Here is a 71,493-nt window from a genome sequence, read left to right on the forward strand (position 1 = left end):
ACGCTCCCATCCCACAGCGTTCAACTCATTGCTTGAAAACTGACAATCCAATCCATGCCAAACTGCTAAGGACCTGTCAAGCAGTGGTTCAGCTACTGGATAAAACTCTATCTTTGAAAAGCAGTCTATTGAGTTCTTTACCATTAGAAAAGTTTTGTACATGCTCATTACAGAACATTTAAAAATTGCCCACAGATAAAAGGGGAAAAAAACACCCATATTCCTTATTACTCAGAGAAAATGACTTGTCATGTTTTGATGCATTTCCTTTCACCTTGTTTTTATACACATTGTTCAGCCTTTCTCATTTAACATTATGATGTAAGCTTTCTCTCCTGTGACTCCAAACTCTTCAGAAGCATCATGGCCAGGAGCTCTGTAAGGTTCTGTGAGTGACACCTGTTTACTAAACATTACCTGCGGTAGGAGATGTTTGTGAACTCATGCTGGTGTACGCAGTGTGTACTGAAGAACTCTGGGCATTTCTTAGCTTAGTCCCTATCTGTCTGGGATTACATCCTCAGGATAGATGCTTAGAAGTGTATTTCAGACTCAAAGAATGCAAACAGAAGCTTATGAGGCATTTCAAAGCAGGAGTTAGAACCTGTAACCGTGGCTGCCCGTGGGGCATGTGTTTCTTGAGAACTAACTATTGCCAGACACCCCTGTAAATGCTTCAGGCCTATCAGCTCATTCCTTCTTCACAGACCTCTCAGGGAGTTCCTATCATTTGCCTCATTTCACAGAAATAGAACCTGAGGCACAGAGAGGTGGAGTGGCTAGCCCAAGGTCACAGGCAGTGAGTACCCAAGCTGGGATTCGAACCCAGGCACTCTGCCCCCAGGGCTCCCACCCTCCAACCACTCTGGGAGGATGGAGGATAATGTGGGCTTTCTCCACATGCTCGCCTCCTCTCACGGTCTCCTTCCTCTTGGCCTAAGGAGCCTCTTCCTTCTGCAGGTGAGGGGTCAGTGAGATGGAGGACCCGACTGTAGGGGTCCCACAACAGGCACGAGTCCCCTGAGTCCAGCTGTGTGACACGGGCAAATCCTTCCCCTCTCTGAGCTTCAGTTTCTTCATCAGTGAAAAGGGCGAAGAGGCCATGAAGGGAAATGGCTCGGTGAACTGGCCAGCGCTCCCGGGTGCTGGGCTTCCACGGCCAGTCCAGCGGCACCAGCTCTCAGGGCCACCTCCTCCCAGTCACCCACCTCTGCTGGCTCGGGTCCCAGCTCCTGCCATCTCACCTGTACTGCCTGATTCTCTCCAGCCAGCGAGGGTGCGACCCTAGGCCTGGCGCAGAACGGGTGCTCCTGCAATGGTTGTGGGACTGAGTTTTAAAGAGCCCTCGTGAGATTTCACCCAGTTATGGGACAATTGGGGGCAGAGCAAGCAGGGACCAGAAATTGTTGGGGGGAGGAGTGCGAGAGAAAAGAGGGTATTTATCTTTCTATACCTATACCTCTGATAGAATTAATGGTCCTTGTTTCACGAGAGTTTAGCCTGTCACTGAGTCCCCATCGCTCTGAGACATTAGGGCAAGTAAGAAGGCGAATCACTAATTTGAACCCTGGTCTATGGGACCAAATCCTGGACTGCCAACCTGGTCCTGTGCATCCGACTGCAGTGTTGCAATACACACAGCCTGATTATCACAGTCCAAGTCGAATCCCATCTGATCCCCAGTAAACCCAGAAACTGATTTTTCCTGGCCATTTTACAGATGAGGACACTGAGGCCTGCCTGAGGCCTCAGTTGGGTAAGTGCTGCAGCCTCGAGTTGATCCTGGGCTTTCCAAGTCCCGATCGGTACCCGAGCTCCCCCAGCCACACGGCACAGACACCTTCCCTCAAGCTGGGCAGACGATCATGAAGAAACCTCTGAGCGTGAACCAGACCATGGTGAGAAGCCTCCAGCACGGACTGGGGTGGCTTTATAGATTCCCTAAATAAACAAGGAGTAGCGTCCCTCAGCATAGAGAGCAGACAGAGGCCCCAGCCTTTCTCTTCCTGAGACAGTAACAGTGGTTGCTGAGATGAACAGCCTGGTCTGAGCCAGTCTCCGTGCCAGGCTCTGGGGCAACGGAAGGGCCACTGGCCTCATTTACCCTTCCCAATAGTCAGAGAGACAGACCCTGTCCCCCGTCCTCATTTTTCAGGGGGAGAAACTGAGGCTTAGTGAAGGAAGTTGCCTGTCAGAGGCCACATGGCGAAGAAAGGTCAAGCCAGGGGTTTTGAACAAGTCAGCCTGGCCTCAGGGTCCAAACCGTACCCTGCGGCACCTGCTGTGGCCCCTGGTGGCATCCTCCCACCACCTCACCCCCAACTTGTCCCACCAAGGTCTGCCTCTGTTCTCTGGACTTTACCAGCCTCACCGGGCTCCTGGCAACGCCTCAAGAAATGCAGCCTAATCGCGTTTTACACTACAGATGTGTTTTGGAGAAAAAATGTGCTCCACACTGGATCATATTCCAAACTCGCGGTAATTCTAACCTCAGGCCATTTGGACTGAGCCTCCACTCTGCGCCGACCCCTTCCCAGGCTGCTTCTCATTTCATTCCCACACTGGGAACTACTGTCCTCATTCTACAGATAAGGAACTTGAGGCTCAGAGCAGGCATGCGACATGCTCAAGGACCCTCAGCTAGGCAGTAGCGGGCTGGGTGTGCACTCAAGCCAGGGGCCCGGAGCTGGACTCTTTCCCTCTGCACCATCTCCCATCAGAGCCGGAGGAAGACCTGGGTCTGCCCCCCAATCCTGGAGCCCACCGAACCCACTGGTGGTGCAAGTGGCCTGGCCTCCTGGACCAACAAGGCCCTGCACATTAAGATACACACATCCCAGCTGTCCCAGATCCCAATCTGCCTCAAATCCCCGCCAACCTGGGGTCCCCCACTCAGGTTCCTGCTGCAGCCCACATGGCCCCAGAGCCTCTGTGACTCCCTTGATGCTCTGGCCGGTGCAGGGCCAGCTGAGGGAGGTGAAGATTGCCTGAAAGACCCCAGGGTCACAGGAAGCCAAGCGTCCCAGGCCTGCCAGGCACAACCCACGCTTCACATGGCCTGCAGTGGCACCAGTGGGCCCCAGGCTGGCATAACCCCTCTGGTCCTCTGCTCAGGCTCCCCAAACCTGGCAGCTCCTGACCCAGCTCTGAGGAGCTCCCCCAGGACATGAGACACCGCAGTGTTCAAGACCAAGAGAAGCAGCTTCTTCTACAGGTCCCACCCCGTGTCTCCACTCTGTTCTCTTCCTCTAGAAGAAATGTCCTCTTCCCCAAGCAACTGACCCCAGGAATAACAATAGTTAATAATTAATAATAATGGTGGCTTAGTTTTATTGTGCATTTACCATGTGCCAGGCACTGTTCTAAGCACTTGACATGTATTATCTCATTTAATCCTCAAAACAATCCTATGAAGCTAGTACTCTTATTAGCTCATTTTACACGAGGGGAGTGAGGCACAGAGGATTTGAGTAACATGCTCAAGGTCACACATCTAGATAGGAGGGAAGCCAGACTATGAACCCAGATAGTCTGGTTCCAGAGACTGAGCCCTTAGCCAGCACATCATCTGTGGATGAGATCCAACCCCTGTCCCTGGGGTTTATCTATTGACTCATCAATTCATTCATTAATTAAACACTTACTGATCACCTATTCTGTGCCAAGCACTTTGCAATCATAATCTCATTGAAAGTTTATAGCGCCTATCAGGTAGGCGTTATCATTGTCCCCATTTTACAAATGAGGCAACTGATGTCCAGGTTAAGTAACTATGCAGAGACACGTAGCCAACAAGATTCAAGGTAATTAAGTAAGTAGCCTAGCTAGGATTTGGCCCTTTCCACATTCATTATTCCAGTTTTTCTTTAAAAGTCCATGTCCCCCTGGTGGGTTCTCCACAGCTCTAGGAAGGCAGCAGGGAAGAGTGGGCTCTCCCAGGGCCAGGACAAGCTGTGCACTGGACCCGGGGATGCATCAACACAAGCCTGCCCTCAAGTTGCTCTAGGTAGGGTGGGCTGGGCTGCTTGCAAACTCTCAGCCACCTGAGGGGCCAACAGGAGGAACGCACAGACTCTGGGGTCAGAGCAGGCTGGGTTCCTGTTCGAGTCCTGCCCTCTTGGCTGCGTAGACCTGGGCAAGTTGCTGTACCTCTCTGAGCCTCCCAGCATGTCATATAGGATGGAGATGATAATGGTCCCTACCTCTGCTGGAGGGGATGAAGGTTTTAAAAGGCAACAAATACAAGCAACCCCTTAACAACACTTAACTCCTTTTCTCACTCATAGGGTTTTTACGAGGATTAAACAAATCAGAACCTAACATGTTCAGTCATACTGCTCTCTGCCTATCTGACCAGGGCCCTGCTACCTACACTCTCTGGGCTTTGGTTTCCCCATCTATAAAATGCGCATATTAATAATACTACCTCCTAGGGTTGTTGTTAGCTTAATACATCTAAAGGACTCAAAACAGCATCCAACACTCAATAAATGTTAGCTATTACTGTGTCATAATTATCATTGTAACTGCACAGTAAATGCAAGTTATTGGGATCATAAATTGATTTCAATTCACCCCCTGCCTCAGGCTTCCACCGCATGGCCATCATGACCAAGTGTCTCAGAGCATCTAAGCTCTGTCCTTGTGTTATGAGAAAGCTGAGTCCAGGACACCCATGACCCCAGCCTGTGGCAGAGATGCCTCCACTGGATTTCGGGAAAATGCCAGTGCTTGGCGTTTTCGGATGGCCAGCATGGGACCCATCCATCTGAATGTTGTTGATGTGGCTTTGGGTAGACTCTAGAGGAAGATTCTGTCCATTCAGCCTTCCTGTGCACCAGTGATGAGCTCCCCTTTGGAACTGATGCCAGCACCAAGTATGTATCTGCAAGGGAACAGGACAAGGAAAGCCATGTGCCAGGGCTTCTTTCCCTTTTTGCCTTGGCTGCCAGGTAAACTGTGGCCAGATTTAGTACCACACAAACGTGATTTGCTCATTGAGGGCGGCCCCACATGAACATAGGTATGGGAGCCAGAAAAACTCAAGACACCTGGCTCCTCTGTTCACCACTGTGCCACACTGGATGAGTGGCTTTGTGGTTCTGAGCCTGTTTCCTCCTCTGTAAAAAGAGAGAGAGAGAGCTAGAAGTCTCTGAGTTCTGCTTCCTCCTGGATGTGTGAACTTGGCAGTTGCCTCCTCGCCCTTCGCTTCAGTTTCCTCTCCTGTCAAACGGGAATTATGTTAATGAGCACGCTACTAGGATGTGAGGAGGATCACTCAAAGGGCGAAGCCTGGTGCCCACTGCATGATTGGCACTTTGTAACCAGGAACTGAAAATATACTGCTTTTGTGGGTGAAGACCGCTGGGTTTGGAAATCAAGGGTTTGATGGGCAGAGTTTGCTGAAAAGTAGAGGCCTCCTGTAGCAATTTTAAAACCAAGCTTTGTGGTTTGACTGTAGCCTGGATTCTCAGTTCTTGAGTTGCAAGGACAAGTCTGTGCAAAGGCCCTTGGATTCCCTGGAGGAAGGGGTCTTCTACCCAGGAGTCTGCAGTGGTCATAACCCCCACCAGCTCAGTGCGTGACCTTTTTACGAGGTACACTTGACGGCCTGCCATGCATGGGGCAGGATCTGCTAGGGCATGCCCAGAGGGAGCAATGCCAGGGAGCAGAGCCTGGGCCCTCCCTCTACCCACTGCCATGGGAGACTGTGCCAACACTGCACAATCAAGAGAGGCAGCCCCACCCAGGGGTCCCTGCAACCCAAGCACGGGTGCCAAGGGAGGGTAGCATTGTCTCCACAATTTTAGATGTGGCTAAGGGTGGGGGGCAGTGTGGAAGTCAAGGCTAGGAGAGGTTATGACTAGAGGCTGCTGTCCTGGCCCAAGGATGCCCCGCATCTTCTGCTTCTGTTTGCACACCTCCTATGACTGGGATCTCCCTCTCTCCCAAAGCCACCTGCAGCTTTGTCTTCCTTCTCAAGTGTGGTGCCCAGAACCAAAGCAACTTCTCCCAGAATGGTCTAATCATGCACTGGAGCGGCAAGCTCCTCCTTTGCTCTACAGACTATACTTCTGTTAATGCATCCCTATTTTGTTTGTCTCTCCCCACACATATCACTATTGATGACACCCAAGTCCAGGGCTGCTATCAACTAAAATTCATTCCTTCACAACTCTTTTTTACCCCTTCCTTCTTCCATCCCTTCCTCCCTCCCTTCTTCCATCCTTCTTTCCTTTCTTCTCCCATTTTAGAGCAATGCCTCTCCGCAGTCAGTTGTTTCAAATGTGTATTGAGCATTTGTGCATGCTACTCCTACTCTGGGTACCGGGGATTCATAAGTGAATATGTCCTGGAGCCTGCCCACAGGAGGCTTCCCATCTGCCAATGGAGAGGACGGAAGGGTAACAGCTAAAGCACCTGCCCTGAGGGTGTAATTGACGGAAAAGACAAAGTGCAGAGGGACCTCAGAGGGGTGAGCAACTACCATATATGCCCAAATATTAGGCCACCCAAGTAAAGGTTAAGGGTAATCCCTAGTCTCCCAATGAGAAGATGCACAGTAAAGTTGAATAATATAAACTTTAAGATGTGGAGATGAAATAGTCAAACGGCTATTGTAATATTTATTTCTTTACAGAGAGAGATATATTTTAAATCACTATTATATATTTAAATTTTTAATATTTCATTTATTTAATAAAATATTAATTTGGAAAGACTGCTTTTGTCCAATCTAAAATTTCAAGAAACTACTTGGTTCAAATTCTTTACACGTGGCTTTGACACTAGTGTCACCATCAGCTGGTGGGAGGATGGGGGGAAAGAATTTTTGGTTTTCCAGAGCACATCTTAATCACAGGGACCAAGATGCTAAAACACAGCCCTTTTGGATCCAAGTGTCAGGTGACCACTGGACACTGTGTTCCCTCTGCAGGTACCATCTGCATTGCATTAGGACAGTTGGGGTTTCATTTGCAGGTGTGCATTTGTGATCTGCACAACCCTGCCACTTATTTGGGTGCTCTGAAAGTGACCTTTAAAAGGCCTGTTTAAGACAACCTCCCTTGCCGTCACCCTTTATGACCCTCCCTTTGTGACACTTGCAGTTACAAAATCCCATTTGCACTGCACTGCTTTATATGAGTAAAATTTCCTAGACTCCTTTTATAATAATACTGACCTCTATATGCATCCCAAACTCACATGGATTGAGGGTATATGGAACTAATGTACCTTTCCCAAACAGGACTTTGTGTTTAAAAAATAAGTGACTGAGAGAGTACCCGTAATATGAGAAATTAGTGACTCAAACACAAGCCAACCTTATGTTCAGACGTATATGATAAATCAGGGTGTGGTGGGGAATAGAGAAGGCTTCCCAGAGGTGGAGGCTTTGAGCTGACCTTGAAGGACAAGAACCCTTTTGGGATGGGTCAGGCACTCGAGGCACTCGAGGCATCAGAGAAACTGAGCTGGGGTTGGGGGGGGGTGGCGCGGGCGGGGGTTTGTTCTCCCAGATACCCACCTTTCAATCACATATCTCCAGGCCAGCTTTGCCCCTTACTGGGAAATTTGGAGCACCTGTTTTCCACTCTCTGAGCCTCAGTCTGCCTATCTGTGAAGTGGGGGTAATAACACATTTCATAAGGTCATAAAGGATACAAGAGCATGGAAAGTAAAGCTGGAAAAAAAAACTGGTTTGGAATTGGGTCTTCTTGGGCAAGTCATTTCACTTCTTAAGCCTCAGTGTTCTGATCTGAAAAATGGAGCCCAATGAAGGCAGGGGTTAGCAGGCTTCATGCCCCACTGAGTGTGGTCTGGGTTCCTGCACAGGAAAGGTACTGAGATCTGTGGGGTGAATGAATGAATAAGGAATGCCTGTTACTCCCTCTGCCAGAGACACTGTCCCCAGCTCTTCCCATGCCGATTCTTTGCTGTGCATCAGATGGAGCTGACACGCCCCCAGATTCTCCCTGAGCCCCGCAGAGTCACCCCATCAGTCTTATCTTGTTTTATTTTCTTCCTGGCTTTGATCATTATATTATGTGATCTTAATTGCTTGCTATTTCTGTCTTCACCACTAGACTAGCATGGCTTGTCTGTATCTACAGTGCCCGGCACAGCCTGTGGCACATAGGATGTGCTCAATAAATATTTTAATGAATGAGCGAGTGAGTGAATTAATGAATATAGGTTCCCTTCCTCCCAACCTTTGGACACTGCCTAGGTTTCTCCTACTTGTAGGCACGAGATCCCGCCCCAACCCATCACCCTGGTTGAACTGTTTTCAAGCCCTTTACACTGTTCGAGGTGACCTTGTGCTTGTGTTTCCGTCCTGGACCTCCTCATCCCCCACCCCTACCCCCGCAGCTTCAACACCCCGCATAGAAGCTCCGCAGGGTGAGGTCTTGGCCCCCTGTGGCCCAGCGCCTGGCACACAGTAGGCCTTCTTAAAATGTTGCAATTAATGACAGAAAGGCCAGCAGGCTAACGAACCTGGCACCCTGAAGGCACCCAGCTGCCCAGCGCGCCTTCCTGCCCCGGGCGCGGGAGCCGCGAGGGCGGGAGGCTCGGCCGTTCCCCTCCCGCCTCCCGGTGCAAACTTTCAAAAGATGCTGCGGCCGCGGCCCCGCCCCTCTCCGCGTGGTTGGAGGCGGCGGGAGGCGGGGGCGGAGCCGGCAGGCCCCGGCCGGTGGCTCCGCCTCCTCCTCCCGCCGCTGCTTCCCTCACCGCACCCTCCCCAGCTGCAGCCCGCCGGCTCGCCAGTGCAGCCGCGATGCCCCGGAGCCCGAGCCCGACCCCGGCCCGGGTCCCCGGCCCACCGCGTATTTAGCCTCGTGCGTCCCGAGCGCGCCACCGCAACGCCGCGCCCCGACGCAGCTATGGGCAACACTGTGCACAGGACCCTGCCAGGTACGCCGGGGAGCCCCACCCGGGAGGCGGGCGCTGGGGTTCTTCTCTCCTTGGGGGACGCTCTGGGTGACTTCCGGAGAGCCACCCCACCTACCCTTGGAGCCCTCGGCGGGCGCGGCGGGCTGGAACCTCCGGTGCTTCCCGACTCCCGGCTCAGCGCGCGCGGAGCGGCTGAGCTTTGCGCTCTGGGAGGGCGGGTACCGCGTCCTGGTTACCTTGGGGACCCCGGTGCTCTTTCTCCCGGCTTTGGCCAGATGCGCGAAGGGGCTGTTGGGGCGATGCTGCGCGACCCCTTGCCTTTGTTCCCGCCCAAGGACGCTGATGAAGGAGCCCGGGGCGCTCCGGGGGGGTGAATGGAACCAGGCTCCTCAGGGCTTCCGACGGCCAAAAGCCGCCCGTTGTGCCGAGACTGCAGCGGCTGAGAGTGGGGGGGGGGGGTGCTCGCAGGGGTACCTCAGTTACCAGCCGTTCAGCGCCCCCGCGGTACATGCTGCCTTGGTTTGGCCACGTTCCCACGCGCACCCTGGCTGCGCCCCCCTCTGGTGTCGGCTCAGTTGGGAGCTCTCTAGCCCCTTGCAGTCGCCGCTGTCGAGCGCATCGCCCCCTAGTTAACACCGCCCCAGAATTTCCGGAGCCAGAGTAAGGGGATCCAGAGCTGGGAGGAGGTGGGGGTGTGAAGACAGAGGAGGCCTTGCTAGAAAATACCTGGTAATTGTGGGAATAGATCAGCGCTGCTCAAAGGCTTGGAGGCTCAGTGTCTGGCACTTTGCATACCCCAGCGCGGTATGCAAAGAAGCTTCACGGTAAAGGTGTGTATTCCAATTTTATAATGAAGAAATTGAGTTTCAGTGGAGGCGAAATGACACACCCAAGGCCATGTTGCTAGTGGGGAGGGGGTCTGGATTGGGACCCATGTCTGCCTGCCCACCCTCCTCCCTGCCAAGTCTTTAGAATAGATCTTTATTTTGCCTTAAGGCTGGGCATTTGTAGCATCCTTTAGGCAGAAGGTGAGAGACACATATGTGAGGTTTTAGGAGGAGAGGGAGGTATCACCTCCTCTATGCTCTAACAGTCCCATATAGCTCTCTCCTTCATAATTATAATCAAAATATAATTATTTCTTCCCCTGGAAGGGATTGAAATGGATGGTGCTGAGCCCCACATTCCCAAGGCCCGCTTATAGGAGAGGAGCCCCTCCTTCTACTTTATAAGCCCCTGGGCAGCTTTCAGGCCACTGCACAAATCCTCTGAGAGGCGGAGTCACCAGCAGAGTGTCACCAGTTAATCAGTGGCAGAGGTGGGATTTGAATCCAGGTCCTCTTACCTGAGAGTGGCCACGCCTCCTATGGCCAGGGCTATTGACGGGATGGGGATGGGGAGAACCCGCCACCCAGTCTGGAGGTGTCCAGCGATATTGGCAAATAGAGCAGCAGATGTCCTCCCAGCCACAAAGACAGGAGCCCCTTTGTGGGATTTCTTAATTAAGAAATGTTTATGCTGTTCTAGTAGAAAAGCCACTCTGCCACCTGTGGGTCAGCCTTGGGCTAGATGAAGGGACAGAAGCACGCCAGGCGGGCTAAATATAGCTGGATATTTATGTAGTCTCCATCCCACTCGGCCCTCTCTCTGTGGACAGGGCCACCCCGGGCTGGGAGCCTGGGGTTAAGGTCGGTTACTCACGGCAGTAGCTAATCGTGGAAAATTCAAACTCCACTGGTGCTGAAGCTTGCGTTGAGTTTGAGGAAGGAGATGGAACTGGCATTCCTGTGCCACATCAGGCTGTAGGTGTCAAAACCACAAAGAACCATTTATTGTTTTCTGACCTGCCTGTAATTAGTTTCTCACACACATTGTGCCGTTTTTTGCACCTCTGTGCTCAGTACGTGATGCTCCCCACACCTGGAATATCCTTTCACTGTCTAGTCCATCTTTCAAAACCCAGCTCAGTTGTCACCTCCTCCAGGAAGCTTTCCCTGACCACCCACACCTTTGCTCTGCCACCTAAATACCTTCTTGTCTCTGCTTGTTCATCAGACCACTTTGCATTGTCATCACCCGTCTCTACGACTCGCCTTGGGGCTGCCTGAGGACAGAGCCCACGTCTTGATCGTCTTGTATCCCTGATTACCCAGCCCAGAGCCTGGTGCCTGGCAGGAGCTCAAAAACTGGTGGTGGAGCTCACATGTTGCCTGCATCTTAGGCTGAAAGAACACTTGGCTCAGTGTTGCCCTGTAGAAATCCTTGTGCTTTCGTTCTCAGGAAAAGGACACATGCGTGGGGTTCCTTCTACGGGACTTGAAATAGAGAGCTGGCATTTGCCGAGCACCTGGATTCCATGCCAGGCTTCCTGCATATGTGGCTTCATTTACATGCCAAGCATGCTTCTCCTTAAGGCTTCCGCACTTGCCGATCCCTCTGCCTGGAACATCCTTACCCCAGATCTCCACATGGTTTCCCCCTGCTTCCTTCAGGTCTCTGCTCCACGCGTCTCCTGCCATGGCCCCTGCCCCCAGCGTCTCCCACTCCCTCTCCCCTGCTTTGTGTTTTTTCTTAGCGTGGCTCACCATGTGCCACGCTGTACATGTAGTTAGCTCTTTATCGTCTGTCTCCCCAGGGAGGATTTTGCCTGTTTTATTCACTGTGGTATATTCAGCATCTGGAGCAGTGGCTGGGACATAGTAGATGTTCAGTAAATATTTGCTGAATGAATGAATTTAGTTCTTGCAACAGCCCTGCAAGGTAGGGATTATCATCTCCATTTTACAGATAAGGAAACCAAGTCTCAGAGAGGTAAAATGACTCATCCCATTTCACATGGGTCATCCAGTTGGCAGAACCAGGATTGAATCCAGGTTTATTTAGCTCCAAAGTCCTGCAGTCTTCCCCTGACATCCATGGTTCAGATACCATTTATTGGGTGCCCCAGAGTACACCTGGCATGCTATTGTATACAATAAGGAAATGCCCCCAAAAAGGAATGTCTTTTATGATCGATTGAGGGGAAGCCCCTTGGTGGCCCTCGCAAAGGGCATCAGCAATTCAGATCAATGCCCTGTAAACAAGTGTGCAGGGGTCAGCACGGGAATTCGCATTTGGTATGCTCTTACTGTGTGCGTTACCCATTCCCTTTCTACTTGCAGTTCAGACCTGCAAAATAAGGTGCCATTCTCCTCCATTTTACAGATGAGGAGACTGAGGCACAGAGAGGTTGAGACACCTGCCCCAACTCACACAGTAAGGCAGTGGTAAAGCTGGGCTTAGCAGACCCAGGTCTGTCTTGTTCGTAATACTACATGGTCCTTTTTTCTGCGCTCCTTTAGCCTTAATCTGGGTTTTGCAAAGCAAAAAAAGAAAAGTGTAAACATGCGTGGGGTGGGGGGGAGAGGAGGGCACAATTCCAGCAGGGAGGGGGATGGGGAGGAGGAACTCTTCCCCCTTCTCCCACCAGCACGTTTCAATCCCTTCCCTCCACACGCCTCTGGGGCTCACCCGTAGTTCTGGTTGGAGAAGAGGCTGAATTCAAACTGTCGGTTGGGTTTAATCATTAAGTCTGTCCATGCTTGACCAAGTCAACGGCCCTTTCTAGTGTTAGTTCAGTGAGTGGTATCCTGGAGCTCTGGAGTGAGGGAAGCGTGTTGACCCTGCTCTGTGCCAAGCCCTGAGTCAAGGGCTTTACCCACATTACCTATTCCAGATCCTCATAACAACGCTTTAGAGGGGCTATATTTATCCCCATCTTACAGGGAGGCAGATGGAGGCTTGGAGAGGTAAAGGACAAAGGCTCACCGGTATAAGGGGGAGGACCGATCTTCCTAACCTAGATGGTCAGTCTGCAAATGCTACGTCCAGACCAGAAGCACCTGCTCCTACTGGGCCACTCAGATGCCTTCCCTATAGAGCCTCTTTCTGTATTTGACCTGAATACGGAACCGTGTGGCTACTGGGCCTACATGGGTCAGATCTGCTGCCCTCTGGCAGTGGGCGGTAATGCTCCAAGGGCCCGGCAGCCACTCTTTTCCCTGGATCTGGACTGTCTCAGCTCTAGGGAGGACAGCAGCCTTTGTCACTCTCACAGCCATCACGGCGGCTGCATGGATGACCCAACCAGTGACATTCCCCTCTCTCTGCACCGCTCTTCCTCCTTTACCCAGTCACAACGTAAAGTTAGGTTGGGCTTGCCCGCCTTATCTGGCCCCAGCTGCCTCTCTCCCACCGGGTCATGAAGAATCACTTTTATAGCCTCCCCGTTGAGCAAGAGGCCTGAGCCTGAGCCTCTCAAAGTGATAGTGGTTCGTCCAATAGCCCTGAAACCTACCAGGCTGTCAACACATGGTCAGGGGCCCTGACTCGTCAAGGTTCCTTGGTGATGGCCTACGAGGATGCTGGGGGCTGGGGTGGGCGTTGGGGGAAAGGGTGGAGCAGTCTTATCCATCAGTGGAAGTGAGGAAGAGGAATGGGTCTGTCCAATGTATAGGAAACATGGAGAAGTTGCCTGTGGAGAATCTGGAGCCAGAAGGAACTAGGGCCTCCCTCTGTTTTTACCCTCTTCCTGATCCCACCTCTTCTCCCTTCCCTCTCTCTCTCCCCAGGCAGGAAAGGGGGGTAGGGAAGGCTTCCTGGAGGAGGCGACATCTGAAGGAAAGTCCAACTGAATGTCTGCCTCCCCCATTCGAATGTCATCTTTTTCTGCCTGCCTTTAGTGTCTTCTGTAGCTCAGTTGCACCAAAGCCATCCTGATCTCCGCTTAAGTGCCGTGCGCCCAGGCTGGGTGACCCTGGGGTGTGCTCTGCTCTGCATTTTCCTGACTGTGCACCTTCGTTCACTTATCTGACATCTGTTGGGCACATGTCGTGTGCCAGCCCTGGGGTTCAGCCCTGAATGGGATGGACAGCCACAGGCGGGCCCCGTGGAGCTGGCCACTGGTGGGAGAGGGATAGAATGCTCTAGTAGAGCAGGTCACGTGACTGGTTATATCCCTGCAGAGCATAAGGTGCTGCTACCCTGTGCCTCAAAGAAGGAGGGGCCGATGCCCCACACCCCGAACAAGGCCTGGCCTTGTTGTCTGTCTACTGTGGGTCGTGCACGACCACCTTTTAAAAAAAATCTGAATGACATAGAATAAGATAAAAAATAAAATATCGAGTGCATTCACGTAGGAAGAGTATTTTTGCCTCAGAAACTTTGGCTTCAGTTGTGCATGTGTGTGTGCACCTGTGCGTGTTGCGTGTCACAATGTCAAATGCATTTCTCTCCGTGGGTCACAGTGGTTAAGGGCTATGGTGAGCCCACTCACTGGTCTACAGCAGCAGGAGGTCTGGTGTCCGGGTCTAGACATGCGTCTTGGAGTCAGGCTACCTGGGTTCAAATCTCAGCGCGGCCATTTCCCAGGGGAGTGATGTTGGGCAAGGACTCCCCTCTCTGTGCCTCGGTTTCCTCCCTGCAAATGGGGAGGATGCGTAGCTCCCTCGCAGTTGGTGGGAGTGAACATTAAACGGAACAGAGCGGGCGGAGGCTTTAGCACAATGCCCAGGGCAGTCGCTGTCATGGTTATTGTTGCCACCATGGACAGGAGAGGCCTCAGGCCTGCCCCTGGGGTTGCTAGACGGGGCTGGCTGACAAGTGCCCTTCACTTCCTGCCTTGAAAGCTCTGCCCCAGGTGACCACAAGCCCCGAGCTGAGGGGCTGGATTGGGAGGCATCCCTTTCATAGCACTGACAGCAGTTCCCAAGGGTTCCTTGAGCCCTGTCCAAGACATCTCATTTCTGAGGAGAAGAATCTGCCTGGTAGGTTGCATTTTGCAGTTTGCATTGGCTCACCAAACTTCCAGGTCTAGTGGGAGAGACTAACAAGGACAGGGCAGTTTGGTAAGTGGGGGAGGGGAAGCCCAGGGGGCTGTGAGAGCCTAGAGGAGGATGCAGGGAAGGCTTCCTGGAGGAGGTGCTGTCCAGCTAAGACCAGAAAGCAGAGAAGTTAGCCACAAGGGAATGGGAAAGGCTGTTCAAGGCAGAGGGTTAGATGTGCAAAGGCCTGAGGGGAGGGAGAACGGGGCATGTGAAGGGGGAGCTGCAGAGTTCGGGGGTCCCAGTGCAAGTGGGGGTGGCAATATGAGGTCAGAGCGGTGGGTAGAGGTCAGGTCAGAGGAAGAGGGGTTTCTTGCAGGCCAGCCTGCAGTCAGAAGACTTAGCTTTCTCAGATGCCACACTCCCCGCCAGGATGATGTGCTGTGTTTGCTGGTCTGGGCCGCAAAGGCTGCTCAGAACAGGCTGTTTAATCTTCCCCATGGGCAAGAAGAGTCAGCTCTATCCTCTTTTGGACCAAAGAGCTTTCTGTACTTGGTGGTGCTCTGTGAGGGCTTAAAATAGAAGCCCAGAAGCCAGGTGTGTGGTGAGAGCTTAAAGCAGAGAGGGAAGAGGAAGGGGCCCAGCGTGCGGTAGGTTGTGAGCGCCCACCTGGGGGGTGTAGCCAAGTGGTCAGAGCTGCAGCATGCCCGCCCCATGCCAGGCCCTTTTTCTGTTTCATCCCCTTTAAACCATCAGGACGAGGCTTCCAGAAGTAGTCTCCCACTTCACAGATGAGGAAACTGAGCTCAGAAGGGTCATGAGACCTGCCTTGGGTCGGGCAGCTAGGAAGTGGCAGAACAGAATTTGATCCCAAGCCTGCCTGACCCCAAAGCCCCTTCCCCCATCAATATGGGGCGCTGCCCCCTGGGGCTTCTTGGGGCTGCTGCCCCTTGGCCTCATCCTGAGCTCCTGAGTCCCCCCTCCCCACAAGCTGTCCTTCCTGCAGGCACACCTTCTTACCTTCTTTGTCCTGGGAAGGTGAATCGCCTCTGTCCCCAGCAGCCAGAATGAAGCTGCCCATAGAAAAGGTCCATCCACCAACCCCGCTCACCTCACCCCAGGCCTGGAGACTCTAACTAAAAAGGTGGAGGTGGCCTCTGGGAATCCTGCCCTGGAGGAGAAGGGGTGAACGGGAGCTCTGCACCCCTTCCTCCTGCCTGACTAGGGCTCAGGCTCCTGATGTGTCTGCCTGGTAAAAGCTGGCCCGTGCTTGGCCATCCCCACCCCCCATTGGCAGGTGTCACCATGCACCCACATCCTTTCCCCCGAGCCCGGCTGCTACCCAGAGCTCCAGGCAGCCCCTACCAGTCGGTGAGCAAGGGCCTGGGGCCAGGGTGAGCGCCCTTTGTCGCCCTGCAGCCAGGCTTTCCTGCAGGCCAGGAGCATCCTGTCTCCCTGGTGTGCTGTCATTATTAACAGAGTTGGTAATGGCACAGGCTGGGGGCCTCCATCCCTGGGTCTGAGTCTTGGCTCTGCCCCTTATTATCCAGACGAACGACTTGACCTCTCTAAGCTTTGATTCCCTTTTCTGCAGAAAGGAGATAATGATGTTACGTCTCAGGCCTGCAAAGCTTCTGACAGATAGTGAGTGTTCACAGGGGGCACCTGTTATGATTATGTATTCACTAGACAAACAAGCCCCTGCTTCCTGCTGGGCCTGGTACTCCCAAGGGAGACAGACACAAAAGAATAATAATAACCACTAGCTTGTATCACTCAGCCAGGCTGTGCCAGACACTGTTCTCAGCAGGTACCTGCATTTAGCCCTCAGGACAAGCCCTGTGAGAGAGCTACTATTTTTAGTCCCATATAACTATTGAGAGAACAGAGAGGGAAAGTAGCTTGCCTAAGGGCACACAGCTTGGGTAGTCCAACATGATTCCCACTAGAAGGAAGCAATGTTGAGGTGGGATGGATGACTGCCAGGTTGAGACAGGGGGTCAGGTGGGGGGCATTTCACATTTACCCTGGAAGCCTTCATAGTATTGAGCAGAAACTTGTGAGCATTTAGATTTGTCTGGCAGATTTCTTTTCAGTTGCTCACCTACTTCTGAGGTTGTTTATCTCACATCCCACCTTTAGGCATGGCAGGGTGGGGCCACTCTCCCGGTGGCTTATAGGGACCCCAGCTGATATTCCCAAAGTCTGATGTGTAGCTCTCCAACCCCCTTTCAAGGCAGGCCAGGGGACGACTGATGTCCTGGGAGTTTTCTCGAGAGCAAAGCAAGGACCATGTCAGCCCCAGAGGGGCAAAGGATCCCCAGCAACATAGCCTGGGGACCCCTGGAACCTGAGAGCTGCCTGCAGATCCATGAGGCAGGGGAGCAGACTTGATAGGGAAGGGTACTGTGGATCAAACACAGACATGACCAGACGTGTGTGGACATCACATGAGATTTCAGCTCAGTCAAAGGAAGAACTTTCTAACTGTGGAAGCTATCTGGAAGTGGAATGAGGGCAGTGGGGGAGAAAGTACCCTTTGCCAGAGTGGCATTGGTGTTTAGCCCAATTGGGACTTGACATGGACATTGTAGAGGCAACTAGAGCATCAGATGGATCCGGGATGAATTGTCCATTAAGGTGTCTTTTGACCCCGGGGTCTTATAGGAAGTGCTAGCCAGTGCTCATCTGCTGAACGCATGGAGGGCCCTTCTTAATCTCTGACTTTTCTAATCCCCCTGCCAGTTCTGCATGTTGGGAGGCTTTAGCCCCATTTTATAGATCAGGAAACTGAGGCACAGAAAGATGAAGCCACCTGCCCCCTTCTGGGTCTGTTTCCTCCCCTGTGACCTCCCAGCCTCAGCACTTTTCCACACTTAACAGCAGGTACTTCTGAGCAGCAGCCATTCTTGGATATCAGTGCCAGCTCGCTCTCATCCCTTCCCCTTCATTCTCCTTATTACCAGGACTCAGGGCAGCTCAGAGCTGGCCTCTTGTCTCACCTCTGGGCAGAGGGGAGAGAGTTCTTTAATGAGTAAACCATCTGGGGATATGGGTGGGGTGGTGGTGTCTGGGGCAGTACTGGCAGTTGGCACAAGGTCCACAGCTATTAAACAAGTGTGTTCTGTTTACATCCTCAACATTACACATTGTTTACATCATAATTATATCCCTCAGGCGCGTGTTTTCTTTCCTTTTCCCCAAGGAGATGCCCACCCATCGCATAAATTCCGAGAATGCTCAGAATCACCATGTCCCACCTCCCATTTGGCAGATCAGGACGCTGAGGACAAGAGCCTTGCAAAGGGTCACACAGAGATTACAGATGGGGTCTTTGGCTGGAATCCCAAGAGAGATGGTGGAAAGAGCACTGGTTTTGGAGGTAGTCTCATGTTCAAACCTCAGTTCTTCTATATGTAAGCCAAGTGACCCTGGGCAAGTCACTTCCCCTCTCTGAACCTTCATGTCCCATCTTTAGGATGGGGAGAATGATGGTGACCCCCTCATGGGATTGTGATGAGGAATAAATAGGAGACTCCATGAGAAGTCTGAGCCAACATAAGATGGGGACTCTGTAAATGGGCATGTCTCACCCTCTTTGCCCGAGGTGACTTTGGATTCCTTGAAGGCAAGGAATCTGTGCTCCTGAAATTGATGAAAAGGAGAGGAGCAATAGGACCAAATAGTCTCCCCTCCATCCCCCTGCTATAATCTGCCACCGCTTTCCTTTTTAAGATGCTGCTTGTTGTTCATCCCAAGTTCTGCCAACCTGTGGCCTTTGAGTTGCTCAAAACAGGCTGATTGATGACATCCACCACCACACCTGCCCCTCTCTGAGACCAAGCCAGGGCCTCACTCCACCTCTGTCCCAGAAGGTGGCTTACGCCTCTTGTACATAGCCTACTTTTTCCTTGTAGGTCAGGGGGTAAGCGAGAGACCTTGGGAGGAATGAGGCATAAAACAGGAAGGATGCAACCTTCAGGGTCAGACAGGACCAGATTCAAAAACAGGCACTAGCCTCACAGGCTGGGTGGTCTCTGGCCAGGACGTCCACCTCTCTGGGCCCCAGTTTCTTCACTTGGAAGCCACCTGGCAGGGTGTGGCCATGAGTGAATGGGCCATGTGGTGAGCCCCTGGCACACACTGGGAGTGCCACAGAGGTGGGCTCCCACCCCTCGGGGCCAGCAAACACCACCCAGCCATGGGGTTTGTGAAGAGCATTTCCTCAGCTCCAGAGGCGAGAACAGTTGGTGTTCTAGGAGAGTTTCCAGCGGCTTTTGAGCCTGAAAAGCAGGGCCAGTGGACCTATTGTTTCAAAGGTGGGACAGGGACCCTGCAGGTGCCCATCTAGGGCTGAGGATAGTGAACAGCCAGGCTTCTGGGCACCACCCAGGCTGGGGGAGTGGCTGCCATCAGGGCAAAGAGAAGGAGAGAGCTGGCCCATCAGCTGGCTTAGCAGGCAGCTGCCAGAAGCTGCCTGGAGGAGAAGCCAAGGGACAAGACTGTGCCAGCGGTTGGAAGCTACGTTTGAAACCTGGACTGGTTTTCCCGCTCCTGCTGTGCCGGATCATTCTGATAGGCAGGGAAGAAAGGAACGGGCAGTTTTGATGGGACGACCCAGGACTTGAATCTCATTTTTCAGAGAGATGGATCCTCAGAGGCTCTTTCCCTTCTCCAAACCCTTCAGTGGCCCCCGGATCCCTCTTGAGGACCTTAACCTCCTCTGCTAGGCCTTTAAGACCCTTTGTGATGTAGCTCTTGACTCCCTCTCCACCCTCCCCTTTCCCTTCTACACTCTATTCCCTGCAGTTCCCCAAGTGCGCTCAGCCTGTTCTCACCTCCAGGCCTTTGCCTGTGCTGTTCCCTCTGCCCGAAACACAGTTCCCCATCCTTTATCATGCCCCACCCCCAGCCACTTCTTCCTCAGACTGCAGAGTGGCCCCTCGGAGAAGCGTCCCCATGGCCCCAGCCCTCCGTGCTGACCACTCTGTGCAGTCCTGGTGTCTGTGTCCATCCCCCCTGCTGGTCTCTCAGCTCTGGGGTCAGGGGACTGTGTGTGACTCGTCAGCGCGTGCGTCCCTGCAGCCAGCGCGGCCCTGGCGTGGAGCAGACGCTCCTTAAATGTCAGATGAAGGAGGAAGTGATGTACTTGAAAAAGAATGAGGGCACGTTTCCCCCCACCCTCTGCAGCAGTGGGGTCCTAACCCTGGGAGCCGGCGCTTCTGAAGTTGGAGCTTCCTGGGTCCCTTTATCAAGAAGAGACCTCGACTGAGGGGCCCAGCAGAGGGTCGGAGCCGGCTTGGGAATCCCAACTCTGCTGAACACGCTTGGAGGGGGCGTCGGGATGACCTCACCCCCTGGGAACTCAGTGCATCTGAGCCCACTTGAGCCAAGAGGGCTGCCACTTAGACCTGGAAGGAGAGGGCTTTTCTCCCAACGAGCAGTGTCGTGTGACCTCCGGCCTCCCTCCTGGGCCTCCTTGCAGCTGTTGACAGGAGTGTTGTGCCTTTCCGGCTGCACTGCGCTGACCGGGTTCTGTTTGCAGAGAATAGGAGCGGGGAGGAGGCGGGTGGTGGTTTCCAAGTGTGGGCTGGCCCCTTTCCACCCTGGGTGCTGGCCGACCAGGCCTCTGAAACAGAGAACAAAGTCCCGTTAGGCTGGCGTCTGTCTGCTGGGTGCATGTCACTGCCCTTTTTGGCAGAGGTGAAGGAGGCTTGGTTATTTTTTTCTAATCCACTTTCAAACCTACCAATAGAAAAGTTGCTTTCTGTTGCCAGAGGAGACTGATATCCCTGCCCTGCTTTGGGTGACGGGAAGCCTTGCCAAATACCAGCCTTGCCTTTTGCTCTCTAAAGCCCGCGCGTGCGCGCACGCACACACGTGCACCCTGTTGCTTCCTACCTCTGTCACTTGAACCAGAGACTTGTTACTGAAGGTCCACAGTCTGAGGTTGGATGTTGTGTGGGTTCAGAAAGCCCCTGAAGTTGTACATCAAATTGTGTGTGTGGAGTGTGGGTGTGTTTCGGTGGGAGAGGGGCCGGTACAGCTGTCATCGCGCTTAGCAAGGCACACGACCCCCGCCCCCAAAGGCCACAGGCGGCCGCCTTGGAGAGGGGGCAGGGATGGGAGGAAGGGCCCGAGCCTGGCCCTCTCCTGCCACTGCCCAGCTTTGCTGCCTTGGTTTCCTCCTCTGGAAAATGAAGGTGGTAAAACCTACCCTGCAGGGTTGTAAGAATGTAAACGCAATACACAAAGGCCCGTGCCGGCACATAATGAAGGCTCAGTAAAAGGCTAGTTAAATCCTCTGGTGAGAGGGAGGGGGCAGAATAGACTGTCCTCGCAGTTGGCAATTGCCTTTCCCGGTGGAGCGGAATCTGCTGAAAATTTCAGCCAGAATGCCATCTGCTGAATGCCAGCAAGCTGGAGGCCGTCATCTCGGCAGCCAGAGAAGCTGGAGCTGTTGCTTCCTGCCACCCTCCTGGCAGTAAATGCCATTTCCTTGGGCTCTTTTTAGATCAAAGGAAAGGCTGGGTTGGGGCGATGAGCGGGCATCATTCAGGGGTGGCACAGTGCACATTTGGGATGCTGCTGGGATGGCTTAAAAATAGGCCTCTGTCCTTGGACACCCAGGGAAAGTGACCCTGGGGTTTTCAAGAGGCCTTTCCTGGCCAAGGTTACCAACCCTCCATGGGAGAAACGTTGCAGGATATATTCCCCTGACCCTACAAGTAGCCATCTTCGACCCAGGAGTAAACCTTTTCTCGGCAAAGAAACTAAATAAGGTCACTAAAGGGGGTGGGGGGGGAACCCAGGGTTAAGTGAACACCTACTATGTGCCACACACCAAGTCTGACCAGCTGGCCTCATTCGTCCTCACAGCAATCGTGCAGGGTGGAGATGACTCTTACCAGTTTTCTAGGTCTGGTTGGAGGGCGGGGCAGAGAAGTTAAGCACGTACCTCAAGATCACACAGCTACAAAACAACAAAACCAGAATTTAAACCCCCATCTGTCTGACTCCAAGCCTGTGCTCTTTTTAACCGCCTCTCACATTGAGATTTAGAAAATAAAAGTGTGGGAGAGATGGAGTGAGGGGCTTACCCAGGGCTTGGACCCGATGTTCCCTGCAGGGGAGGGAATGAACGTTTAGTGCACATCCATCGTGTGCTGGGACTCCTGCTGGGAGCTTTCTGTGCTCTCATCGCCCCTCCCAGTAGCCTGAGAAGAGGCTCTGCATTCACACACTATTCACAGATGGTGACTTGTCCAAAGGCCCCTCAGACAAATTAGCTGCAAAGCACGGGCTCGAACCCAGAGCTCGTGAGGGCCGTTCTAAAGCACTGATGTGAGTAAACCACAGAGCAGCAGCCCGCGGAGCGGTTCTGATGTCCCCCTGCCTTCCCGAAGGACTAGCCCAAGGCTGGCAGTGGCAACATTTGTTTAGCCAGAACAGAGCTCCCTCCTCCCTAAATCCCCACAGCCACTCATCACCCACCCCCCAAAATCTGTACTCGTACGTTTTCGAGTGGGGCATTGCTTCCTTGACTAAACGCTGGAAAGACCCGCCCCTCTGGTCTTGGAGGGGCTGGAGCAACCTTTGGTTAACCATGAGGGGTGGGCCAGACTGTCCTCTCCTTCCTACACACAGGAAGAGACTACAGAGGTCTCCCCTCGGTTCCCACCGCACAGAAACTCCTTCCCCCTACCTTGTTCTTAGAGTCTCTAGACCCAGTTCCTGGCCAGAGAGAGGGAGGCACACCCGCACGAGGCCAGTGGGGACTCGGCCTTGCATGGGAGGAAAGGGTCTGGTCCCTGGCGTGGGCTGGGGGCCCCTCCCTGGCAGAAGGTGACACCTTCTCACCAGTGACAGGGTATCCATTTAAATCTGGTCCTGGCACCAGCAGCCAGGAACCTCTGTGCCCATGGACTCAGCCATGTGGGGGAACAGCTGAAGTGATCACCAGGAGGGGAACGGCAGGGGACATTTTGGCTCTCAGTAGAATATTCTGCAGTCGTGAAACAGAACAGTGAATGCTTGGGAGCCATGTGGGAAAAAATGCTTTTTATGTAATGTTGAGTTAGGAAAGAAAAGGCAGGAGGCAAAATTAAATGTGTGCTCTGGTTGCAAGGAAGTTAGAAAAGGTACTCAGTACTACTTAGGGCTTAGTACTTCTGTGCTACTTATGGAGGAAAGTCAGGACAGGAGGAAAGAGCACTGGTTTGGGGTCAGACAGAGCTGGGTTCACATCTCCTTGTAGCCGCAGGAAGTTTTTTTTCCTGGAAAAGAAAGACAATAATCCTGTGGGTGGGAATTTGTATTGAGAATTAACTACAACCTTGTATCAAAACATCCGGCCCAAGACATGGTGCCTAGTGAGGGCACAGCCAGTGGTTCTTCCGTGGATAAGGGCCAGGCAGGGAAGATGAAAAATGCAATGTGAGTTAAGGTGTGAATGTGGGGAGAAGAGGGGAAATTTTCTCCTTCTTCCCAAACTTTCTCTAATATGGCTGTAGTGTTTATTGCTGTAATTTAAATGACAAAGTTCAGGTTTTCCATTGACATCCCTGAACTAGGATGTTCTCCGAGGCCCGTGGGGTCCATGGCCACAGTTTTCTGTTTCATGTAGAAGCTGTTTTCCCTGAGCTAAGCTAAAAGCAGACGCTGGTGTACAATTTGGAGATTGCTTTTTGTTCTTTCATTTTAAGCATTTTCAATTTGTGTAAATAACACATCCTCTTAGAGACTTTTTCACTCTGGTTTTCTTTATCTCACATCGAGACTCTGGCCTCAGAGGAGGGAAAAGTAGGGTTTATCCCTCATTCCCTGAAGGAAGTTGGATCATATAATCAAAATTAAACAAATATGTAAACTTCGCTGGTTACTTGGCTGCCTTTTATCCTAACATATAGCTGGTTTAGCAGGAAACATCCCCTTGTAGTAACAAAGCAGTGTCTCTCCACACCCCGGCATCCATTGAAATCGCCAGGCCACTCTGAAGGAACATCTGCGTAGGATTCCCAAGCCAGTTTTGTAAAGAAAGTCTCTGATTGAGAGATAAGGTTGGAAAAACAACAGTGATGGGAGCTGAGATAAAAATAATCAAATAAGGGTGGCTTGCGGTCTTTGGTGCTTTTGATCTCTGGTCCTATTTAATGTTTCCTGGAGAGTTTGCCAGTGGCAGGGACCTTGGAGAGAATCCGGCCTGTTAGACACAGGAGGAAACTGCCGCCCAGGGTTGGGTGGCTGGTACAAGGCCAGAGCGTGCGTGGAGAACGCAGGCTCTGCTGTACTGGGTGGCCTCTCCTGATGGTTTACACCCGGGCAGTATTTCCCCGACTCGTCTGATTTTTGTCCTGCTGGTATTGCTGTCCAGTGGGCCCTCACTCTTACCCTTGTGGTTCCGGAGATGGCCCACAGCCTGGCTCTGTGTCCACCCTCCTCTCTGCCTTAGGGGTCCTCCCTAACAGGCAGTGCCGGCCTGCTCCACTGGAAGCCCCTAGTGGTTCCCTCTCCCCATGCTGTGCACTCTGAGCCTCCCAGGCCGGCGTTCAGGGCCTTCCTGTCTGGTCCCTATGATGCGATGGCACCCTCACCCCTCACCCCTGCAAAGCAGTGGCTGTCCAACCTCAGATGCCCTCTGTCACACCTACCATAGTACTTACCCTCCCCTCCAAGTCCAGCTGCCTCCACCTCTGCCCCTAGTGTTCCCTCTGCCTGGAACGTAGACTCCCTTAACACCTGGCTCTGTGGACATCACCCCCTGCCCTCCGGCCCCTGGCTGAGTCTGGGGTCTCCTCTGGGCCTAATAGCCCCCCAGTGCCAATGCCTAATGTGGTCTCTATTGTTATTATTGGTCCCTAATGTTCATGTCTATTCATCTGTGAGTCTTCTCTTCCATGGAGAGACTCAGATCTCCACAAGGGCAGGATTTGTATCATCACCTGTGCTCCCTCAGTGCTTCACACCAGCAGATGCATCTGCAGAAAAGATGGATGGATGGGTGGATGCATGGATGGATGATGGACAGATGGATATATGGATGAATGGACAGATGGATGGATGAATGGATAGATGGATGCATGGATGGATGGATGGATGGATGGATGGATAGATGGATGGATGGATGGATGAATAATGGAGTGAGCATTTTGCCTGCTGCCCTCCTCCACCAGTTCAATGCCTTGCAGGCCTGCCTAGGGGTACAAGGAATCAACAGGTGGCCTCTGCATCCCTCTCCTACGTCAGGGGTCTACAGCCCAGCCCTTCTGTCCATCCTGTGTTGATTCCTAAACAGCAGAGAGAATAAGGAAAAATGGCTAAAAAGGCAGGATGGAGGTCACACAAACATGGCTTCAATCGAAGCTCTGCCTTTAGTGAAGCCAGCTGTGTGACTTCAGGCAAATAAATCAACCTCTCTGAAACACCATGTCTTCATCTGCATGAAGGGGATAATGGTAGTCCTTACCTCATACGGTTATTATAAGGATTAAATGAGGAAATGCATGGTAAGTAACCAGGGATGGAGGAGGAAAGGTGGGAAGGATGATGCCCCCACCTCCAGACGGGGCCACCTGGGTTTGTGGCCAGTGTCCAGATCCTTTGAAAGGAGACTATCCCAAGATTCTCCAGGTCCTTTGGGGCAAAATTCCCATAGAAATGAATTATGAAAGGTGTATGTTCTAGAAAAGCCAGCCTTGCTTATGAAGAATGCCTTCCTCTTCTGTGGGTAAAGGGGAAGGGAAGTCAGAATCCTGGCTTGGGTGTCCTTTGGAACCTCAGTATTATGATCATGTTATTAGTCGCTTATTAACCACATGCTCTGTGCCAGGCAGTATTCTAGGAACTTCATCCACATGTTCATTTAGCAGCTGTGTGAGTTAAGCAATGTCCCCATTTTACAAGCAGGGAAACAGGCTAGAGAAGTGATAGGATCTCCTGCATATCACACAGCCAGGAAGTGCCGAGAGCTGAGATTCCAGGATGCACTGGAGATCCCAAGAGTGCGCCCAAATTGCCTTGCTTTTTAATAAAAATTACACAGAGAAAAGCAACCAAAGACTCCCCACTACTCCCCAAGAATCCAAGGCCGCTGTTCCCTTTAGAGGGACTTTGCAGCCCTGAAGTGGCTTTTGGAGGAAGCCTCTAGATGTGGAGGTATATGATGGGGATGGCGAAGTCAGTTGACCCCAGCCTGGCTGTTGTGACCAGCTCATTGGTGTTGGCCTGTCTCGGAGTGAAACAGCTCTGAACAGTTTCAGAGGGGCCTAACAGTTTGCGAGGGCGCCTAACCCTCCTGCCTGTCTCTTCCCGCAGACTCGAGCCCGCCGGCGCGCCTCCTGGCCACCCGGCCTTGCTGCGGCCCCGGCCCAGAGCGGCGCCCCGTCCTGGGCGAAGCACCGCGTTTCCATGCACAGGCCAAGGGCAAGAACGTGCGGCTGGACGGCCACTCGCGCCGGGCCACGCGGCGCAACAGCTTCTGCAACGGGGTCACGTTCACGCAGCGGCCCATCCGGCTATACGAGCAGGTGCGCCTGCGCCTGGTGGCCGTGCGCCCGGGCTGGAGCGGGGCGCTGCGCTTCGGCTTCACGGCGCACGACCCATCGCTCATGAGCGCCCAGGACATCCCCAAGTACGCCTGTCCCGACCTGGTCACGCGGCCCGGCTACTGGGCCAAGGCGCTGCCCGAGAACCTGGCGCTGCGCGACACTGTGCTGGCCTATTGGGCGGACCGCCACGGCCGTGTCTTCTACAGCGTCAACGATGGCGAGCCCGTGCTCTTCCACTGCGGTGTGGCCGTGAGCGGCCCTCTCTGGGCGCTCATCGACGTCTACGGCATCACCGACGAGGTGCAGCTCCTCGGTAGGTCGCGGCTCCTGCTGGCAGGGGGATGGGGCGGCGCCGCCTGGACCAGGCAGCGGGTCCCCGCGCGCATGAATGTGTGTCTCTGTAACATTCACGAATACCGAGGGCTCACTTTGCCAGGAGTCTTCTAAGCAGTTGACACATTTCAACTAATTTCTTTCTGGCGAAAACCTACCACCCCCATTTTACCGATGAGAAAACTGAGGCACGCAGTGGTTAAATGACTTGCATTGCAAAGCCAGGATTGGAACCCACACGGTGTGGTCCAGAGTCCATGGTCTGGCCCAGGTTCATTCACTTGCTCCTTCATTCAGTTCCGTGCTCATTCACTCACTCATTCTTTCATCCATTCCTGTGCTCATTGCTTCACTCCCTTGTTCACTTGCTCACACACTCATTCATGCAAGTATTTGTTCTTTTGCTCGCTCATTCATTCACTCATTCATATATTCACTCACTCACACGTGTTTATTCATTTGCTCATTCATTCACTCACAATCCATTTACTCGTACAGCAGTCAAACATATGACCTAGTCTTCTAGTATTTACACTGCCCAGGCAGTCGGCAATATGTATCGAATCAAGGCCCACGGTTAAGGGGCTCAGGGTCCACTGGGGAAGCAGGCAGATAAGTGTGGGTCTGGCTCTAACAGAGGAGGTGGTGAGAACTCATGGGGCTACAAGTCTGCTGCTCTTAAGACCTTATTTCTCTCTCTCTCTCTTTAAACTTTTTTAAAAATTGAGGTAAAAGTCACATGACACAAAAGTACCATTTTAAAGTGTACAGTTCGGTGGCATTCAGTTGGCAACCATCACCTGTATTTAGTTCCAAGACATTTTCATCACTCCAAAGGGAAATCCATACCCATTGGGCTGTCACTCCCCATCCTCCCCTCCCCCCAGCGCCTGGCAGCCATTGACCTGCTTTCTGTTTGTGACCTTAGCTCTTGAAGTCACAGGTTGCACCTGAGCCAACCCAGCCTCCATTTCTGGGGGAGCAAAAGGAGAGCAGGTTTCTCAGGGGACACAGCCCTATATGTCATTTACCTGCAGTGAATGCACAGATCTTAAGTTTGAGTTTTGACAGATTTATACACCTGTCCATAAGCCAAGAAAGTTCCTGCCTGCCCCTTCTGAGGAACCCCCCTCTCTCTCCCGGGGCAGCCACTCTTCCGATTTTTCACTATAGATTATTGTGCCTCTTCTTGAACTTTACATGAATGGAATCATACAGTATATGCATTTGTGTCTGGCTTCTTAATCTCTGCACGAGGTCTTTGAGATTCATCCATGTTGATGGTGTATCAGAAGTTTGTTCCTTTTTTATTGTCCAGTAGTATTCCGTGATATGGATGCACCACAGTTTGTATATCTGAATGTTTGGGCTGTTTCTGGTCTTTCAACCCTGCATCTTGAGGGAAAACTCTGGCCCCGGGCTCCTTGCCTACCACCACCCACACCACCATTGGGCAGGGAGGGGAGATGCATGCGTTCAGGCTCCCCAACTCTCCAGGAGAAGAAAGGCAGCAGAATTTCTGAGCAGTTAGGAGCAGAGGATTGGGAGTCACACGGATCTCTACTCCACACCTGGCTCTCCACTTGCCAGCTATGTGGCCTTGGCCAGGTGACCGAACCCTCTCTGTGCCTCAGTTTCTTCATCTGTAAAGTGAGTTCGTGATAGCACCCACCTCGTGGGATTGTTGGGCAGGGGAACATGAGATGGTGTATGAAACGGATGCAGCACAGCACCTGGCACATAGAAGGCGCTCAAGAAATAACAGCTAAGAAGTAAGAATCTCTGCCCGTTTGCATGGGGGCTGAAGCACATGCCTGAAATCCAGGCTTAGGAAGACCAAATTATGAAGAGCTACCCACCCTCCAAGCCGGGGCCTTACTTGGGCATTTTAACTGTGTTGCCCCCCCACACTCTTCTCCATGGAAGATTTTGGTATTTCACCTCCAGGAAATGTAGGTTTCTAAAACCTCCTCTGGATCTCCTGTCACTCTTTTTTGGAGCTCTTTATTCCTATAGAGCAGGAAAACAATCAGGCCTCATTCACCTGCTCCCTCAGATAGCCCATGTCTCAGGGTAACAGCCGAGAAATCACAGCCACTCCATAATCAGTGCAAGTGGATTAGGATTTTTAAAAAATACAAATTGGAAGCAGCGTCTGATGACTTAATGAGACTGAACAAGCCTGTGAGGAGTCACGGACTCTTGCCCTTGTTCATTTGTTCACTTAACAAGCCTTTATTGAGCCCCTCCAGCATCCCACGCCCCTTGGAGGGAAGGAGAGGGCCCACTGGAACATCAGTGTCAGGTGGCAGGCATGAGCCTCAGTTTCCTTATCTGCCCGTAGTGCCTGCAATGAGCTGGTTGACAGGGAGCACCTAGCACAGGTGCCACGGGACGATGTTCACAATTACATACAGATGGGGAAATGAGATTAGAAGGAATGCTATCTCTCGGTGATGGGATCATAGGTGAATTTCACTTCTTTCTTCATACCTCTATGAGTTATCTTTTTTAATATATATGTAAAAAACCTTCTATAATCAGAAAGGGCAATAAAGTTATTTTTCTTTCTAAAGGTTGTATGAGATAATGGAGAGGTTACTGACATGTGATCAAGGCTCAATAAATGTTTCCTTCCCAGGGAAAGAGGAGATTGACATTGGTTGCATCGGGGTAAAGGGGTTATGGGTGTTTTTTTTCTTTTTTCCCCCCAAGTTATCAACAATGATTTATAATCAGAAAAAAAAAGTTATAATACAAATAAGAAGAAAGCGAAACAGTCATGATTTTGTACGGTTTGAGCCTGGGTAATAGATACTCTGCTGTTGCTGGCACAACATGAGAACCACAGAAATCCCACCATAAAGGGGGTCCCTCCCTCCCAGTTCCTGGAAGAACTGGGCTTCTGAGGGTGGTGTCCACAGTACCAAGTGGATAAATAAAAGGCAACTGATGTTAGTGTCGTGCAAATTCCTCTGGCCTCCTTTTCCTCACTAGGAACAAGGGGGTAACATAGTTCCCTTAGAGAGTCTCAGCTGTGAAACTCCAGAATAGAGACCCCTTATCCCTCCCTCACCTCTCTCAGACCACACTGGATAGACCCTCAACACCAAGCTAAAGCAGCATCTGGGTAAGGTTGTCAAGTTTATGATGCCCAGTTACATTTGAATTTCAGAAAAATGATGAATAATTTCTTTAGTACAAGTATACCCCATGCAATATTTGTGACATAGTCATAAAAGAATTTGTTTTCTTTTTTTAATTTTTATTTTATATTGGAGTATAGTTGATTTACAATGTTGTGTTAGGTTCAGGTGTAAGGCAAAGTGATTCATTTATACATATATCCATTCTTTTTCAGATTCTTTTCCCATATAAGTTATTACAGAATATTGGGTAGAGAAGAATTTGTTGTTTATCTGAAATTCAAATGTAACATGGCATCCTATATTTTATCTGGCAACCCTCATCTGGGAAGTGTCCTCCCCATCTGGTGGGACAGGGGTGCACTGTATTTGCCCTGGAACTTGAGCCAAAATTAAGTCTCAGAAACAAAAAGAGATTCATAGGCCTTGCCTATTTCTCTCACCTGATGAAATTGTGCTTTCAGCCCAGCATTCCTCCTGCAGGGGGGTCCAGCTGCAGCAGAGAGCGCTGCTTCTCTGTGGCCAGACCCTGAGGTGCCCCCTCTTGTGACATTCAGTCTTTCCTCAAGATAGGGCAACTTAGCCCCTTTTAGATAAAGAATCCAGGGCTTGGAGAAGGGAAGTGACTTGCTTGTGAGTGGCAGAGCCAGGATTAGAACGCTTTAGTTCAGTGGTTCTCAGCCTTGGCTGTACATTGAGGTCACCTGGGGGGCTCTGAAAACCCCACTTCCCAGGTTATACCCAGACCAATTAGATCAGAAACTCAGGGAGGTGGGGGGGGGGGACGGGGTTGGCTCCCAGGCATTCAGATTTCTTAAAGGCTCCTCGGGTGATCCCAGGGTGCAGCCAAGATTGTGATCACAGTGGTCCTCTTTGCATGGGTGCCTGTCCCTCCGCCCTGCCTGGTACCAAGCTGAGCTCTTCAGACCTCTCAGTTCAGGGCATGGTATCATCACACAAGCCCCTTCTCTTGTTTTGACTTTTCTGCTTCATCTCCAATCCCCACTCCCATTCACGCCTTCCCCTGCCCAGATAAGCATCAGTCTGATGTTTGGCAGCCCTTGGGCGTGTGTATCTTTTAAAAATATGTAGAGCTGTTTTGTATGCATAGGTAGATGGTACTGTGCTAAGGATCTTATTCTATTTTTCTTTGTTCACTTGCCCCATTTTAAGATTTATCTGTATCTGTCTCTCTGCTTCCTTGTTCTCTAATGGCCTCCCGCTTTGATGGACACCTGGGTTGCCCCCATGCAAACTGCATTGCTGGATACGTTCTCCCACAGGGCTGCCCTGTGGCTGCTAGTTTACTGTTCTCAGGGGCATCAACCAGGATGGGCTTACTGGGGCCTGGAGTGGTCCATCCTGAGAGCCTTGATTTCTCTGGATGCTCCTCTGGGCCAAAGACAAGTTACTTTCTGCTGATTTTAGTAGTTCTTGGACCCAGGAGAGGAAGGTTCAGCCAGGTCATGCACACCTCTCCCGGCTCCTTTTTCTCCAAGGAAGCCCTTTTCCAGAGCTCTGGAATGCAGGCCCCATGCTGTCCTGATGCAGCCCTGTCCCACTTCCAGGCAGCTCAGAAGTGGTCAGTGTCATGGCCTCATTATCCTTCCTCTGCCAAGCGATAGAAGGCTGGTCAGACTGAACATGGAACGCCAGCCCAAGGCCATGGCATTGCAGGCTATGCTGTCAGAAACCTTCGGTTGCAAGTGACAGAAACCAGTTCAATCTCACTCAAGCAAAAAAAAAAATGGGGGGGGGGTGGAATTAATGTCTCCTGTGACTGAAAATTCCAGGGAACAGCTCCCTGTTAGACTGGCTTGATGCAGAGACCCAAGAAATAGCACCCAGAATATTGGCCTGCCTTTATTTCTTGCTCAGCTGTAGTCTTTGTTGGTGTCATCCTCAATCAGGCTCTCCCTTTGGGTTGGGGGCAAGGCCACCAGCAGCTCCAGTCCCATGTCCCACGAACTTAACAAATCTAGCAGGAGAGCTGCTTTCCCACAAGGTCTAGCTAAAATCTCAAGATCTAACCTCGTTGATCTCCATGGCCAGAGGGATGGGATAGAGTGACTGGCCAAGTTAAGACTCGTTCCTCAAGGCAATGAGTGGAAATGGGGCAGGGGGAGTTCCCTCAGAAGAATAGTTGGGTGCTGAGACCAGAAGAAGCGGGGATTGGGTGCCAGATAGCCAGCAACAGTGGCTCTCCAAAGGCCTCATAAGGGAGTCATTAACCCCCCTTGAAAGACTTGAGCCCTTTCGTTAATTTATTGGACCTACTCTGTGCCAGGCACCACGCTGAGGGCGTTACCTGGGTGATGTCTTCTAGTCCTCACAAGAACCCTGTGAGATAGGAAATAGTATCATCCCCATCGACAGACCCAGCATGGATGGATAACTTGGCCAAGGTCACCTAACAGTTGGTGGTTCAGTATTTGTTCACTAGTATTATGAACAAACTGTTTGATAAAGACTTGAAGTTGTAGATTGAAATCAGAGCCTGCAGGTCTGAGTGCACCTCTCCATGCTGCAGATAAGGAAACAGAGGCCCAGAGAGGGGCAGGGATTTGCCTGAGGTCACCCAGCTGATCAGTGGCTGTGGTGGGCAAGGGGCTTTGGTCCAGGACCCGAGAGGTGCCTTGGCGTGGGACCTGTGAGCACCCACATCAGGCAGGGAGGAGCGGCTTCAGCTGGCTTCATCCGGAGCCCCAGTGGGGAGCAGCAGAGGGTAATCGGCTTTTGCAGTTAATGTTTTCTTTACAAACAGCCCAGATCAGTGCCCAGCTCCCAGCCCCACAGTAAGGCACTTGCCTGGTAGGGTACCCCGAAGGCTTATCCTTTCCCAGTCAGGAGTGAGAGCTCCACTCTGTGGCCACGTCCTACGAGGGGCCCCTAAAGGCCCACTCTGTGCCGGGCGTGGCACCCGGCACGTGGTTATTCCTTACACAGCCCTGCCATTAGTCCTCCCCATGGGCCTGTGAGGCAGGTGTGAAGCTCCCCAAATTGCAGAAGGAAGCTGAGGTCACAAACAGCACTGGCCAGGGACCAGCCGAGGTCTGTCTGCCCTGGTCCAGTCTTCTCTGGTTGGCAGCAGGGAGGCATCTGGAAAAGCCCGGGCTCAGTGCCCAACATCCTCACCTTCTCTTCTGGATCTCCAACACCCCTGCCTTTCTGCCTGCCCTCTTGTGGCCATGGTAGAAGGAGCTCTGCTCCTGTCCCCTCTGCCTGTTCAGGGACATTCTCCTGTCATTTGTCCCTTTCTCTAGCCTCTCTTTCCCTCTCCACAGAATCATCCCCATGAGCACACACAAGGGTTCTGGTAGCTCCCATCTTTAAAAGAAACTGCCCTTGACAATCTCTTCCACAGGCTACTACCATTTCTCTGCTCTCCTTCAGAGAGAAACTTTCTCAAAAGTGTTGTCTATACCAACCCCTCCCATTTCCTTCTTCAGCTCATCCCAGTGAAATTTTTTTAAAATATTTTTTTATTATTATTTTTTAATTTATTTATTTAATTTATTTATTTTTGGCTGCGTTGGGTCTTTGTTGCTGCGCACCAGCTTTCTCTATTTGCAGCGAGTGGGGGCTACTCTTTGTTGCGGTGCGCGGGCTTCTCATTGGGTGGCTTCTCTTGTGGCAGAGCACAGGCTCTAGGCACGCGGGCTTCAGTAGTTGTGGCACATGGGCTCAGTAGTTGTGGCTCACGGGCTCTAGAGCACAGGTTCAGTAGTTGTGGCACACGGGCTTAGTTGCTCCGCGGCATGTGGGATCTTCCCGGACCAGGGCTCGAACCCATGTCCCCTGCATTGGCAGGTGGATTCTTAACCACTGTGCCACCGTGAAATTTTTTTCTGATTAAAAAAAATGTTTAATATGAAATTAAAAAGAAAACACAAATAGAAAGAAATCAATTCTCTTTAACATTATACAAAAAAGTATGAGTAGGCCCCAAAGGAAATGAAACATTATCACATTTGTTTACACCACCCTCTGGTTCTTCATATTATTTACTATTCAAACAACAGAAAGTATAGTTGGCAATTTAAGGACTGGGGAAGAGATATACCCAAAGCACATTTTCTACCATGTTTATTCTACACTGCATATAGCTGTGCTCCCAGAGACAGCTTCTTCTACCTCTGCACTGGCACAGGATTGCAGTTGTAGGTAAAATAGAACCTGCTCAGAAGCTGAGGGAGACAAGAAATGGTGGGTCTGTAGCCTGGTGAATCATCAATTCAAACAATGGGGCAGCTACCAGCTTGTAATTTTTAGGTTCTGCAAACAAGGCTTTCTCTTGAAGTTAAACCAAAAACAACTGCTTATATTCCTTAGGCTTTGTAATATGTGCAGGAATATATGGATACTGAAGAGGTTCAACATTTGGTTGCTACTAGTTACCCATGTAGTCATCAGTGACCCAGTCTGGCAGGACTCACCTTGATGCCCCAGTATCTCGGCCAGTGAGAGTTTTAGCCCTTCAACTTCATCTTCTCCTGGCTTAGGGCACCACCAGGTGCGTTGAAGAAAGTTGTTCCCAGCTGTGGCAGTAATACACGGGGTGGCCAGTGCTCGTGGACCATCAGAAACCTTTCTCACTCCAATTTTATCCAACTCCTCCCTAATGTGCTAAAACCTGGCTGCAATAGAGCCGTCCGCACCGCTTCGCTGGACTTCAGCCTGCAAGCTCACCCTTCAGCCTCGTGCTGTCAAATCCAGAGCTGTCGTCTCCATCCTCTCACCAGGCCTCTCCCTGCTGCCACAGGACACCTCTCCCCGCCTCTCTGACCTGCTCGTGGCTCCGGGCTTCCAAAGCTCCTGCTTTTCCTCCCACCTCCTGAGCCTCTCCTCCTTGGCCCGCTTGCTGGCTTCTCCCCTGCCTGTCTCCATATGCTGAGAGCCCCAGGATTCTATCCTAGGCCCTCTTCATTCTCTTTCCTTCTTACTTTTATTTTTTTTTAAATAAATTTATTTATTTATGTGTTTTTATATTTGCCTGTGTTGGGTCTTCGTTGCTGCGCGTGGGCTTTCTCTAGCTGTTGCGAGCGGGGGCTACTCTTCGTTGTGGTGCGCAGACCTCCCATTGTCATGGCTTCTCTTGTTGCAGAGCACGGGCTCCAGGCGCGTGGGCTTCAGTAGTTGTGGCATGTGAGCTCAGTAGTTGTGGCTCACGGGCTCTAGAGCGCAGGCTCAGTAGTTGTGGCGCACGGGCTTAGTTGCTCCGGGGCATGTGGGATCCTCCCGGACCAGGGCTCGAACCCGTGTTCCCTGCATTGGCAGGCGGATTCTTCACCACTGTGCCACCAGGGAAGCCCTCCTTCTTACCTTTAAATCATATAATACAACATGCATGTAGAAAAGTGCCTAAACAACTGTAGAATTTAACAAACAAATGAGGCAAGGCCATTTCTCTCATCTACCCTCTTTCTCCAGATGATAGGAGCCTGTCGCTGGGCCTTGAGTCCCATCTCTAAGCCATTGGCTCCCAAATCCATATTCCCAGCCCTGACACCTCCCCTGAACTCCAGAGTTCCCTCCGCCTACTCACACCTCCTTCCGGCGTCCGAGAGGCTTCCCACATGGGACGCGTTCACACAGCCATCCCTGTTGTCCGTGGATGGCACTACCCACGTGGTGCCTCAGCCAAAACCTCCGGGGTCATGCTGGACTCCTCTTTTCCTCCCCCGGCGATCATTCTGTCAGCGTGTCCTGTCACTTCTGCCTCCAGGACACGGCCCAAAGCAGTCCTTCTGAGACACTGAAGTGACTGACGGATGGTCCCCTCTGTCTCCAGTTCGTCCAGTCTTCATCTTCATCTTCACACACAGATGGTTTCTCTTGGGGCATAAATTCTGCTTTATTTCCAGGCCCAGACACAGTTGACCTGAGAGAGCCAGGGAAGAGAAAGAAAGGGAAGAACTGAGCTCCATCCCAGGCCAGAGGCAGGCCCTGGAGGTGGCCCAGGGAGAGTGGGAGGTCAGGGCGCCCATCCCAGCCATTCCAGCCTCCGCGCGCCTGGCCTCGGACTGCTGCTGCGTGATGGTGCTTGGTGGATGATCATGGGTGGGTGGGGGGGGGCACTTGTTGGACCCTTCCTCTCAGAGATATTAGGTCCCTGGGGACCACAACTCCACTTGGCCTGAGGCTGAGTCCCCATGCTGGGCAGCTGTAAGAGCTAAACAAGGACAGCTGAATTTTGGAGGCAGCGTTGCTTGTCATAAGGAGCCCAGCCTTGGAGTTGCATAGCCTGAGATGGAATCCCATTTCTGTCACCACTGGCTGTGTGACTTTGAATAACTCACTTCATCTCTCAAAGCCTCGGTGTTTTCCCACTGTGAAATGTGCCCATTTTGCAGAGCCGCATGGGATAGTGGTAAGGATTGATAAGGGTAATGAATGCATGGAGTTGCTTCTGGTAGGTGCTCAAGTAAATGGTTGTGTATACTTTCATCAGGTCCAGGGAGTGGATTTGGAGATGAGTCACAGGTTAGAGCCAGGAAGTTTTGATAAGCTTCCTTGATGGCCTCTTGATGTGGCTGGATTTCTGCCTGTAGCCAGCTGGCTGATTCTCCATAGAGAAGCTTTGAGAGGTGGATTCTGAAGTGTCGGGCCTAGGTCAGCACTCTGCTATCTTGGGCCTGTCTCACTCAGGGACAATGCCTGATAGGGACAGAACTCCTTATATAAAGGAAGGAGACCCAAGCTTCTCCAAGGGGCTACTGTGTGCCAGGTCCCACGTTAAGTGCTGTCACATACTCTGTAACACCAGCCTCAAAAACATACCAAGCTTTCACCGCCTCAGAGACTTCACACATGCTGTTCCCTCTGCCTGAAATGCTTACACTCCACCTCCCAGCCACCACTCCCTCAGCCTTCGTGTCATAGCTCCGTGATCAGAGACTGGGCTGTTCTGACCCACTCTCAGGCCCCACTTCTGACCAAGTCCCCCTTTGACACACACAGAGAATCCCAGTTCTATCACTTCCTGGCTGTGTGACTTGGAGTAACTCACCTTGCCTCTCGGAGTCTGAGTTCCCCACTGGAATGTGCCCGTCTTTCAGAGCATCGTGAGATGGCAGCTCTTGGTGGCACTCATCACAGTTTGGAAGAAGAGTTAGTTTTCTGTCAGTTGCTTCATTAAAATCTGTCTCTCCCACTGGAATGAGAGCTCCATGGACCCAGAGGCCATGCCTGCTTGTTCTCCTCTTCAGCCAGTGCCCAGCACAGTGCTTGGCACATGGCAAGTGCTCTATACATTTTGTTAATAGATGTTTAAGGAATAATGATAATTACCGTGTTTTGAGCACTTTGTACCATGCTCTGTGCTAGACCATCGGTCCCCAACCTTTTTGGCATCAGGGACTGGTTTCGTGGAAGACAGTTTTTCCATGGACTGGGTGGTGGGGGGATGGTTTCTGGATGATTCAAGTGCATTGATTGATTATGGTCTCTGTGCAGTCAAACCTCTCTGCTAATGATAATGTGTATTTGCAGCCGCTCCCCAGCGCTAACATCACTGCCTCGGCTCTACCTCAGATCTTCAGACATTAGATTCTCAATAAGGAGCGCACAACCTAGATCCCTCGCATGCGCAGTTCACAGTAGGGTCCACGCTCCTATGAGAATCTAATGCTGCCGCTGATTTGACAGGAGGCGGAGCTCCTGTCAGATCAGCGATGTGAGCGATGAGGAGCGGCTGTACATATAGATGAAGCTTCGCTGGCTTGCGGGCTGCTCACCTCCTGCTGTGCTGCCTGGTTCCTAACAGGCCATGGGGACTGATAGCGCGTCCGTGGCCCAGGGGTTGGGACCCCTGTGCCAGACTCTTGATAAAAGCATCTAATTTAATCTCTATAACAACATGGGTGGGAGTGGGGGGGGCAGGTATCATCATTATTCCATTTTTTAAAAAATTTTTGCATTTTATTTTTTTATACAGCAGGTTCTTATTAGTTATCCATTTTATACACATCAGTGTATACATGTCAATCCCAATCTCCCAGTTCATCCCACCACCACCACCGCCTCCACCACTTCCCCCCCTTGGTGTCCATATGTTTGTTCTCTACATCTGTGTCTCAATTTCTGCCCTGCAAACCAGTTCATGTGTACCATTTTTCTAGGTTCCACATATATGTGTTAATATACGATATTTAAGTGGAGGAAGCTGAGACTTCAAGAGGTAAAGTGACTTACCTAAAGTCACATAGCCAAGAAGGGCTGAAGCCAAGACTCGAACCTAAGTACTCATCTCCAAGCCATGCTCTCAATTAGGATGCTATACTGAAGGACAGGCTCTCATGTGGAGCTGTTAGGGGCCAGGAGGAAGAGCTTTGGGGGTGGGGGACAGAAGCAGAGTGTGCTAGCAAGAGCAGAGGCCCAGGGCAAGCCACGGCCAGTGCCTTCAGGCTTGGCCTCACAGGATGACTGTAGTAGGTCAGCGAGCCCTGGGAAAATGCATTACGCCAAGAGGCTCCCAGAAACATCCACTTGTCTAAAATGCCTTTTCAAAAAAAGTGCTTGTTTTAGTCTACTTTTATTCATGTTTTTTTTCTGATTACAAAATCAATGCATGTTCATTAGCGAAAAATGAGAAAATCTGAAAACCATAAAGAAGCAAATTTCCACCCAGAGATAACCACCCTCGAATTTCTATGTATTTCCTTCCTATATCTTTCATCTGTATCCCATGCATACATTTCCCACATAATTAGAATCAAATCGTATATTCGGTTTTGTATCCTCTGTTGTTCATTTAATATTATATCACGGGCATTTTCCCCCCATTGTTAAATATTAATTGAAAACTTGATTTTTCAAAATATTGGGGTTTTTGATGATAAAACTTTGCAGTGTATGTTTACTGTAGAAAAGTTGGAAAATACAGAAAAATCTGAAGAAAATCCCTCATAACCTCACCTACCTGAGAGATAATGACCATTAACATTTTGTTGTATGTCTTTCTAGAACTTGATTTCCTTTGCACATATAGTATTATAGACAGATACAGACACATGCACACATATATACTTTTTAAAAGGACCAAACCAAAATCCTACTTCTTCCCTCAGGTTGTGGGGAAGCATCCTCTAATGCAAGACAAACTCAAATGTCCACAGAGCCCAAGCAAGTAGTTGAGATGGGTGAAGGGGCCAGCTCAGGGCCATGGGGAAGGAAAGCAAACAACCTCAGCAAAAGGGCAAGCTGTAACCCATTGATGACAGGCAAGAATTCAGGTCCTGTGTCACTAGACCTGATTTTCCAAGAGAGGCTATAAATCCAGTGTAAAGTGAATCTCCTGACTCTTAAGTACTGGCCACAAGTTCAAAAAATATTTTGAAAGACCAAGGGGTGATTTATTCAACAAACCAATGGAAGGGGAAAAAAGAAGAGGCAACCATAGCTTAAAAGAGGCCAATGACAATGAGTGGGCTTTATTTGGATCTTCATTCAAACAAACTGGGAAAAAAGCATATTCTCACACACAATATGACAAGAAGTCTTTAAATTTTAGAGAGACATACTGAAATTTTTTGAGATAAAATGGCATGTCTAGGATTTGCTTCAAAATAATATAGGAGGGAGAACTGATGGGGGCGTCAGTGAAACAAGATCGGCCATGAATGGTAATTGTTGAATCTGGGTAAACAGCATTCATTATACTATTTGTATATGTTTGGTTTTTTTAAATAAAAAGTTAAAAAAAAGAAAAAAAACCCCAAACACCAGTAGGCCAACCAGACAGGTCTGTGAGCCAGCATAAGAACTTGGATGGCCAGTTTGCAAACTCTGCCCTGTATGGAGCGGGGGTGGGGAGTAATATATGAGGCTCTCACCAGGGGTTAGGGCATGTTTTTTACAAAACCATGTTTGTTATTATGATTTAATTTTATATTTGGAAAACTAAAGAGGAAGAAATATTTTTTTCCCCATGATATAAATTACAGAATGGTAACAAAATCTTAGCTAGAGTAGTTTGGTTTAAAAAGTCTGAGTAACACTTTTTCTTGCTTCCTTTACTTGCTTTGGTTAACAAGAATATTTTGATCACAAAAACTTCAAAATTCTTTCTTTCCCTGATATTTTTGTTATTCAGGGTGGCAGTCAGTCTCTGCTAGAGACCTCATTCGTTTATTCATCCAGTAAACTACATAATAATGAAGGCTATCTGCCAAGCACTCTGCTAAGCCCTGAAACTTGGTGGTGAACAGACTGTCACAGACACTGCCCTCCAGGGACTCACATTCTAGTTAGGGACGGTCCACAAGTAATCTGTTGATACCAAAGTATGAAGACCTGTATTACCTGGATGACAAACACTATTTTTATTTGCTTTTTTACTTAATATAGATCAAGAGCATTTTTTCATGTTACTAAAAATTATTCAAAAATATTTTCATGACTGTGACTTTTAAAAAATGCCCCCTTAGTTTCCTGTCCTATACAATGAGGCCATTTCTTGCAGAAACCTTACACATTCAAAGGTGGAGTAGCACCCAGGTACGGTGCTCCCTGCTGCAGACAGCAGTGAGGAGGACAGGCCCATGCCCCGCCTTCTTTCAGAGGCAGCATGGAACCTGACAGCCCCGGGTTCGAGTCCTGACTTTGCCACTTAGTTGCCGTGCAACCTTGGTCGTGCTCCCTAGCCCCTTTGTGCCTCAGCTCCCTTCTTTACCAAATGGTGGGTGATAACAGGTGATAACACACCTCACAGGTTGTATGAGGACTAAATGAGAACCTGTGAAAAGGCACTTAAAATAATAACCTGGCACACATTAAGGCCACAAACCCAAGGGTTTGCTCTTTCCCTTGGAGCTTATGTTCTAGTTGGGGAAGCAGACAATAATGATTTTTAAATGCCCTTTAAATATGTGTATGTGTAGCTGATTCACTTTGTTATGAAGCAGAAACGAACACACCAATTAAAAGAAAAAAAAAATCTTCAAAAGTATGAAAACCTCTGAGGGGGGCGGGAGGAAGGAAGAAGGGGGAAAGAAAAAAAAGGAAGACGAGAAGACAGAAAAGAGGGAGAGGAAAGGATGGAGGGATGGGAGTAAGAGAAGGAGGGAGGAAAAAGGGAGGAAGGGCCTCATCTGCCCGTCCCAAAGATAAGAATAGTCAAGTGCTCTCGGGACGATGCTTGATCCAATTCTGTGCACCTGGGGATCTTAAATAACGTCACGAAGGAATCAGAAAAAGAAAGGGAGGGCCCAGGTGGGGGTGGGGGCGCGGGGAGGGCAAGGCGGGGGCTCCTGGCCGGCTGCGCCCTCACTGCCCTTCTTCTGCCCTTCCCGCGCAGAGAGCGGGTTCGCCGACACGCTGACGCCCGCGCGCCTCGGCCAGGCCCGCTTCAGCGCCTGCCTGCCGCCCAGCAGCCACGACGCGGCTAACTTCGACAACAACGAGCTCGAAAACAACCAGGTGGTGGCCAAGCTGGGCCACCTGGCGCTGGGCCGCGCCCCGGGCCCGCCGCTCGCCGACCACGCGGCCGCAGCCATCCCGTGCGGGCCCCGCGAGCGCCCGCGGCCCTCGTCGTCGCCGGCGCTGCTAGAAGCCGACCTGCGCTTCCACGCGACGCGCGGCCCCGACGTGAGCCTGTCGCTCGACCGCAAGGTGGCCTGCGCGCCGCGGCCCGACGGCGGTCGCACGCTTGTCTTCTCCGAGCGCCCGCTGCGGCCCGGTGAGAGCCTCTTCGTGGAGGTGGGCCGCCCGGGGCTGGCGGCGCCCAGCGCGCTGGCCTTCGGCATCACGTCATGCGACCCGGGCGGGCTCCGCGCCGCCGAGCTGCCCACCGACCCCTACGCGCTGCTCGACCGCAAAGAGTACTGGGTGGTGGCGCGCGCCGGGCCCGTGCCGAGCGGGGGCGACGCGCTCAGCTTCACTCTGCGGCCCGGCGGCGACGTGCTCCTGGGCGTCAACGGGCGCCCGCGCGACCGCCTGCTGTGCGTGGACACCACGCAGGCGCTCTGGGCTTTCTTCGCCGTGAGCGGCGGCGCCGCAGGCCAGCTGCGCCTCCTCGGTGAGTCCCCCGACCGCGCGTATGCGGGGCTCGCCCCGGGAATCCTGGCGCCACTGGATAGGTAGCCGGAGCCGCTGCTGAAACCCAGCCAGTGGTCCCCCAAACTTGAGCGCGCATCAGAACCACCTGGCCTCCACCTAGAGTTTCCCATTCAGTGGGGGTGGGTCCTGAGAAGATGCGTTTCTAACCAGTGCCCCGGGGATGCCTTTGTCGCAGCTCCCTGGACCACACTTTGTCCACACCAACCCAAGTACCCGCTGGTGTCAGGGCCTGGCAGGTAAATTGTCGGTGCAATTTTTATTTCCATTATTATGATTTATTATAAATATTTTTTACACATGTAATGTATATTAAGTGTAGGAGAAAAAGAAAATACAACTACATTTAAAAGAGAAAAATGAGAATAACACCGTCCACAGAAAGTGGAACGCAGGCTTGAACCATCCCGTTTTGAGATTGCTTCTTGCCTTCATTCTGCCACAAATAGACACGCAGCACCCTCCTCCAGCTGTGGGCCAGGCCCTGAGCTCGTGGGATGGGGCACGGCAGAGGAGAGGACACAGACCGTGGAGCGTCCTCACAGACACCCAAATGGAGATTTGCGCGGTGTGGTGTTCGCTACAGCAGAGGGGCTTCTCTTCTCGCCAACTTGGTGGAGCGGGGCTGGTGATCAGGGAAGGTTCCCAGAGAGCACAGCTCCATTTTCGTGTTTCAAGAAGTAAAGTCCAAACGATAACAGAAACGATGAACATTTCATATGTCACCTCATTCAGTTTTATCCTCCTGAAAATTGAAGCACAGGGAGATTAAATAAATGTCCCAGTCACGTGGCTGGTCAGCCATGAAGATGCTGGGCAAATCAGAGAATCCCTGAGCCTCAGTTTCCTTCAGTGTAGAAAGGGAGTGATGACCTGCATCGTGGGGTTATTGTGAGGATGAAATGAAAAGGTGCATATAATGTTTTTAAGCAGGTGTCTGCCACACGCAGCATGTTTAATAAGTAGCAATAGTAACGACAGTGACTGTTGCTGTTTGACTGAGGACAGAGGAGGAACAGGGTAGTGGTGGTTGTAATTTGGTTGGTTTGGGTTTGTTGTTTTTTTTTTTAAGGGACCATCAGACAATAGTCATCATTTCAGCCTGAGATGAGTTGCCCAAGTTCCCACTGGGGCTTTGCAAGAACTAAGCCTAGAGTCATTCTCTCCCCCTCCCCAGCACCTCCAGAAGAACCAGGATGAGCCTTTGAGTGGTCAGGAAGAGAAGGCAGGAGAAGGTAGAAAGGAAGTGACTGCTTTTGGAGGCCAGGGACTTGCCCTCCTGATCCCCGTCTGACAGCAGCCCTGGTTCTGTAATCTGTCCATCCATCCTCAAGTAGGGTAAAGGAAGGGGCCTGTCTCTTCACATCAGAGATAACCCATCATTATCTGAACCAACAGTGAGTTCAGGGAAGAAGACCCATCCATGTTGAACACTAGTTGGGAGTCTTGTAGTTGCAAGTAACGAAACCCCACTCACAGTGCCCTAAGCAAAAAGGGAATTTGGGGGGTACACACATGCCTCAGAAGTCTGGGAGTATATTGGATGGATTCAGGAACAGCTGGATCTAGGTGTTGAAAGGATGTCATCAGGATTCCATCTGAAAGCTGTACTTTGCTCTGTGTTGGCTTGACTCTCAGGCAGGCCCTACAGCACCAGGCTCATCTCCCAATGGAATGGGTGCCTTCTTTCCTAGTAGTTCTAGTGACAGTCACAGAATTTGGCCTTGCAGGCCTTGCTTGAACCACCACTGAGACCAAGGGTGGAAGTTCTTATTGGCCTGGCCTGGATCGTGTGTGTGAGGGTGAAGTAGTGCCTCAAACAAAATTCCAGTGCTGTTTCTGAAATAAACAAGAATGGAGGCTAGGTGGCAAAGACCAAATGTCTATCACACTTGTACGATTCCATCAGTTCTTAGCAGAACCCTGTGAGGCAGTTCTTGTCCTCCCATTAGATACATGAGGAAGTGAAGGTGCAAAGCAGGGGAGAGCCAGGGACTAGCAGAGCAGAGCCCACCTCCCACTGCCCCTGATGGAGTCTCTTTGGTCTCAGGCACCCTGCAGTCCAGCCCTGCGACCACATCCCCATCAGGATCCCTCAGCGGCTCCCAGGACGATAGCGATTCCGATATGGCCTTCAGTGTCAACCAGTCCTCCTCGGCATCTGAATCATCCCTGGGTAAGGAAGGGCACACCTTCAGGGATGGGGGAGTGGAGGGTGCAGGGAGACAGGGGCTCTCCCTGGTGGCTGTACCAGCCCTTCCTGGGGCTAAATAAGGTGGCCGCCTTTCCCCCGCATCCTTTCCTTCTTCAGCTGTAGGGAGGAGAAACATCTGGATATGGCATCCCAGAGGGTGATAATGGTGCTTGATGCTTAGGGGTAGGAGCATAGGAAAGGGGGCAAAACCCAGGAGAATAACCAAAACTGGTGTCTCCCAAAGTTGTACCCCCACGGATTCTGCCATAGAAGCCCTGCCTTCTTGGGATTGCCCCAGCAGAGCCCACCTGAGAACCACGGATTAAGGTCTGCCTGTTCTCCCTTTCTGCAGTGACGGCCCCCAGCTCCCCACTGAGCCCACCAGTGTCCCCCGTGTTCTCCCCACCAGAGCTGGCGGGCAGCAAGAACAGCGAGTGCGCAGTGTGCTTCGATGGCGAAGTGGACACAGTCATCTACACGTGTGGACACATGTGCCTGTGCCACGGCTGCGGCCTGCGGCTCAAGAGGCAGGCCCGGGCCTGCTGCCCCATCTGCCGGCGGCCCATCAAGGACGTCATTAAGATCTACAGGCCGTAGCCTGGCCCGCTGACGGCCTTGACCAGAGCAAGGTCACCTTTCTGAAGCCCACCCCCACCCCGGGCCGGGCGACCACCATGGCTGCCGGGGAGTCCAAGGGCAGCAGCTGTCTTGCCTGCCGCTCTCCAGTGGTGGGCAAGGCGTGACAGTCGTGGACACGAGGCCCCCGGGGGTCTCAGTCCAAGCGAGGGTTGCTTCTGGCTCGAAAGTGCTTTGCCCCCAAAAGGCCGTCCTAAGAGCAAGCTCAGGAACTGCCTGGCAGACTGCCCTGTCCCCCGGTGACCTCTCAGCTGAGAAATGGCGTCCTCTGTGCAATGCCTTTTGCTGGGGTTGGGTTGAGTGTGTGTGAGAGAGGGGGAGGGGAGGGAGGGAGACAGTCCAGAGAGGGCGAATGTGTGAGAATGACCTAGAGAGAACGTGTAGGTATTTATCCAGGGATCCTGGCTCTAGGAGGTTATTTAACACTAAGGAATGTGCAATCCGGAGCCCAGACGGTAGCGTGACTAGAAGTTGTTCACTTTACGGGGCTGTGACGTCAGCTGGTTTTGAATGTACAAAGCCTGCACCTAAACAGAACTCCCTCAGATGGTATAGAAAAGGGACACTCAGATTTTCTAAGGCGAGGAAAAAATAGCTCATTGTTTACAGCTCCGAAGCGGCAACTCCTTGGGGAGTAGTTGGGCGGAGAACATAAGAGAACAATTTGCTTTTTCAGTTTCTAACTCAGTCTTGGAGAGGAGTTTTGACTGGGTGCTGGGGCCAGAGCTCTGGGTGGTGTCTTCTCCAGAAGCCTTGTCACCCCTTCAGCCCCAGACAGCCTAATTACAAGCACACCACCCCTTGACTCCATCCCTATATGCTTTTAGTCTGTAGCATCCTCACCGTCTCCAAGGAGAAGACAAGCAACAGGTTCCCTTTTCCTGGGGGCAGGAAAGAATCCTAGATGCCGGTGAGCCACCTGGGGTTGGAAAGGGTCACTCCGCAACTCTCCACATTTCCTGCTGAAACACAGGGCCTGGCATTTGCCAGCAGCTGTGGGCATCACCAGGATGACCTGCTGGCCAAGTAGGGGAAGGAAGCAGGGCTTTGCAACCCGTCTTTGTTCTGATTCTCAGCTTATCTCCCCCTGGTGATTACTAAGGTGTTAACTTATCATTAGGATGATGTTAACTAGGGACTGAGACACTCGCTGAAAATGCTGACACTGGGACTTTCCCCCTCCCCAGGGTTATTTGCTGGGCATTTCCTGGGACCCTGGCCCTGCCCCAAACCCCTCCCCCCTCCCCCCTGCTTGGGCCCATCTCTGCAGACTCCCGGACCACACCTAGGCTGATGGGCTGGCAGGCCTGCAATTCCCTTCTGGGCCCCACCTCTGCCCTGTCTTGTGCTGTACCTTTAGGGAGGTCCCTGGGCCTCTCTGTTTCTCAGTTCCCAATCTGTCCAAGAGGGAGCCTGGTACCTGCCCACTCCAGAGCTCTTGGCAGGACTGGCACATTTTAAAAGGCCCAAGACACCTTGCAAAGAGCAGGTATCGTTTTTAGTCCAATTCTTAATCTGTTCTTCTGTTGAGGGAGGCAGGGAAGGGAGGACATTCAGTTTTTGCATTCATGTAGCAACTGTTTGTTACCTGTCTGGGGTCCCCCTCGTCAGATCAAGGCCCATAAGGCCAGTCAATCCGTGCCCTTGTGATGCTCCAGGTCTTGGACCATCTGCTTCTCCTCTGCCTGGTATTCCGACCTGATCTCAACTTCAGAAACCCTACTCTTGCCCCTGCAAGGATCCCTGATTGGTTCTTTTTCCCTTATGAAGTTGGGAAACACGCCCAGGTTTTAATTTTGCAGCAGAATCTTTATGGGAGTGACTGGCACCCCAGCATTTGCCAAGATAAGAGTTTGCATACCTAGGCAGCGCTCGGCACCCAGCTGAACTTGGTCTGCTGGAGCCTTCCATTTCCCCCACATGCTGGGTGTGGGCAAGGCCACGCACAGGCCCCATGTGAGAGGGCTAGTCACCCCCAGGACGGTGGTTCTCCAGGCAGCAGCTCCCCTGACTGGATTGAGCCATAGTCACAAGCCCCGGTGGTCTCGGCGGCCTGGGGGAGCCAGCTCCTCTCTCTTGTCCCCTTGGGTTCCAGCCAGGGTCAGTGCAACCACTGCCAGGAATCCAGGGATCGAGGGCCTGGACCCAGGGTGGACCAGGCCATGCGCCTGGTGACCTATTACCTGGGAAGAAAGGAGCTGGTGGCCTGTTTAACATGCTCTGCAGCTGCTATAAATAGCCTCCCTGTTTCCAAGAGGAATTAAGGGAGTGTTTATCTTCTAAAAACCAGACATTTCCTGATGCTCTAAACTGATTTATTCAGCGCTGCAGAGGAGCTGCCCACACCGCCCTCTAGGTTCTGTCTGGAGAGGGGGCAGGAGGAAGAGGGAAGGGAACCACTCTTCTTTATTTGGCATCACTGTGTGCCCGGCACTGGGCTGGGGAGGTGCATCCCCATGTCAATCCTGTGAGGTAGGTCTTAGTACCATATTGAGTCGTATCAAAGACACTACTGATGACAAAACACACCATTCTATGTACCACTAAGGGAAAAACACTGCCAATTTCAACTGTAAGATGCCACAGCTATTCGATTCATTTTACTCCGACATGTTAAGTGGAAAAGCTGTGCTCCTAGAATCAATGAAATACGATATTATCCCCAGTTGGCAGGTAAGAGAACTAAGGTGCTGGAAGTGAAGCAGGAGGTGACAGCACTGGGCTTCAAACCCAGGAGTGCCTGATGCCAAAACCCACGCTCTCTGCTGCCTGGCCCCGAGCCCAGAAAGCTCGAGACTGCTTGAGTTTTCTTCCTTGAAGCTCACCTGGGCAGCGCCTGGAGAGAGCTGGGCACCCGCCCCTGTGTGAGGGTTCCAGCCCCAGACTGCGGCCCCTGTGCCGCCCGGAACCCTGGGAGCACAAGTGTCCTTCCTTTCAGGCTTATCTGCCTACTGCCCACCTTCTCCCGGCAGAGCTGAGCCACGTGTGAGCTTGGGTCCAACCCCAGGGCCTCCTCCTGTTACATGGGGATGCCCATCAGGGGCAACTTTGGGGAGACACTTGTCCCACCACCTTCCTGGGCCTCATGACCACCACCCCCCTAAGTAGGGCCCCCAGGGCGAGGACAGGAAGACCAGAGGATGCCGCCTTTGTTGTGGTCTGGTGCCTGTTCATCCTGAACCACCAGAGAAACTGAGCTGTTTCCAAGTCAAGACAAACTCCTTTTTCTAGCCCATTCACAGAACTGGGAGTCTTCTGGGATTTAGCTACCCAGGGCAGCTGTTCCCCTAACTACAGCAATGCTTTTTCAGTCATCCGACAACCACTGGTCAGTGTGGCCTGTGTTCTGGACAAAGGGATGGGAACCGGGTCTAAAGACAAGGCCTGTAGGGAGCTTGCAGTCCAGAGCAGGAGGTGGGCAGATTTGTAAACTTGTATTTGACCCATCCAGTGCTGGGTCCTGTGGTAGCACTTAGTAGGTACTCATTAAAGGTTTACTGAGTAAATCAGAAATCAGGTTATGAGTCTCCAGGGGTTTGGTAAAACACCATGTATACATGCACACAAAGTCATTCAACAAACATTTGCTGAGTGCCCACAAGGTGTGGGGTGCTGGGAGGACAGAGCTGAGAGGACAGGACCCCAGCTCTGATGTCAGAGGGATTGACATTATGAGACATTTGGGGCAGAGTCCATGGGCTTTCCTGGCCATTTTGTTGCCTCGGGGGTCTATCTTAGTGAGTACACAACTGCTTTCCAGACCCAGAGCCCCCTGCACACTTCAGAAAGCCTTCTCTGCATTAGGAATGCCGGGCATCTTGTAGTCACTGAGTTGCTGCCGAAATGGCCTTGGGCAGAACCCTCAAGAGCCCCACCAACCGATAATCGCCTTCAGGTCTTGCCAGGGAGACACAGGGAGATAGCTACCTGCTACTTTCAGGCCTTGGGACTGGTGGCTGGAAATCAATCCCCAAGTCGACAGAGAACCCCCAGTCAGTTCCAGAATAGGGTTGTGCAAACTCTTGGCGAATGAGAGGCAATCACCTTCCGCTTCTCAATCCTGTCTCTGCCCCGGTTCTGGCAGAAGGACTCCGGCTCAGGAACACGTGGCCTCCCGGCATCTCTCAGTATTTAATTTTCTCACCGTCTTTCTCAAGTCCCTAGTGAGATGACTTGTGCAACAATTTGTCTGTGCCTTATGAAAGTGTCTGTGCACTTTTAATCCTTTTTGAAAGCAACTTTAAAAAGTGGGCCGGGGACTAGCATACGTGGTAGTGTTCTAGAAATCTGTGCTCATCACTGAAACCCTTCTGCAATGTGTATTTGATGTTGGAGTGAGGAAGTGTACGTCCCCCGCCCCACCCCACTACCTGTGTACAGACCTTTTTAAAAATGTCTCTCTTTCTGATTCAATACTGTGACCTCTCCAATACAGTCTAATCTTTGGGGATCTGTAATAAAGGTTTCAAAACCTGGGGGAATGGGTGGGGAAGGGTTTGCACTGGTCCTGTGTGTTGTGCTCTTGCGTGTTGTGTGTTTTGATTTTTGTCTGTTTTTATCTGTTTTATATTAACATAATTTTCCTGTTTAAAAAAACAAATACAACTTTGGCTTGTTAAGAAAGTCTCTTCAGGACTCAGTTTTAAAAATCACAGTTGCCTACACAGTTGGGGAGTGGAGGTGAGGGATACAAATCATTGCCAGCCTTGAGGAGACAATTTGAAAAATGTCTATAGAAGCCTGAGAATATTCAAACCTTTTGCCAAGTAACTCCTGAGAAAATATCCCCAGGAAATAATTCTTGTTGAGGATAAGCTCTATATGTAAAGATGTTCATTGCAGCATTATTTATAATGATAAAAAACTAGAAGCAAGCCTGATGACCAACAACCAGGGTTTATAGTTGTCCCTCACCATTCTATCATCAGGGGATTGGTTCCAGGACCACCCTGCCTTGGAGTATCCACGGATGCCCAAATCCCTTATATAAGATGGTGTTGTATTTGCATATAACATACGCACATCCTCCCATATACTTTAAATCATCTCTAGAATACTTATAATACCTAATGCAATGCAAATGTTATGTAAATAGTTGCCAGCACAGCAAATTCAAGTTTTGCTTTTTGGAACTTTCTGGAATTTTTTTTCAAATACTTTCCATCTGAGTCTGGTTGAATCCACAGATGTGGAACCTGCGGATATGGAGGGCCAACTGTACTTGCCAAGAGCTCTTGGTTACAAGTGACAGAAACCCAACTGGAGCAGGCTTTGGGGAATTAAAAGGCTCAGGTAACTGAGAAGTCCAGTATCAAAACCCAAGAACTCACTTCAGGTGCATTTCGATCCGGAATCTGAAAAGCTGCAAGAGGATGTGGTCTTTCCCCCTCTGCTTCTGCCCTCTTTTGTCCCCCCTTCCCACCCAAGTTCTCAAGACAGCTGGCAGCAGGTCCAGGCTACATCCTGCCTTTGAGCAATCCCTGCGTGGACCAAACTGGATCACGTGCCCCTTCCTTAGCCAATCATGGAAGCTGGGGAGATCCGGGGCTCTGATTGGTCAGACCCAGGACCTGTGCTCACCTCCACCCAATAACCGCACCTGTTGAATTAAGGGTTGGGGGGTGGGAATCAGAGGCCCCACAGGAAAATTGGAGCAATGTAGAAGGAAAGCTGGGCAGGGAGGAACAACAGATGTCTAAGAAAGGTTGAATAAAACATGATACAGATATATCCCTGGGAAATAGTATGGGCTGTGAAACCAGACAGCCTGGTCCTCACCTCCACATTGGGCCAGACACTTAAACTCTTTGTGCCTCAGTTTCCTCATCTGCAAAGCAAGAATAATAGGAGCTCCTGGTTTTAGGATGGCTGTGAGCATTATTGAGATCATGTGGGTGATGTGCTAGGCACAGCATCTGGTACTCAGCAAAGAGTTTATAACACAGGAACATGTTTACATTAAAATATACTGGGAAAATCAAGATATAAAACTGCACATACAAAAAACAAATAACCCAATCAAAAAATGGGGGAAGATCTAAATAGACATTTCTACAAAGAAGACATACAGGTGGCCAAAAAGCACATGAAAAGATACTCAACGTCAGTAATTATTAGAGAAATGCAAATCAAAACTACAATGAGGTATCACCCCACACCGGTCAGAATGGCCATCATCAAAAAATCTACAAACAATAAATGCTGGAGAGGGTGTTGAGAAAAGGGAACCCTCCCACACTGTTGGTGGGAATGTAAATTGGTACAGCCACTAAGGAGAACAATATGGAGGTTCCTTAAAAAATTAAAAATAGAACTACCATGTGACCCAGCAATCCCACTCCTGGGCATATACCCAGAGAAAACCATAATTCAAAAAGTACATGCACCCCAATGTTGATTGCAGCACTATTTATAATAGCCAGGACATGGAAGCAACCTAAATGTCCATCAACAGAGAATTGGATAAAGAAGATGTGGTACATCTATACAATGAAATATTACTCAACAATAAAAAAGAACAAAATAATGCCATTTGCAGCAACATGGATGGACCCAGAGATTGTCATACTGAGTGAAGTAAGTCAGACACAGAAAGACAAGTATCATATGATATCACTTACATGTGGAATCTAAAAAAACGGGGCTACAAATGAACTTATTTACAAAACAGAAGTGGAGTCACAGATGTAGAAAACAAGCTTATGGTTACCAGGGGATAAGGGAGTGGGGGGAGGGATAAACTGGGAGATTGGGACTGACATATATACACACTACTATATATAAAATAGATAACTAATAATAACCTGCTGTATAGCACAAGGAACTCTACTCAATACTCTGTAATGGCCTACGTAGGAAAAGAATCTTAAGAAAAAAAAAAGTAGATATATGTATATGTATAACTGACTCAATTTCCTGTATACCTGAAACTAACACAACATTGTAAATCAACTATACCCCAATAAAAATTAAAAACAAACAAAAAAACAACTCAAAAACAACCCTGCACATACACTTTGATTGGATGGATGTAAAACAAACAAACAAACAAAACAAACCACCAACAACAACCAATAGCCCTAAAACCTGACCATGCATTGGAATGACCAACAGAAAAGAAGCAAAATGTCCATGGGGGTTGTGTCTGGGTGATGGCATTATTGGTAACTTTTTTTCTGCCATGTTTTCCAATTTTTCTATAATGACCAGTTATTACTTTTAATTTAAACTTACTTGGAAAAATTATCTCCCTACTCTGCAAAAACCAACAGGAACAGCTGGACCTTGCTAGAATTCATCAGGAATTCCCAGGCTGATTGTCTGCGTTTGAGATCCAAATTTAGTCACGGTGGAGATAAGGGCTTGTGAGTTTCTAGTGGAGACCAGGCCAGGCTAACCAGTTTGGTTGGGCTTCCTCCAGGCCAGGCTTTAGAGCCCAGATTTCTGGGGTGGAGCCTTGCAGTGGTATCAGGACTGGGGGGAAGGGAGAAGAGAAGTTGCTGCCCAGGGCTGTTCCTCCTGGCTTGTTAGAACAGCCCAGCTAGGTGACATTGAATTTTGGAAACAACAGGGTAAGAGAAATGAACCAGCATTTATCAAGCAGAAGAAACCGTGATTTTCACACATTCTCTCAATGAAACTTCACCACAATATTTGTCTCCTCATTTTACAGGGAGGAGACCAGGCTCCCTCCAAGCTAGAAGTAGTATTAGACCCCAGGTGTGCCTGTTCCAGAGTAAAGAGGCAAAATCTTTCAGAGGCACATTTTCACCCTTTCCCTTAGGTCTCAGAGGCAGAGTCTGCCCAGAACTTAATCTAAAAGCTTAATCCCTGAACCAATCTCTGTCACACACCCACACCTGATACAAAATCAGGTATGACATGGCCTTTACCCTCAAGAATCAACCGATCTGGAAAGGGAAGGCGGACCCCAAAACAGACATGTTCAGACTAGTGTAGTTCTGAGGCTGCTGGAACAGATCAAATCCAAGGCATAAAAGCTCTGGATCATTTAGTGATGTAATTTAAGCATCCTTCTTTCTCCTGGATGTTCAGGCTTTTACCAATGCCTGGGCCATACTCCCAGGCACATAATATTCTTGTCTAAAGCTTCAGTGTACAAAGCCCATGCCCTGACCCTCAGCATCCCTGATGCAGCTAGCCTCAGAGGAGTTTTGCCAAAAAATATATATAAAGACTTCTCTTTCCCTCATTTCCTGGGTTCCCGCAGGACAAACAATCCTTAATAGTAATAATAATAATAAACAAATCATTTAATGACCACTTACTATGTGCTAAGGACATCCATTGAATCCTCATGACAGCTCTTTGAGGTAGATCCCATCATTACTCCCATTTCTGGAGAGAAAACCAAGACTCAGAGACATTAAGTAACTTTATCCCACTGTGCATGGCCTCTCAAATACAAAAGGATTTCTTCTCTTTCTTTTTGTAATTATTTCCCAGAATCTAAACCCAGTGATTTTTCAAGGGCAAATGGGCCCTTGAATATGGAACATATTCACTTGTGTTCCTTGAATATGGAACATATTCACTTGTGTTTTCATTGGCCCTACAAACAGCCATTCAGGTAGGTATTATTGTCCCATTTTACAGGTAAGGGAAGAGAGGCTCAGAGAGGGCAATGACCTGCCTGAATCACACAGCTTGTGAGCTGTGGAGCCCAGGCTGTAAACCACGTCTGGCTCCTTCCATGGCATCGTGGCTTCTCTGTGAGTAAACTGTAGGGAGGGGGAGGAGGAGGGGGGGGAGGAGGGGAAAGAGGAAAGAGAAGAAAGAAAAGGAAGGGTGGGAGAGGAGGGAAGGGGAGAGAAGCGGAAGGGAGAGAACCAGACTCAGCACCTAGAAGGGCAAGGAGAGAAAAGCTGTCAAGCCAGGTCCTCAACTTACATAACGTCTATTAGCCCAATTCCAGGGACAGAGAATCTTTGCTTCTCCCTTCAGGCTCAAGTCTCCTGGCTCTTGCAAGCTGGTTTTGGCTCCCACACAGGGATGTGGAAAACATGAACTTTCCAGGCATCCAGCTACGGGAACAGAGCCCCAACCTTGGCTGTTAAATGTACCCAGGGGAAGCTTCCAGAAGTCCCTGGGGCAGCTGCATCAGAGTGCTTTGGGCAGGCTGGTCCCCTTTCCTCAGCCCCCTCCCCTCCTGGCTCTGACCTGCCCAGGTCTAAACCTTTCTCTCTCAATTGAGAGCCTCAGACTCCCCTCCTGCCTCTCCCCAATGCCAGGGAAAGGCTTCAGCCATCCTCTGAGGACTCTGGAGGAACTGCTCAGGAGTCAGCCGGACAGGCCAGAGTTCACATCCACACTCAAACCCCAACAAACTGGGGCACTTTGTCTGCCCAAGGTGCCTTCTGGGGGTGCTGTTCATCTAGAAGTCTGTGTGGATGCACCTCACTTCCCTGCCTCTAGGTGGGGCTGTAGAACCACTCACTCCCCAGGTCCTGAGGAGGATGCATTCCGGCTTGTCAGTTCCCAGCAGGGTATCCACTGTGATGGAGTCTAGCATAGGGGGATGAGAGCACGGGCTCAGGAGACAGACAAGCCTGGGATCCAGGCCTGCCTCTGCTGTGGGGCAAGTTACTGACCCTCTCTGAGCCTCGGTTTCTGCATCTTTGAGGCGAGAGGGTGTCAGCCCCATGGTGGACTGCTCAGGACGCTCCGTGTCAGGAAATGGCTGGCACTTAGGAAGTGCTCAGTAGGTGGTTACGGTTTTTACCAGTACTGCAGGCCTGCTACACCACCTCCCCCATTCATCCCACTCCTCCCTGTCCCAGCTGGGCCAGGGGCCACCTCTGTCGCCCCACAGTCCCCTGGGCCTCCCTCCAGGCCCTGTACTGCCTCAAGCAGTGGGCCTGTGACACGGCTAGCAGCACCTACAGGTGATCAGCACAGGTCTCCCAAATAGTAGAACCTTGATTTCAACATCTCCCTCCCCCAAGTGTGGAATATCTGGCATTAGCACACCTCCTACCCACAAGGAATGAAAGCGAGGGGCAATCAGATGGCAGGGGCTCCCAGGCCTCTGAGCTGGCCCCGGCCCCTCGCCCCTTGCTTGTCTTGGCTCCCTGTCAAGAATGCTGGCCCGGGCCTGGGAGGCTGACTGACCTCAGACTCCGGAGGGAAAGTCACACTTTCGATCAACTCCCCGGAGCAGCCCTGCATTCCAGGAGGGGCGTGGGAAGGGCCAGGCTTCCCCCGGCTGAGCTGAGCGGAGAGCTGCCTGCGGCCTGCTCATCCCCGCAGCAGCCTCGGCGCTGGACCACGCCCACCTTGGCGTCCCCTAGGGGAACCTGCCCCACCAGGGAGGGATAGGGACGGGGGTCTGGGAGAAGATGCCCAATGCCACCACAGGAAAGAAATGCAGGGAGGTGCCCAGGGAGATGTCTCTGGCTTTTCCCATCCACACCCCAGCTTCCAGTGCTAGCTGATTTGCCTTTTCCAGTGTTATCCCCATCCCCACAAAAAAAGGAATCTTCTCCATTATTCTGAGCAATTCAGGTCTCCCTCAAGCCCCTGTCCCCCAACAGGTGGTCCCAAGGCTGTCTAGAGCCGTCCCTCCCAGCCCGGCCTTGCTGTCTAACCCCCTCCCCGCCCCCGGGGTTGTTTCAGCTGGAGTTGTTCTCGGGGGCGCCAGTCCTGGGGGAGGCTTCCCTGGGGAGGTCACCCAAGAGCTGGGCCTCGGAGGGTGGACAGCGGTTGGCCGGCAGAGGGGATCAGCCCAAGCATGGTCTGCAGCAGAGTGCGGCGTGAGCACAGAGGCTGTGGGCAGCATGATGGGTGGGGCAAAGGTCCCCAGAGACATCTTCCTTCTGCTACAACCAGACTCTCTTCCTCCAGAGGTTCCCACGACTCCCCTGGCTGGTGGCTCCTGGACAGGCTTCCTCCCACAGGCCAGTCTCCAGAAGGGACAGAAGAATGGGCCAAGGGCAGTGGAGTAGCCTGGGCAGGTGGTCAGGAGAGAGGATAGCCATGTGATGCTGGGTAAGGGCTCCATCCCCTTGGGACCACATTTTCCCCATTCCCAGCATGAGGCAGTGACCCTAGAAGTCCTGAGGTCCAGAGAAGGTAGCCTTCTGGGCTCCTCCTTGGGAGAGATCGGCTGTTTCTTTCTAGAAGATGGAGCACTGTCGTCCTCTAGTGGCTTTGGTGAGAGGCGGCAAAACCCAAAGCAGAAAAACTACTGGACAGATACATAGTCACGGTCCAAGTGCTGATGGATCTACTGCCCCGCCACACCCCACCCTCAGCAGATCCTCAGATGTCACCAGGTGACCTGAGAAGCCAGGCTCCTGCGAATGGCATTGCGGATCCGGGTAAGCTTGAGGAGGGCATGTTAGGGTGACAGGCTGTGCTGAGGTTACATCTGAGTCTGGGGTTGGGCTGGCACTGAGGTGGGGGACACAGTGAGGGTGGACTGGGGCTGGGACCAGGACAGGTTCCTTCCCAAGACCCCACAATGCTGGGAGGATGGTACGTGGTTCCTAACTCTGGTTCCCACCTCAGGCCACTAACCTGACAGGCTCTGTTTAACCCACACATGAAACCCTGTGTCAGGCACATTAAAATAAAACAAGGAGCCCATCAGTAAACTTGCTCAACCCTCTTAGATAGCCTCATCCACCAGAGGGCAGACAGCAGAAGCAAGAAGAACTACAATCCTGCAGCCTGTGGAACAAAAACCACATTCACAGAAAGATAGACAAGATGAAAAGGCAGAGGGCTATGTACTAGATGAAGGAACAAGATAAAACCCCAGAAAAACAACTAAATGAGGTGGAGATAGGCAACATTCCAGAATAATGATAGTGAAGATGATCCAGGACCTCGGAAAAAGAATGGAGGCAAAGATCGAGAAGATGCAAGAAATGTTTAACGAAGACCTAGGAGAATTAAAGAACAAACAAACAGAGATAAACAATACAATAACTGAAATGGAAAATACACTAGAAGGAATCAATAGCAGAATAACTGAGGCAGAAGAATGGATAAGGGACCTGGAAGACAGAATGGTGGAATTCACTGCTGTGGAACAGAAAAAAGAAAAAAGAATGAAAAGAAATGAAGACAGCCTAAGAGACCTCTGGGACAACATTAAACGCAACAACAATTGCATTATAGGGGTTCCAGAAGGAGAAGAGAGAGAGAAAGACCCGAGAAAATATTTGGAGAGATTATAGTCGAAAACTTCCCTAACATGGGAAAGGAAATAGCCACCCAAGTCCAGGAAGCGCAGAGAGTCCCATATAGGATAAACCCAAGGAGAAACATGCCAAGACACATAGTAATTAAATTGGCAAAAATTAAAGGCAAAGAAAAATTATTGAAAGCAGCAAGGGAAAAATGACAAATAACATACAAGGGAACTCCCATAAGGTTAACAGCTGATTTCTCAGCAGAAACTCTACAAGCCAGAAGGGAGTGGCATGACATATTTAAAGTGATGAAAGGGAAGAACCTACAACCAAGATTACTCTACCCAGCAAGGATCTTATTCAGATTCGATGGAGAAACCAAAAGCTTTACAGACAAGCAAAAGCTAAGAAAATTCAGCACCACCAAACCAGCTGTACAACAAATGCTAAAGGAACTTCTCTAAGTGGGAAACAGAAGAGAAGAAAAGGACCTACAAAAACAAACCCAAAACAATTAAGAAAATGGTAACAGGAACATACATATGGATAATTACCTTAAACGTGAATGGATTAAATGCTCCAACCAAAAGACACAGGCTGGCTGAATGGATACAAAAACAAGACCCATATATATGCTGTCTACAAGAGACACACTTCAGACCTAGGGACACATACAGACTGAAAGTGAGGGGATGGAAAAAGATATTCCATGCAAATGGAAATCAAAAGAAAGCTGGAGTAGCAGTACTCATATCAGATAAAATAGACTTTAAAATAAAGAATGTTACAAGAGACAAGGAAGGACACTACATAATGACCAAGGGATCAATCCAAGAAGAAGATATAACAATTATAAATATATATGCTCCCAACATAGGAGCACCTCAATACATAAGGCAACTGCTAACAGCTATAAAATAGGAAATCGACAGTAACACAGTAATAGTGGGGGACTTTAACACCTCACTTACACCAATGGAAAGATCATCCAAACAGAAAATTACTAAGGAAACACAAGCTTTAAATGACACGATAGACCAGATAGATTTAATTGATATTTATAGGATATTCCATCCAAAACCAGCAGATTACACTTTCTTCTCAAGTGCGCACAGAACATTTTCCAGGATAGATCACATCTTGGGTCACAAATCAAGCCTCAGTAAATTTAAGAAAATTGAAATCATATCAAGCATCTTTTCTGACCACAGCGCTATGAGACTAGAATCGATTACAGGGAAAAAAACGTAAAAAACACAAACACATGGAGGCTAAACAATACGTTACTAAATAACCAAGAGATCACTGAAGAAATCAAAGAGGAAATCAAAAAATACCTAGAGACAAATGACAATGAAAACACGACGATCCAAAACCTATGGGATGCAGCAAAAGCAGTTCTAAGAGGGAAGTTTATAGCAATACAATCCTACCTCAAGAAACAAGAAAAATCTCAAATAAACAATCTAACCTTACACCTAAAGGAACTAGAGAAAGAAGAACAAACAGAACCCAGTTAGTAGAAGGAAAGAAATTATAAAGATCAGAGCAGAGAGGGGCAAGATGGCGGAAGAGTAAGACGTGGAGATCACCTTCCTTCCCACAGATACAGTAGAAATACATCTACACGTGGAACTGCTCCTACAGAACACCCACTGAACGCTGGCAGAAGACGTCAGACCTCCCAAAAGGCAAGAAAATCCCCACGTACTTGGGTAGGGTAAAAGAAAAAAGAAATAACAGAGACAAAAGAATAGGGACAGGACCTGCACCAGTGGGAGGGAGCCGTGAAGGAGGAAAGGTGTCCACACACTAGGAGCCCCTTCGTGGGCAGAGACTGCGGGTGGCAGAGGGGGGAAGCTTCGGAGCCACGGAGGAGAGCGCAGCCACAGGGGTGCGGAGGGCAAAGCGGAGAGATTCCCGCATGGAGGATCGGTGCTGAGTAGCACTCACCAGCCCAAGAGGCTTGTCTGCTCAGCTGCCGGGGCGGGTGGGGGCTGGGAGCTGAGGCTCGGTCTTCGGTGCTAGCCCGGAGGGAATCCGGGAAAAAGTCTGCAGCTGCCGAAGAGGCAAGAGACTTTTTCTTGCCTCTTTGTTTCGTGGCGCGCAAGGAGAGGGGATTCAGAGCGCCGCCTAAACTAACTCCAGAGACAGGCGCAAGCCGCGGCTATCAGCGCGGATCCCACAGCAACAGGGGCGCAGAGGGAAAAACGTAGAGATTCCCGCACAGAGGCTCGGCGCCGAGCAGCACTCACCATCCCGAGAGGCTTGTCTGCTCACCCGCCGGGGCGGGCGGGGCTGGGAGCTGAGGCTCGGGCTTCGGTCGGATCGCAGGGAGAGGACTGGGGCTGGCGGCGTGAACACAGCCTGAAGGGGTTGGCGCACCACAGCTAGCCGGGAGGGAGCCCGAGAAAAAGTCTGCAGCCACCGAAGAGGCAAGAGACTTTTTCTTGCCTCTTTGTTTCGCGGCGCGCAAGGAGAGGGGATTCAGAATGCTGCCTAAACGAACTCCAGAGGCGGGCGCGAGCCGCGGCTAACAGCGCGGACCCCAGAGACAGGCAGGAGACGCTAAGGCTGCTGCTGCCGCCACCAAGAAGCCTGTGTACAGCTCGACACTGCCAGGCTCCCGTGATCCAGGGACAACTGCCCCGGGAGAACGCACGGCGCGCCTCAGGCTGGTGCAACGTCACGCCAGCCTCTGCCGCCGCAGGCTCGCCCCGCCTCCTCCGTACCTCTCCCTCCACCCCCCCCACCCCCCCCCCCCCCCCCCCCACCCCCGGCCTCAGTGAGCCAGAGCCCATGAAGCAGCTGCTCCTTTAACCCCATTCTGTCTGGGCGGGGAAAAGACGCCCTCAGGTGACCTACACGCAGAGGCGGGTCCAAATCCAAAGCTGAACCCTGGGAGCTGTACGAACAAAGAAGAGAAAGGGAAATCTCTCCCAGCAGCCTCAGAAGCAGCGGATTACAGCTCCACAAACAACTTGATGTGCCTGCATCTGTTGAATACCTGAATAGACAACGAATCATCCCAAATTCAGGAGGTGGACTTTGGGAGCAGGATATATTAATTTTTCCCCTTTTCCTTTTTTTGTGAGTGTATATGTGTATGCTTCTGGGTGAGGTTTTGCCTGTATAGCTTTGCTTTCACCATTAGTCCTAGGGTTAGGTGCGTCCGTTTTTTTTGTTTGTTTTCTTTGTTTTTATTTATTTATTTATTTATTTATTTATTTATTTATTTATTTATTTATTTTTGGCTGTGTTGGGTCTTCGGTTCGTGCGAGGGCTTTCTCCAGTTGCGGCAAGCGGGGGCCACTCTTCATCGCGGTGCGGGGACCGCTCTTCATCGCGGTGCGCGGGCCTTTCTCTATCGCGGCCCCTCCCATCGCGGGGCACAGGCTCCAGACGCGCAGGCTCAGCAATTGTGGCTCACGGGCCCAGCTGCTCCGTGGCATGTGGGATCTTCCCAGACCAGGGCTCGAACCCGTGTCCCCTGCATTAGCAGGCAGATTCTCAACCACTGCGCCACCAGGGAAGCCCTTCTTTGTTTTTTTACTTAAAAAAATTTTTTTTTCCTAATATATGTTTTCTTAATAATTTTTTCCTTATTTTCTATTTTTAGAAATTAAAAAAAATTTTTTAAGTTTTTTCATATTTTTTATTTTAAAAAATTAAAAATTTTTTTCTTAATAATTTTTTTCTTATTTTTTATTATAAAAAATTAATAAATCTATTTTTAAAAATTAAAAAAATTTTTTTCTGAATACATTTACTCTTAATAATTTTTTTTTCTTATTTTTTATTATAATAGCTTTATTTTATTTTACTTTATCCTCTTTCTTTCTTTCTTTCTATTTTTTTCTCCCTTATATTCTGAGCTGTGTGGATGAAAGGCTCTTGGTGCTCCAGCCAGGCATCAGGGCTGTGCCTCTGAGGTGGGAGAGCCAACTTCAGGACACTGGTCCACAAGAGACCTCCCAGCTCCACGTAATACCAAACGGTGAAAATCTCTCAGAGATCTCCATCTCAACATCAAGACCCAGCTTCACTCAACGACCAGCAAGCTACTGTGCTGGACACCCTATGCCAAACAACTAGCAAGACAGGAACACAGCCCCATCCATTAGCAGAGAGGCTGCCTAAAATCATAATAAGGCCACAGACACCCCAAAACACACCACCAGACGTGGACGTGCCCACCAGAAAGACAAGATCCAACCTCATCCACCAGAACACAGGCACTAGTCCCCTCCACCAGGAAGCCTACACAACCCACTGAACCAACCTTAGCCACTGGGGACAGATACCAAAAACAACGGGAACTATGAACCTGCAGCCTGTGAAAAGGAGACCCCAAACACAGTAAGATAAGCAAAATGAGAAGACAAAAAAACACACAGCAGGTGAAGGAGCAGGGTCAAAACACACCAGACCTAACAAATGAAGAGGAAATAGGCAGTCTACCTGAAAAAGAATTCAGAATAATGATAGTAAAGATGATCCAAAATCTTGGAAATAGAATAGACAAAATGCAAGAAACATTTAACAGGGATGTAGAAGAACTAAAGAGGAACCAAGCAACGATGAAAACCACAATAAATGAAATTAAAAATACTCTAGATGGGATCAATAGCAGAATAACTGAGGCAGAAGAACGGATAAGTGACCTGGAAGATAAAATAGTGGAAATAACTACTGCAGAGCAGAATAAAGAAAAAAGAATGAAAAGAACTGAGGACAGTCTCAGAGACCTCTGGGACAACATTAAACGCACCAACATTCGAATTATAGGGGTCCCAGAAGAAGAAGAGAAAAAGAAAGGGACTGAGAAAGTATTTGAAGAGATTATAGTTGAAAACTTCCCTAATATGGGAAAGGAAATAGTTAATCAAGTCCTGGAAGCACAGAGAGTCCCATACAGGATAAATCCAAGGAGAAACACGCCAAGACACATATTAATCAAACTATCAAAAATTAAATATAAAGAAAACATATTAAAAGCAGCAAGGGAAAAACAACAAATAACACACAAGGGAATCCCCATAAGGTTAACAGTTGATCTTTCAGCAGAAACTCTGCAAGCCAGAAGGGGGTGGCAGGATATACTTAAAGTCATGAAGGAGAAAAACCTACAACCAAGGTTACTCTACCCAGCAAGGATCTCATTCAGATTTGATGGAGAAATTAAAACCTTTACAGACAAGCAAAAGCTGAGAGAGTTCAGCACCACCAAACCAGCTTTACAACAAATGCTAAAGGAACTTCTCTAGGCAAGAAACACAAGAGAAGGAAAACACCTACAATAACAAACCCAAAACATTTAAGAAAATGGGAATAGGAACATACATATCGATAATTACCTTAAATGTAAATGGATTAAATGCTCCCACCAAAAGACACAGACTAGCTGAATGGATACAAAAACAAGACCCATATATATGCTGTCTACAAGAGACCCACTTCAGACCTAGAGACACATACAGACTGAAAGTTAGGGGATGGAAAAAGATATTCTATGCAAATGGAAATCAAAAGAAAGCTGGAGTAGCAATTCTCATATCAGACAAAATAGACTTTAAAATAAAGACTATTACAAGAGACAAAGAAGGACACTATATAATGATCAAGGGATCGATCCAAGAGGAAGGTATAACAACTGTAAATATTTATGCACCCAAAATAGGAGCACCTCAATACATAAGGCAAATACTAACAGCCATAAAAGGGGAAATTGACAGTAACACAATCATAGTAGGGGACTTTAACACCCCACTTTCACCAATGGACAGATCATCCAAAATGAAAATAAATAAGGAAACACAAGCTTTAAATGATACATTAAACAAGATGGACTTAATTGATATTTATAGGACATTCCACCCAAAAACAACAGAATACACATTTTTCTCAAGTGCTCATGGAACATTCTCCAGGATAGATCATATCTTGGGTGACAAATCAAGCCTTGGTAAATTTAAGAAAATTGAAATCGTATCAAGTATCTTTTCCGACCACAACGCTATGAGACTAGATATCAATTACAGGAAAAGATCTGTAAAAAATACAAACACATGGAGGCTACACAATACACTACTTAATAACGAAGTGATCACTGAAGAAGTCAAAGGGGAAATCAAAAAATACCTAGAAACAAATGATAATGGAGACACGATGACCCAAAACCTATGGGATGCAGCAAAAGCAGTTCTAAGAGGGCAGTTTATAGCAATACAAGCCTACATCAAGAAACAGGAAACATCTCGAATAAACATCCTAACCTTGCACCTAAAGCAATTAGAGAAAGAAGAGCAAAAAACCCCCAAAGCTAGCATAAGGAAAGAAATCATAAAGATCAGATCAGAAATAAATGAAAAAGAAATGAAGGAAACTATAGCAAAAATCAATGAAACTAAAAGCTGGTTCTTCGAGAAGATAAAAAAAATTGATAAACCATTAGCCAGACTCATCAAGAGAAAAAGGGAGAAGACTCAAATCAATAGAATTAGAAATGAAAAAGGAGAAGTAACCACTGACACTGCAGAAATACAAACGATCATGAGAGATTACTACAAGCAACTCTATGCCAATAAAATGGACAACTTGGAAGAAATGGACAGATTCTTAGAAATGCACAACCTACTGAGACTGAACCAGGAAGAAATAGAAAATATGAACAGACCAATCACAAGCACTGAAATTGAAACTGTGATTAAAAATCTTCCAACAAACAAAAGCCCAGGACCAGATGGCTTCACTGGCGAATTCTATCAAACATTTAGAGAAGAGCTAACACCTATCCTTCTCAAACTCTTCCAAAATATTGCAGAGGGAGGAACACTCCCCAACTCATTCTACGAGGCCACCATCACCCTGATACCAAAACCAGACAAAGATGTCACAAAGAAAGAAAACTACAGGCCAATATCACTGATGAACATAGATGCAAAAATCCTTAACAAAATACTAGCAAACAGAATCCAACAGCACATTAAAAGGATTATACACCATGATCAAGTGGGGTTTATTCCAGGAATGCAAGGATTCTTCAATATACGCAAATCAAGCGACGTGATACACCATATTAACAAATTGAAGGAGAAAAACCATATGATCATCTCAATAGATGCAGAGAAAGCTTTCGACAAAATTCAACACCCATTTATGATAAAAGCCCTGCAGAAAGTAGGCATAGAGGGAACTTTCCTCAACATAATAAAGGCCATATATGACCAACCCACAGCCAACATTGTCCTCAATGGTGAAAAACTGAAACCATTTCCACTAAGATCAGGAACAAGACAAGGTTGCCCACTCTCACCACTATTATTCAACATAGTTTTGGAAGTGTTAGCCACAGCAATCAGAGAAGAAAAAGATATAAAAGGAATCCAAATCGGAAAAGAAGAAGTAAAGCTGTCACTGTTTGCAGATGACATGATACTATACACTGCCACCAGAAAACTCCTAAAGCTAATGAATGAATTTGGTAAAGTAGCAGGATACAAAATTAATGCACAGAAATCTCTTGCATTCCTATATACTAATGATGAAAAATCTGAAAGTGAAATTAAGAAAACACTCCTGTTTACCATTGCAACAAAAAGAATAAAATATCTAGGAATAAACCTACCTAAGGAGACAAAAGACCTGTATGCAGAAAATTATAGGACACTGATGAAAAAATTAAAGATGATACAAATAGATGGAGAGATATACCATGTTCTTGGATTGGAAGAATCAACATTGTAAAAATGACTCTACTACCCAAAGCAATCTACAGATTCAATGCAATCCCTATCAAACTACCACAGGCATTTTTCACAGAACTAGAACAAAAAATTTCACAATTTGTATGGAGACACAAAAGACGCCGAATAGCCAAAGCAATCTTGAGAACGAAAAATGGAACTGGAGGAATCAGGCTCCCTGACTTCAGACTATATTACAAAGCTACAGTAATCAAGACAGTTTGGTACTGGCACAAAAACAGAAATATAGATCAATGGAACAGGATAGAAAGCCCAGAGATAAACCCACGTACATATGGTCAACTTATCTTTGATAAAGGAGGCAAGCATATACAGTGGAGAAAAGACAGTCTCTTCAATAAGTGGTGCTGGGAAAATTGGACAGGTACATGTAAAAGTATGAAATTAGAACACTCCCTGACACCATACACAAAAATAAACTCAAAATGGATTAAAGACCTAAGTGTAAAGCCAGACACTATCAAACTCTTAGAGGAAAACATAGGCAGAACACTCTATGACATAAATTGCAGCAAGATCCTTTTTGACCCAGCTCCTAGAGAAATGGAAATAAAAACACAAATAAACAAATGGGACCTAATGAAACTTAAAAGCTTTTGCACAGCAAAGGAAACCATAAACAAGACCAAAAGACAACCCTCAGAATGGGAGAAAATATTTGCAAATGAAGCAACTGACAAAGGATTAATCTCCAAGATTTACAAGCAGCTCATGCAGCTCAATAACAAAAAAAAAAAACAACCCAATCCAAAAATGGGCAGAAGACCTAAAAAGACATTTCTGCAAAGAAGATATACAGATTGCCAACAGACACATGAAAGAATGCTCAACATCATTAATCATTAGAGAAATGCAAATCAAAACTACAATGAGGTATCATCTCACACCAGTCAGAATGACCATCATCAAAAAATCTAGAAACAATAAATGCTGGAGAGGGTGTGGAGAAAAGGGAACCCTCTTGCACTGTTGGTGGGAATGTAAATTGATACAGCCACTATGGAGAACAGTATGGAAGTTCCTTAAAAAACTAAAAATAGAACTACCATACGACCCAGCAATCCCACTACTGGGCATATACCCTGAGAAAACCATAATTCAAAAAAAGTCATGTACCAAAATGTTCATTGCAGCTCTATTTACAATAGCCAGGACATGGGAGCAACCAAAGTGTCCATCATCAGATGAATGGATAAAGATGTGGCACATATATACAATGGAATATTACTCAGCCATAAAAAGAAATGAAATGGAGGTATTTGTAATGAGGTGGATGGAGTTAGAGTCTGTCATACAGAGTGAAGTCAGAAAGAGAAAAACAAATACAGTATGCTAACACATATATATGGAATCTAAGGGGGGAAAAAAAAAAAGGTCATGAAGAACCTAGTGGCAAGATGGGAATAAAGACACAGACCTACTAAAGAATGGACTTGAGGATATAGGGAGGGGGAGGGATGAGATGTGACAGGGTGAGAGAGTGTCATGGACATATATACACTACCAAATGTAAAATAGATAGCTAGTGGGAAGCAGCTGCATAGCACAGGGAGATCAGCTCGGCACTTTGTGACCACCTAGAAGGGTGGGATAGGGAGGGTGGGAGGGAGGGAGATGCAAGAGGGAAGAGATATGGGAACATATGTATATGTATAACTGATTCACTTTGTTTTAAAGCAGAAACTAACACACCATTGTAAAGCAATTATACTTCAATAAAGAGGTTAAAAAAAAAGAAAGCTTAACTCGAAAAAAACAAAAAAACAAACAAAAAAAAAAGATCAGAGCAGAAATAAATGAAATAGAAACAAAGAAAACAAGAGCAAAGATCAATAAAACTAAAAGCTGGTTCTTTGAGAAGATAAACAAAATTGATAAACCATTAGCCAGACTCATCAAGAAAATGAGGGAGAGGACTCAAATCAATAAAATTTGAAGTGAAAAAGGAGAAGTTACAAGAGACACCGCAGAAATACAAAGCATCCTAAGAGACTACTACAAGCAACTCTATGCCAATAAAATGGACAACCTGGAAGAAATGGACAAATTCTTAGAAAGGTATAACCTTCCAAGACTGAACCAGGAAGAAACAGAATATAGGAATAGACCAATCATAAGTAATGAAATTGAAACTGTGATTAAAAATCTTCCAACAAACAAAAGTCCAGGACCAGATGGCTTCACAGGTGAATTCTATCAAACATTTAGAGAAGAGGTAACACCCATCCTTCTCAAACGTTTCCAAAAAATTGCAGAGGAAGGAACACTCCCAAACTCATTCTATGAGGCCACCATCACCCTGATACCAAAACCAGACAAAGATACTACAAAAAAAGAAAATTACAAACCAATATCACTGATGAATATAGACGCAAAAATCCTCAACAAAATACTAGCAAACAGAATCCAACAACACAGTAAAAGGATCATACACCATGACCAAGTGGGATTTATCCCAGGGATGCAAAGATTCTTCAATATACGCAAATCAATCAATGTGATGCACCATATTAACAAACTGAAGAATAAAAACCATATGATCATCTCAATAGATGCTGAAAAAGCTTTTGACAAAATTCAACACCCATTTATGATAAAAACTCTCCAGAAAGTGGGCATAGAGGGAACCTACCTCAACATAATAAAGGCCATATATGACAAACCCACAGCAAACATCATTCTCAATGGTGAAAAACTGAAAGCATTTCCTCTAAGATCAGGAACGAGACAAGGATGTCCACTCTCACCACTATTATTTAACATAGTTGTGGAAGTCCTAGCCACAGCAATCAGAGAAGAAAAAGGAATAAAAGGAATACAAATTGGAAAAGAAGAAGTAAAACTGTCACTGTTTGCAGATGACATGATACTATACATAGAGAATCCTAAAGATGTCACCAGAAAACTACTAGAGCTAATCAATGAATTTGGTAAAGTTGCAGGATACAAAATTAATGCACAGATATCTCTTGCATTCCTATACACTAATGATGAAAAATCTGAAAGAGAAATTAAGGATACACTCCCATTAACCATTGCAACAAAAAGAATAAAATACCTAGGAATAAACCTACCTAGGGAGACAAAATACCTGTATACAGAAAACTATAAGACACTGATGAAAGAAATTACAGATGATACAAACAGATGGAGAGATATGCCATGTTCTTGGATTGGAAGAATCAATATTGTGAAAATGACTATAATGCCCAAAGCAATCTACAGATTCAATGCAATCCCTATCAAATTACCAATGGCATTTTTTACATAACTAGAACAAAAAATCTTAAAATTTGTATGGAGACACAAAAGACCCTGAATAGCCAAAGCAGTCTTGAGGGGAAAAAATGCAGCTGGAGGACTCAGACTCCCTGACTTCAGGCTATACTACAAAGCTACAGTAATCAAGACAATATGGTACTGGCACAAAAACAGAGATATAGATCAATGGAACAGGATAGAAAGTCCAGAGATAAACCCACGCACCTATGGTCAACTAATCTATGACAAAGGAGGCAAGGATATACAATGGAGAAAAGACAGTCTCTTCAATAAGTGGTGCTGGGAAAACTGGACAGCTACATGTAAAAGAATGAAATTAGAACACTCCCTAACAGCATACACAACAATAAACTCAAAATGGATTAGGGACCTAAATGTAAGACTGGACACTGTAGAACTCTTAGAGGAAAACATAGGAAGAACACTCTTTGACAAAAATCACAGCAAGATCTTTTTTGATCCACCTCCTAGAGTAATGGAAATAAAAACAAAAATAAACAAATGGGACCTACTGAAACTTAAAAGCTTTTGCAAAGCAAAGGAAACTACAAACAAGACGAAAAGACAGCCCTCAGAATGGGAGAAAATATTTGCAAACGAATCAACGGACAAAGGATTAATCTCCAAAATATATAAACACCTCATGCAGTGCAATATTAAAAAAACAACCCAATCCAAAAATGGGCAGAAGACCTAATTAGACATCTCTCCAAAGAAGACATACAGATGGCCAAGAAGCACATGAAAAGCTGCTCAACATCACTAATTATTAGAGAAATGCAAATCAAAACTACAATGAGGTATCACCTCACACCAGTTAGAATGGGCATCATCAGAAAATCTACAAACAACAAATGCTGGAGAGGATGTGGAGAAAAGGGAACCCTCTTGCACTGTTGGTGGGAATGTAAATTGATACAGCCACTATGGAGAACAGTATGGAGTTTCCTTAAAAAACTAAAAATAGAATTACCATATGACCCAGCAATCCCACTACTGGGCATATACCCAGAGAAAACCATAATTCAAAAAGACACATGCACCGCAATGTTCATTGCAGCACTATTTACAATAGCCATGTCATGGAAGCAACCTAAATGCCTATCGACAGACGAATGGATAAAGAAGATGTGGTACATACATACAATGGAATATTACTCAGCCATAAAAAGGAACAAAATTGGGTCATTTGTAGAGACGTGGATGAATCTAAAGACTGTCATACAGAGTGAAGTAAGTCAGAAAGAGAAAAAGAAATACTGTATATTAACGCATATACGTGGAACCTAGAAAAATGGTACAGATGAACCAGTTTGCAGGGCAGAAATTGAGACACAGCTGTAGAGAACAAACGTATGGACACCAAGGGGCGAAAGCGGTGGAGGGGCTTGGTGGTGCTGTGATGAATTGGGAGGTTGGGATTGACATATATACACTAATATGTATAAAAGGGATAACTAATAAGAACTTGCTGTATAAAAAAATTAATAGAAATAAATTAATTAATTAAATAAAACAAAACAAGGAAAATGCAATCAAGAGAAACCCTCGAGTCATTATGCTAAGTGAAATAAGCCAGTCAGGAAGTCTGGTCTGGGTTTGTGACAAGCTCTGCAGACAGTAAACTCAACCATGTTTTGGGTAGAAGGGGCAGAATGCCAGCATGAGTAGCCGGCATCATGGAAGCAGTGGATGGTACTGATGGCCGGGTGTGGAGTGGAACGCCCGTGGGTGAGGCTGGATGGGATGTGTCAATGACAGCACCATAGCTCTATCCCTGCCTCTGCACACTGCAGCCCTGACCACCCAGAGACATATCCTCTCAGCTTCTAGTCAGAGCTCCTCTTTCCATCTTTACAGCTCAAGACCTGCGATTCCATCTCACTGGAACACATTTAACGTGAGAATATTGATAAATTATAAAGGGAAGAAAAAGAGCTACAGATCCTATCTATAAACAACTTGATAACATTAAAATATACATGAATAATTGACATAGAAAAAAAGCTGGAAGGAATACGCCAGAATGTGAACAGTGGTTATTGTGATGGAGAGATGATGGTGGTGAACTGAGTGGTTTTATTTTCTTTGGCTTCTCTGCATGTAAAATAAAAAAATTCTATCAGGAACATATACTGCTGTTATAATAAGAAAAATATTATTGTAGTTGTCTAATACAAGAAGGGTCTGGACAGTGGGCATAAAAAGAGAGCTGGCAAGACAAGATGATCTTCTAAAGAAGGTGAGCAAAGTGGAGTCCAGCGAGTAAGCCAATTTATCTGACACAACGCAGTCTCTGCCCTCACCAGTCTCATGGTCAGGGAGCGGGGACAGACATGGAAGCAAATGGTACAAGAGTGACCAGCACTATGACTGGGGTAAGCTCAGGAGAATGTGGGAGCTCTGATCAAGGCTGAGAAGGTGGGGGAGGCTTCCAGGAGGAGGGAACCCTTGAGGAGCATCTTGAAGGGGGATCAGATGGTCTCCAGGTGCAGAAGAGGATGGACGGTTTGCCAAGCAGAAGGAACAGTATGTGCAAAGGCCCTGAGGCAGCTTCATTCCAGCCTGGGTGGCTCATCAGGCCAATAAAAAACAAACAAAACCAGGAGTTCCCTGGTGGTCTACTGGTTAGGATTCAGCGCTTTCACTGCTGTGGCCCGGGTTCACTCCCTGGTCAGGGAACTCCCGCAAGCCGTGCAGTGCGGCCAAAAACCAAACAAACAAAACCACCAAAGGTATAAGAAGGAGCCAGTTTGGAAAGGATGGTATACTCCACCTTGAGGATAGCTTTTGAATATTTTTTCAAATAGTCCCTTTTATTTTTCCTTCCTACTTAACATAGAATAGAAAACACTTGAGCTCTGATTCACCTGTTAAACCACTCCCCAGAGCTGTGGTTTCCCTGAGAAATTGCAAATTGCCCAGCTAATGCTAAGTTTGATTAAATCAGAAGGGGGCGTCTCCAGGGCTGTATATCATTCCCCACTTGTCTGCCAGGGAAGAAGTCATGCCCTGGGTTGGGGGTGACATGTGGGCTCTGTTGGCTCCGTGACCCCAGCAGAGTCGTTGGCGCTTGTTACCCTCAGTTTCTCCGGGAACCGAATAGATACATGATGGCCCCAAACAGCCTAGAAGACTTCTCACTGCATGATCTGGGTAGAGTGAAATTGTGAGACCCCATGTGGCCTTAAAAAGCCTAACCACCTCCGCTGGAGAGAGCAGCGACACGTGTCAGGCTCAGGCCACCCCCTTCTTCATGGATGAAGGACAGAGGATGTGTGGGGTCCACCGTGACCATGCCCCCCTCTTGCTCCTCCACTCCCACGACCCCTGTCACCCCACTTTGTTCTGCGCTAGCCAGAGTAAACTGCCTTACAAATGTGGAAGGCTTGTACATTTTAAATATTAACTGAGTCTCCCTGACCCCCGGCACTTCCCTCCCTTACCTGGGACCTCTCCCTCCCTCCATACTCAAAGGAAAGATGCCACAGGGCAGAAAGCAACTAGGGTGCAAGGACCCAGTGCACAGTAGATGCTCTAGGACCAATCTAGGGCTACCACGTGGAAAGATGGAATTGAGAATTGGCTCTGTGTTGTACACCTACTCCCATCAACATCTTGGCATGACACAAACCCCTGGAACTTGGCCATGACCTTGGCGGAAAGGTAGAGAACCCCAGTG

At 49.0% G+C, this 71,493-nt stretch overlaps 1 protein-coding gene and 1 pseudogene across 2 annotated transcripts; one reads left to right on the forward strand and one right to left on the reverse strand.

Annotated features, from left to right (window-relative positions):
- The first annotated feature begins 8,707 nt into the window (after positions 1-8,707).
- On the forward strand, positions 8,708-49,250 carry NEURL1B (neuralized E3 ubiquitin protein ligase 1B). Of its 2 annotated transcripts, XM_057540654.1 has the most exons (5): positions 8,708-8,916; positions 26,010-26,555; positions 41,018-41,737; positions 43,826-43,951; positions 44,322-49,250. In XM_057540654.1, exons 1-5 carry the CDS (start codon positions 8,886-8,888, stop codon positions 44,564-44,566), a joined length of 1,668 nt encoding a protein of 555 aa, XP_057396637.1. In that variant the 5' UTR covers positions 8,708-8,885; the 3' UTR covers positions 44,567-49,250. The 2 variants fall into 2 exon arrangements, with proteins under 2 accessions (XP_057396637.1, XP_057396638.1); XM_057540655.1 differs by lacking the exon at positions 41,018-41,737.
- LOC130707043 (cleavage and polyadenylation specificity factor subunit 5-like) lies at positions 33,852-35,413 on the reverse strand (annotated as a pseudogene).
- Positions 49,251-71,493: the final 22,243 nt, after the last annotated feature.

Source organism: Balaenoptera acutorostrata, chromosome 2 (genome assembly GCF_949987535.1).
Source record: "Balaenoptera acutorostrata chromosome 2, mBalAcu1.1, whole genome shotgun sequence".
Classification (NCBI taxonomy): domain Eukaryota; kingdom Metazoa; phylum Chordata; class Mammalia; order Artiodactyla; family Balaenopteridae; genus Balaenoptera; species Balaenoptera acutorostrata.

Bases quoted from the DNA above. Each gene is read 5' to 3' on its own strand.
- NEURL1B (XM_057540654.1), top strand. From the start codon at position 8,886: ATGGGCAACACTGTGCACAGGACCCTGCCAG. The intron at 26,556-41,017 runs GTAGGTCGCGGC...CTTCCCGCGCAG, and splicing joins CGACGAGGTGCAGCTCCTCG to AGAGCGGGTTCGCCGACACG. The intron at 43,952-44,321 runs GTAAGGAAGGGC...CCCTTTCTGCAG, and splicing joins GGCATCTGAATCATCCCTGG to TGACGGCCCCCAGCTCCCCA.